Raw genomic sequence first — 72,089 nt, 5'->3', positions numbered from 1 at the left:
CTGGCCGGCTTATTGCTTTGTACTTCCGTATGTCACATCTCTCCTTATCGATTATTACCGAATAGCTTCTTAATCTTCAGCCTGCTTTTCATTATTATTAAATTGTGAACTGAATCTATATCTGCTCCTTGGTACGCCTTAAAGTTCAGTATCTGATTTCGGAATCTCTGACTGACAGTGATGTAATGTAACTAAAATATTTCCGTGTCTCCCGTCCTCTTCCAAGTAGTCCTCTTCTTGTCAATCTTGAAAAGAGTATTCGCAATCCCTAGCTGAAATTTACTGCAGAATCCAAGTTCTCTTTCTTCTCTCTCATTTTCGCTACTGAGTCAATATTGTCCCGCAACCTTTTGTGAGACTTTTTCTCCTACAACAGCATTCCAGTCATTCATGAGTATTAGATTTTTATCACCCTTAAAGTACTGTATTACTCTTTCAATATCCTCGTGTACTTTCTCTATCACTTCATCTTTAGCTTGCAACGTTGGCATGTATACCTGAAGTATCGTTGTCGGTATTGGTTTCCTGTCGATTCTGACAAGAACAACCCTATCACTGAACTGTTCATAGTAACTCACTCTCTACGCTACATTCCTATTCATGACGAATCCTATTCCCGTTACACCATTTTCTGTTGCTATTGATGTTACCCTATACTCGTCTGAACAGAAGTTGTATTTTTTTCCATTTCACTTCTCTGAATCCCCCTATATATGGATTGAGTATTAGCTTTACCTTTCTCGGGTTTCCTAGCTTCCCTAGCGCGTTAAAATTTCTGACATTCAATGCCCCGACTCGTAGAACGTTATCATTTCGTTGGCATGTTCAATCGTTTTCCCATGGTCACCATCATGGCAATACCCTCGGATAAACTAGAATGAGTGAATGGTCCAGAATCTTTTGCCAATGAAATCATCATCATGACACTTTTCCAGTTACAGGTCACATGACCTCTGGATACACTTTGTCTTCTATGCAGTGGTTTTAATTGTGTTCTGGATCCTCGTGCTGCTGATCACTGCTGATTTATCCGCCGTCAGGGACAGTTTCTCACCCTAAAGATGGCGAGAGAATAGCCTGAACCTCAAGCTACACCTCCGCCATCTTTGGTAAGAGTGTGGGCAGAATGTGTGTGACTTGTCATGCTGGCAATCTTCGGCCGCTATTGCTCATGATTTTTATTCGAAATTTCGAATCCGGGACCGAGGACGTTTTTATAAATAGTCAAAGACGCTACTCCTACACCACGAGTACAATCAAGAAATTAGTATTTAAAATTAGCCAGAAGGCTATGTTACCAAACACAAATGGTTCAAAGCGAGGGATCGGGTGATCGGACTATAGGACATCCTGAGGTAGCGATGAAAAGTAATTTTTTAGATGCTGGTATGTGACTGTATATTGGTGGTGGTGGAGGAGGGGGGGGGGCAAGGGCAGTAAAAGTTGAAACGAACGACCCAGATTTGATGTTAGTACCGGAAGCTGTTTCAAATGGCTCATTGCAGGCTAATATTCAAATTTTACAGCTAGCTTTCGGAGGCGAAAGTAATACTATAATTAGGAGCCTCAGATGTGGCAAGTAATTATGCTACTTATAAGTTACATTTAACACAGGCTACTAGTTACTACATGACAAATCGAAATGTACGCAGGTTTCTGGTTTAGTGGACTATTGCAATACCACCATCTCAGCAATGTTTATCTCGACATCCGGTTGCAAAGTATGAGATTCGTATTTCTCACTTAATTTCGCAATACAATGGTTTTGTTACGAAATCTTATCTCTTTCCAAATTTGTCCATAACAGAACAAATTTTTTTGCTTGTTTCTGTGAGATGATGATGTGCTACGAAAACTAGTTGTCCAACACATTTCACTGTTAACTGAATCCTCCGCCGGTTCTTGGTAGAACAACAATAGAATAAATGAAAAGCAATATTACTTATTGTTGTGCATTATTACTTTTACTGTGTTCATTTCGTGACAATAGTCAGTAACTGTTTGAAAATGGCCTTGTAAGCTGAAAACCGGTTAACACAATAAAAGTAATACTGTAGAACAAAAGCAAATTAGCGCTTTTCATTTATTACAAATTTCACCATGTGCTGACCTAGATTCAAAACAGAATATGTACCTATGCAAGACATAAACTGGGTTTAATTTTTTTCTTTGTTAGAATTCATAAAATTGACAAATGGATTGAGTATTTTTCCAAATGTAATTTACATAATATTCCATACAAATTCAGTGATCAGTAAACAGAAACACAAGTCATTTTTTTCATAAGTACCTTTATGTTTCGTAAAAACCTAAATATATATTGTCTTACACATATCGTAAGTTCCATGATATCAGAAATTATATTTCATAAAAATTTAAAATAATCTGTGTTATTATTTTTATTCTTATTTATTTTAGTAAAGATCAAAAGATGCAGTTTTGTTTATATTGTTCTATTACTTATTAACAGGAAGTTAATGAAGTTATCAATTTGAATGTGCATCGCTTCTAAAATATAGCAGAAGTTCATGTTCTTATATGTGAATGAGTTTCGAGCCAAGCTACAAACTTAAGTCCTTCATTTCAGGGTAGAAGCTTCTTTTGTGGTTTATGACTGAATGCCAATACAGTGCGCAATCAATCTTTGTGGCTATGAAATTGTCGTGTGTAAAGCAGCTCATATTGTGCTAAAAGCTGAGTAACGTAATTTGTGATACATAAGCAAGCAAAATTAATCTTGTGCAGGGAGTGTGTGACGATGCATTTCCACTTGAACGTATAGAACTATGGACCTCAAATCAACTTGTAAAGAATACGCCGAGCCACAGTGGTCATAAAGGTTCGCACCATCAAGATCGAAAGCTGACTCCTTGGGATTTACAAACCGTTCATGACGTTCAGATACATATCCACTCTTAAGGAATGCCTATAGAATCATATTGATATAACGGGGTGATGAGAACTGATGGAATGCAATGGCACGCTACCGAACGCGAAACAGTCTGTCGTGAAGATTATTATGAAGATGGCTATCCTTTAAGGCATTGTTACAGATAGTATGTTTCATTGGCAAGGGAAAAACAAGCATCCAGAGGCTGAATTTATCCAGTGGTTCCAAGTCCTATGAACTGCAGTGTCACAAACATTTTCATCAGGAGAGATAGTTTGCTCTGAAGGAGTATGATATTTGCACGCAAGCCACGAATCAAGCAAAAGGAAATTATTTTGACCAGCTATTCGTCAAAAGCAGTGCTCATATCATATTTGATATTTGTAGTTCTTTTATGCCAATTTTCTTTCTGTGACGAAAATATTCGCTATTGCCCTTTAAAGTTCACGCATACGTGAAAGAATCGTAGGGGGCGAAGCACCTCCAACTTCTGGTAGCACAATAAATCACCTTCCAACCAATTTAACATCCAGATCAACAGTCTACATAATTGTATACGAATGTCTTAAGGCGATAATGTTAGTTGATCTTGGTACAACTATCTTGGTACCTCTAATGTCCAGGGTTCCTTTCAAATGCATTTTTACTTCAAATCGCGATTGGCCGGAGTTGAAAATAAATACCTTATTGAACGACGCGGTAAGTTTGTTTATCTCGCCTACAAATTTTCGAACCGACGCTGCAGTTTGCTGTGCATCGTTAAGTTGACGCTTTGTTTGAAATTTCGGTATCTTATGTCTGCCAATACTGTATCAATCCTTGAAGATATGCAACCTTCCACTGCATCCCTTTAAAGCACTGTAATCTATATCGCGCACTATTTGATGTGTATAACGTAGTAGGTCATTATCATGCACATCCTGTAAATTGCTTCGAGTATACTCGAATAGCGCAAATGCCTATTTTGTAATAAGTGCGCCTTGTCCTCCCTTGAATATCCGTAGTTTTTCTTATGCACTACACAATCATATTGCTCCAGACTTAATCCAAATGCGTTCATACTATGTCTTTACTATGCTGCGGATGATCTTCTATGTACGTTGTTATAAGCACGTTTCGGCGTCTTTGTAATAATGAATATCGTCCAGACAATCGAGCATATATGACACCACACGATAAGCCGACTCCTCTTGCTGAAACGATAACATTTCATCTGACACTTCTTTTCCATTATGAGAAGTCCCTTGGGTTCCTTTCTGACGAAATGTCAACTTCGGCAGTGTTCTTGTAGAAATAACGCAATGTTTACTGTGTTTATCGTTGCCATTGCTATACTTTGTATCAACACCACTAGCAATGTAGTACTGCTGTGAGTTATCCGTCGACTAAGCAGTTCAACCACGCTCCGTCGCTTCGTGCTCACCATTGGTTACTTCCAGTCCTACCCCTACAGCTATTAACAGCCAATATTGTCGCTGCGTGGTAGACACTGCATGGAGCTTCGGATGCCGTAAATATCGTTTGCCTTTTATGACCTCGTGCTCAAGTGGTTCCTTTTTAGTCTTTTCTACAATATTCATGCCAGAAGGATTTTATGTTTTAAAGTGCGGGCAGTCTGAGGTTGTATGCCGAGCTACATATCACGCAGATGCGAGGTGGTACGTGGCTGTCCATCGTAAATTACTAAAGCTTTGATATTACATATCGTGATATGCGCAGCAGAGTATTTTGACGTGGAAACGTCTATTCGCTCGTTGATTGAACTTTATTGCATGAAAAAATACCATTAGACTTACGTCGATAATCCCTGCGATACTAATAATGCATAAACAAGGAGTGAGCCCACATCTGGCTGATGAGCTGGCTGGTTGGTTGGTTGATCTGGGGGAAGGAACCAAAAAGCGAGGTCATCGGCCCCATAGGATTAGAGAAGGCTAGGGAAGGAATTCGGCCGTGCACTTTCAGAGGAAACACCCCGGCATTTGCCTGAAGCGACTTAGAAAAATCACGAAAAACCTAAATCAGAATGGCCGGACGTGGTTTTGAACCGTCGTACTCCCGAATGTGAGTTCGGTGTGCTAACCACTGTGCAACCTCGCTCTGTGCTAATTAGTTCCGTACGTATTTGTCGCGCAATATCGTCATCACACCAAAGTGGAAAAATGCGCTTGGTTGTTATGAATTGGCTTTGCGTAACGTTATAAAATGGTGTAGTGTGGAAACAAGCTTAGTAGGACTTTAATTTGGGTGCCATTGGGAAGAGCTTGCGGAGCACTACTAGGAACTAAAATGAGAGAACAAAAATATTCTTTGAAATATAAGTGAAAAGAGAAATAAAACTTAAATTACTAATTAGCGAAAGACGTCGTCTCAAATGACTATCGGATATTCTTGGAAATATAGAAATGCAAAGAGATTGACGCTCGCGTTGAAAGGAATCTATGATCCCTGAAAAGTCAACTGTCGATCTCACGAGAAAAGGAGATGAGGAAACGGGAAGAAGTGGTCACATCCGATGTCTACGGATCATTCACAGGTGTCCCTGGAAGGCAATACAGAGGACAGTGATGATACAGACATATAGATAGCAACGTGACTTTGGCAGACAAGTACGCATTGCGATCACCAAATACTGTCGAATTCTCAACTGACGTTGGAACGTCGGGCGTCAATGCGTGTACGTCAGTGAAGGCTGCCACGGTAGGACGTGATGCTATTCAGCAACCGCCCAGAGATCCACAAATGGATAATCGCAGGAGAGCGCCGACTGCTCACTTCACCAAAGGATTCAGCACAAACAAGTTCGGTTTGCATGCAGCATGTGCGACCGTTTACGGGTTCGATGCGATTTGAAGGAGGTTGCGGCTGGACGCCGTGATATGGTCTCTAAATTCGCAATATGTCACAATTGTACTAGGAGTCTCGAGGTAAGGCAGTGGTCCATATTAACGACATAGTATCCACCGATGCTAAACAACATGTCGTCGTTTGACACCGTCACTAGTGGGCGGATGTCGCTCTTGAAACTTGTTATCTGTTCTGGAAATACTGTACTACTCAGCGTAACCAATGTATTACAGAGATAGATAATTCTATTACATCTTCATACACAACACATGTTAAGCTGATATCTCGACGTTTTCACGAAACGTCTACGACGTGAAGCCGAACTGCGCACACAGAATTTTTTGAGATCTGTTTTTGCAATTTTCGGACGATTGTTGTTGCTGCACTCCGAAGTCTAGTTTGATGCAACTCTCCACGCTACTTTATCCTGTGTAAGTGTCTTCATCTCCAAATAACGACTACAACCGACGAACTTTTCAACCTGTTTATTCATCTCTTGGTCTCCTTTACAGGTTTTAACTTACACACTTCCCGCCGATACTAAATTGGTGGATTTTTGATGTCTCCTAATGTGTTCTATCACCCGATACCATATTTTAGTCTAATTACACTATAAATACAAATCCCCCTCCCCATTTTTTCACTGCCTCCCAATTGGTTACATGATGCACTCATCTAATCTTCAGCACCATATTCCAAAGCTTATATTCTTTCCTTCTCTGAACTGCTTATCGTCCACATTTCACTTCCAACACTTAAACCAATGTTCGATATTATCAAAGTTCTCTTCTTCAGAAACAATTCACATTCTACATCTCATATTCTCTCTACTTCGGCCATCATTTATTATTTTACTGCCCCAATAAAAACTCATTTACAGATTTTGGGTCTCGTTTCCTAATCTGATTACCCTAGCATCGCCTGATTTCATGCTACTACATTCCACTACATTTGCTTTGCTTTTATCGAGTTCATCTTCTACTTTCAGACACTGTCTATCCCGTTCAACGGCTATTCTAAGTCCTACGCTGTCTCTGACAGAATTACAATGCCGTCCACAAACCTCAAAGTTTTCATTTTTTTCTTCCTGAACTTTAATTTGTGCACAAAATTTTTCTTTGGGTTACTTTACTGCTTGATAAATATGCAGATTGGATAACATCAGTGATAGGCTACAAACCTGTCTCATTCCCTTCCCAACCACTCCATCCCTATCATGCCCTTGGACTCTCACAACCGCTGTCTGGTATCTGTACAAATTTCAAATAGCCTTTTCCTCCCTGAATTCGACACCTACTACCTACCGAATTTCAAAGAGTATTTCAGTCAACACTGTCAAAATCTTTCTCGAAATCTAGAAATGATATAAATGTAGGTTTGTCTTGCATTAACCTATGTTCTAAGATAAGTCATTGTGTCCGCTTTGCCTCACATGTTCGTTCATCTCTCCGGGACCCAGAATGATCTTCCCCAAGGTCGGTTTCTACCAACTTATCCATTCTTTCGTAATAACTCTCGTTATTTTTTTTTTTTTGCCAAAATATTCACACCTGTCGGTACCTGCTTTCTTGTGAACTGGAAGCATTACCTCCTTCTGTAAGTATGTGTCACACATCACGCACATCAGGTGGAATAGTTCCGACATGGCTACCTCTTTCGAGGATATTAATAGTTCTGACAGAATGTAGTGTACTCCAGGGACCTTATTTCGATTATATTTCAGTGATGTGTCAAATTCCTCTCTGTGTCACATGTTCCACCTCATTTTAATATACGTTCTCTTCCTCTCCTATAACACCCTCTACATATACCTTTCCCTTCGTTGTCGAGGACTGGTTTTACTCTCTGAGTTCCTGATATTCGTACAGGTATTTCCCTTCCCTCCCTCGCCCCCGCCCCCCCCCTTTCCCCGTCTGAGCCATGGACCTTGCCGTTGATGAAGGCTTAGGTGCCTGAGCGATGCAGATAGGTGTACCGCAGGTGCAACCACAGCGGAGTGGTGTATGTTGAGAAGTCGAAATTGTGGTTCCTGAAGAGGGGATACAGCCTTTTCAGTAGTTGCGGTGTAACAGTCTGAATGATTGACTGATCTGGCCTTCTAACATCAACCAAAACGGCCTTGCTCTGCTGGCACTACGAACGGCTGAAAGCAAGAGAAAACTACAGCCCTAATTTTTTCCGAGGGCACGCAGCTCCTCCGTGTGGTTAAATGATGATGGCATCCTCCTGGATAAAATATTCAGGAGGTCCGGGCGGGGAATACTCAGGAGGATATCGTTATCAGGAGAAAGAAAACTGGCATTCTGCGGATCAGAGCGTGGAATGTCACATCCCTAAATCTGGCAGGTAGGTAAGAAAATTTAAAAAGAGAAATGGATAGATGAATAGGTTAAAGTTAGATATAGTGGGAGTTAGTGAGCTTTGGTGGCAGGAGGAATAGGACTTCTGGTGAAAAAAATACATATTCAAATACGGGGAATGCAGGAGTAAGTCTAATAATGAATAGAAAAATAGAAACCTAGGTAAGCTACTAACAGCATAGTGAACGCATTATCGTAGCTAAGACAGACAAGAAGCTCACACCCACCACAGTAGTACAAATTTATAAGCCCACTAGCCGCAGCTAGGCAGGAATGGCTAGAGATCAAATGTGAGGATTTATAAGCATATTTCGCTAGGGGAAATGCCGCCTACAGGAAAATTAACGAGAACTGTGGAGAAAAGATAACCAAGAACTCAGATGGAAAACCAGATGATCTAGATATTGAAGGAATGTATGATGAGATACAAATAATTATTCACATAATTATGGGAGATGAATACTTAATAGTCATGGAGGCCTGGAATATGATAGTAGGAAAGGGGAAATAAGGAAAGTACTAGGTGAATATGGACTGTGGGTAAGGAATGAAAGAGGAAGCCGCCTGGTAGAATTTTGAGCAGAGCATAACTTAATCATAGCTAACACTTGGTTTAAGAAACATGAAAGAAAGTTGTACACATGGAAGAGACTTGGAGACACCAGAAGGTTTTCAACTGATTATATAATGGTAAGAGAGTGGTTTCGGAATCAGGTTGTAAACAGTAAGACACTTACAGGGGCAGATGTGGACTCCGACCAACCGAACAATCGACAAGACCATGAGAAAGGAATACATTAGAAGATGAATGGGTAGCTTTGAGAGATGAAATACTGAAGGCAGCAGAGGATCAAGAAGGTAAAAAGCCGAGGGCCAATAGAAGTCCTTTGGTAGGACAATAGGTATTGAATTTGATGCAAGTAGACAATATAAAAATGCAATAAATGAAGCAGGCGGGAGGGAATACAAACGTTTAAAAATTGAGCTTGACAGGAAGTACAAAATGGCTAGGCAGGAATGGCTAGAGATCAAATGTGAGGATTTATAAGCATATTTCGCTAGGGGAAATGCCGCCTACAGGAAAATTAACGAGAACTGTGGAGAAAAGATAACCAAGAACTCAGATGGAAAACCAGTCCTAAGCACAGAAAGGAAAGCAGAAAGCTGGAAGGCGTCTACAGAGGATCTAATCAAGGGCGATGTACTTGAGGACAATATCATGGAAATGGAAGCGGTCGTAGACGAAGATGAGATTGGTGACATGATCCTGCGAGAAGAAACTGACGGAGCCCAGGAAGAACTAAGTCGAAACAATGCCCCGGGAACAGAAAACATTCCGTTAGAACTACTGGTAGCTTTCGGAGAGAAAGCCACGAAAAAACTTACATATGGTGATCAAGATGTATGAGATAGGCCAGAAACCTTCAGACGTCAAGAAGACCACAGTAATTCCATTTCCGAAGAAAGCATGTGCTGATAGGTGAGAACTTTAACGAACTATCATTTTAGTAAGTCACGGTTTCAAAATACTGAGACGATTTATTTACAGAAGGTAGAAGCTGAACTCGGGGAAGATTAGTTTGGCTTCTGGAGAAATTAAGGAACACATAAGGCAATACAGTTCCGACGGCTTCTCGTAAAAGATAAGTTAAGGATAGGCAAACCTAAGTTTATATCATTTATAGACAAAGAGAAAGCTTTTGACAGTGTTCATTGGAATGCAGTCTTTTAAATTCTAAGCTAGGCAGGCGTAAAATACGGGTAGTGAAAGGCTAATGGTAATTTGTGCAGGAACCAGGTGGCAGTTATAAGAATCGATAGGGATGAAAAGTGGGCAGTAGTTGAGAAAAGAGGAGACAGGGTTGCAGCCTGTCCCCGATGTTATTCAATCTGTACACTGAGCAGGCAGCAAAGGAAACAAAAGAAAAATTTGAAGTATAAATTAAAGTCCACGAAGAAAAAATAAAAGCTTTGAGGTTTACAGATGACACTGTAATTCTGTCAGAGACAGCAAAGTATTTGGAAGAGCAGTTGAAAGGAATAGACAGTGTCTTGAAAGGAGGATACATGACGAACATCAAAAAAAGCAAAACGAGGATAACGGAATGCAACTGAATAAAATCAGATGATGCTGAGGGAATTAATACATGCGTTTAGATACTTGTATAGCAAGATGACTGATGATGATCGAGGAAGAGAAGATATAAAATGTCGACTGGCAATTGTAAGAAAAGCATTTCTGAGAAAGAGAAATTTATTATCATTGAGAATAGGTTCAACTGTCAGGAAGCCTTTTCTGAAAGTATTTGTATGGAGTACAGCCATGTATGATAATGAAACATGGACGATAAACTGTTTAGATAAAAAGATGATAGAAGCTTCTGATATGTGGTGCTACAGAAGAATGCTGAAGATTAGATGGGTAGATCACGTAGCTAATGAGGAGGTACTGAATAGAATTGGGGAGAAAAGAAATTTGTGGCCCAATCTGACTAGAAGAAGGTATCAGTTGGTAGGACACATTCTGATACATCAATGTATCATGAATTTAGTACTGGAGGGATAAAAATCGTAGAGGGAGGCCAAGAAATTAATGCAGTAAGGAGATTCAGAAGGATGTAAGTTGCAGTAGTTACTCGGAGATGAAGAGGTTCGACAGGACAGAGTAGCAGGAGAGCTGCATCAACCCAGTCTCCGTACTGAAGACTACAACACAACAACAACAACAACACCAACAACATACTTCTTTTTTCTGCGAAGGCCCGTTTAATATTGCTACAGGCGGTATCTATCTTTCCTTTACTAATACAAGCTTCTGCATCCTTACATTTCACTTCTAGCTATCCTTGCGTAGCTATTTTGTACATCCTGTCACTTACTTTTTAGAGATTTGTATTCCTTTTCGTCCGTTTCATCTGCTGCATGTTTATACTTTCGGCTTTCATCAAAGAAATTCAGTATCTCCGGTGTTATCCAAGGATTTCTGGAAGACTTTCTCTTTTCATATTTGCTTCTCTACTACCTTCACTCAGTTTTCATCTTTCAAAGGTACCCATTCATTTTCTACTGTATTCCTACCTCCTATCTCAGTCCGTTGTTGCCAAATGCTCCTTCTGAAACTCTGTACAACTTCTGGTTCATACGACTTCTCCAGGCCTCATTTCTTTAACTCCATGCCTTTTCTACAGTTTCTACTGTGTGTAACACAGAAACTGTGATTAGTCATCACCTGGCCTGGAAATGTCTTAAAGTTCAAAATCTGGTTCCGAAATCTCTGTCACTATTATACTGTATATCCAGTCCAAAGCACTCTGGTGTCCTTATGTCTTCGACGTATACAACCATCTTTGTCTTAAACCAAGTGTTAGCGACCATTAAATTATGCTATGCGTAGAGATTAGATTAGTACTTGTTCCATAGATCATGAATACGACACTTCGTAATGATGTGGAACGAGTCAGGTTAATAAAAGGTGTCTATACAAGATTTTACATTACACAAAATATTACATGACACTTTTTTTTGTGGGGGTTGGGGAAATTACCCACTTACTATATAAGAAAATTCATCTAATGAGTAGAAGGAGTTGCCATTAAGAGATTCGTTTAATTTCCTTTTAAATGCTATATGGCTATCTGACCGACTTTTCATGCCATTGGGTAAGTGACCAAAGACTTTTGTGGCAGTATAATTAACCCCCTTCTGAGCCAAAGTTAGATTTAATCTTGAGTAATGAAGATCATCCTTTCTCCTAGTGTTGTAGCCATGTACACTGCTATTACTTTTGAATTCGTTCGGATTGTTAATAACAAATTTCATAAGTGAATGTATATATTGTGAGGCTACAGTGAAGATCTCTAGCTCTTTAAACAGGTATCTGCAGGATGATCGCGGATGTGTTCCAGCAATTATTCTGATTACACTATTTTGTGCAATGAACACTCTTTTACTCAATGATGAGTTGCCCCAGAATATGATGCCATACGAAAGCAGAGAGTGAAAATAGGCGTGGTAAGCTAATTTACTGAGTATATCGCAAAAATTTGCAATGACCCTAATAGCATAAGTAGCTGAACTCAAAGGTTTAAGCAGATCCTCAGTGTGTTTTTTTCCAGTTCAACCCCTCATCAATGCATACAATTAGAAATTTTGAATATTCTAACTTAGCTACCGATTTTTGATCGAAGTCTATACATATTAAGGGTGTCATTCCATTTACTGTGTGGAAATGAATATACTGTGTTTTGTCAAAGTTTAATGAGAGCCCATTTGCAGAGAGCCACTTAATGATTTTCTGAAAAACATAGTTTACAATATCACCAGTTAGTTCTTGTCTGTTGGGTGTGATAGCTATACTTGTATCATCGACAAAAAGTACCAGCTTTGCATGTTCATGAATATAGAATGGCAAGTCATTAATACATATTAAGAACAGCAGAGGACCCAAGACCGAACCTTGCGGCACCCCATTGTTGATTGTTCCGCACTTGAGAAATCACCAGTTATTCCGCATATTATGTGAACTGCTTATTTCAACTTCCTGCAATCTTCCAGTTACGTACAATTTAAACCATTTGAGCACTGTCCCGTTCATACCACAGTACTTGAGCTTACTAAAAGTATTCCATGATTTGCACAATATAAAGCCTCTGATAGATCACAAATAATCCCAACAGGTGACTTCCGGTTACTCAGAGCATTTAATATTTCATTAGTGAAAGTATGTATAGGACTTTCCGTTGAAAAGCCCTTCCGGAAACCAAACTGACATTTTGTTAAGACTTTATTTTTATAAAGGTGTGAAGCTACTCTACAGTACATTACTTTTTCAAGAATTTTGGGTAAGGCAGTCAGAAGAGAGATTGGGCGGTAGTTGTTGACATCAGACGTATCCCCTCTTTTTAGCAGTGGTTTAACAATGGCATACTTCAGTTTATCTGGGAAAATACCCTGCTTCAGAGAGCTATTACCTATGTGGCTAAGAATCCCACTTATTTCTTGGGAGCAAGCTTTTATTATCCTGCTGGAAATGCTATCAATTCCATGTGAGCTTTTGTTCTTGAGAGAGTTTATCTTCCTAATTTCAGAAGGAGAGGTGGGTGGAATTTCATTTGCATCAAATAGTGTGGATAAGACCTCTTCCATAAACTGCCTTGCTTCTTCTAATGAACATTTAGACCCTATTTTCTCTACAACATTTAAAAAATGATTATTCAAAATGTTTTCGACTTCGAGCTAGTTGTTTATCAAGTTTCCATCCGCTTTGATGGTGATGCCGTCATCCTGTACTCTTGGTTGCCCTGTCTCCCTTGTAATAATATTCTAAATTGTTTTGATTTTCTTATCAGAGGTATTAATGTCAGACATGATGCACATGCTTCTGGACTTTTTAATAACCTTTCTTAATGTAGCACAGTAGTTTTTATAATATTTGGGTGTTTCTGGGTCATTGCCCTTTCTTGTTGTTAGATACAGTTCGCTTTTGTGGATAGAAGATATTTTTAATCCTTTAGTAAGCCAAGGTTTGTTGCATGGTTTCTTATAATTAGATTTAACTACTTTCTTGGGGAAACAGTTTTCAAATTCTTTTAGAAGTGTATCATGAAATAAGTTATATTTTAAATTGTCATTGGCTTCCTTGTACACCTCATCCCAGTCTAACTGCTGAAGATTATCTCTGAAATTTCTAGTTATTGAGTCATTAATTGAACGCACAATTTTGGAGGGTAATTTTGAGCTGCTGAATGGAGCAATGTCATATACTTCAACTAGCTGAGCATCACGATCAGAAAGGCCATTCTCAACAGGACAAGAATTTATGTTTTTAAACCTGTCTTGGTCTATAAAAGTGTTATCTATCAATGTGCTGCTGTCCTTTACTACCCGAGTAGGAAAATTAATGACAGATGTCAAACTGAAAGAACCGTGAAAGGCTTCCGGGTCATTCTTCCTATTACATTCTTTCAGTGAATCAACATTGAAGTTCCCACAAATAATAATTTTCTTCCCCCTATCTGACAGATAGCACAACAAGGCATCCAAGTTTTCCAGGAATAAATGAAAGTTTCCTGAAGGGGCCTATACACTGTTACAATTATAAAAGAGTCCTCCTCCAATTTAAGTTGACAGGCACATGCTTCTATATGTTGCTCTAGACAAAACTTTTTTGTATCTAAGCTTTCTACGCAATGATAACTTTTGACATAAAACTTCCTGGTAGATTGAAACTATGTGCTGGACCGAGACTCGAACTCGGGACCTTTGCCTTTCACAGGAAAGTGCTCTACCAACTGAGATACCCAAACAAGACTCATGCCCCGTCCTCACAGCTTTCCTTCTGCCAGTACCTCGTATCCTACCTTCCAAATATTACAGAAGCTCTCCTGCGAATCTACCAGAACTAGCACTCCTGAAACAAAGGATATAAGTTTCATATCAGCACACACTCCGCTGCAGAGTGAAAATCTCATTCTGGAACTTCTGACATATATGGCAACTCCTCCTCTCACCTTATTCTCTCTACTCATATGCGCAGCTAGTTTATAACCACTGATATTCACCTTTTCCATATCAGACACAATGTGATGGTGAGACAGGTATAGTATATCTATTACATTATCTGATTGAATGTCATCTAAACAAACCAGGAGCTCATCTACTTTATTTTTTAATCCCAGAATATTTTGGTGAAAAATGGTAACATTATTTTTTACTTTACTTTTGTGAGAATCTACTTTTTCTTTAATAACCAATATTTTGGTTAAATATGATAACATTATTATGTACTTTCCTATTGTGAGAATTTTGTGAGTTTTGGACCTCTTTAGCATCTGCCTGCCTGAACTTCGCATTGGACACTGATATTAGTCTAAAAAACAGGTACATCCATGAGTACTAGTGTCCCCCCTTGTGGATTTCGCTAAAAACCCTGCCAGTTTACCCTTCCCTTTCCTATTGAGGTATAGGCCACACCTTGTGAAATCCCCCTATCTATAGCCTCGACAGGAACCAATCCAATGTCTGAAATTCTACCAAGGGACTTCCTCGCCAATCCTTTCCCCAGTACATATTCACACTCTGTTTTTCCTTCTCCTCCTCTTCCTGATACCGAATTCCAGTCCACCATAATTCTATTTTCATCTCCCTTAATTTTCTGAATAATTTCTTTTATTTCCCCGCACTTTCATTCAATCTCTTCTTAATCTGAATAGCTAGTTGGCAAATAACTTATACATATGTAGTGGGTATCTGTCTTGGGTGCAATAATGCGTTCATTGTACTCTTCGTAGTAGTTTTCACACATTCCCATAGTCCTTTATTAAACCTACTCCTGAACTATCCCTATTTAATTTTTAATTTGTAACCCTGAACGGAAGTTCTGTTCATCCTTCCACGTAACTCCACTAATTCCCATTATAGCTAACTTCAACCTATCTAAACCTATTTTCATTTTCCAACTTAGCTGCCCGATTGATGGATCTAATATTCCACGCTGCCACCCGTACATTGAAGGCTTTGTTTTTCCTCAAGACGACATCCTCCTAAGTACTCCGCGCCCGGAGATCCGAATACGGGACTATTTTATCTCCAGAATATTTTTTTCTAAAGAATTCTTTCATTATTTAACCACTCAGCGGAGTTGTATGCCCCCGGGAAAAAATACGGCTGTAGTAGCCCCTAGGTTTCACCAGTTCTCAGTACCAGCACAGCAGCGAGAAGTTGACTGACCTTACAAAACCAGGTCAATCAATCATCCAGACTGTTGCCTGTGTAACAACTGAAAAAGCTGCATCCCTTCTTCACGAACCACACGTTTTCCTGGTTTTACTGACCTCTCAACAAACACACTGCATTGTGGTTCCACTTACAGTACGGCTACCTATATCACTGAGGCATGAAAGCTTCGCCGCCAAGGCAAGGTCAGTTTTTCATGGGGGATCGAAATTAAAATGTCTTTTATCCTACCACTTTTTTTCCGTTAACATATAACACCGTTCTCTATAGCGAAAGAACTTATGGAATCCTTTGTTTCCTATCACAATTCGAATGTTGTAAATTCTGACGATTCTAAGGCGTAAATCAGCATGGTGAGTTGACACTTAACTGACGCTACCATTCAATGTGTAAAATTCATTGTGCTGCCAGTTACTGCCACTAAAAGCAATATTTCGATTTTTTTGCTTTACTATTTGATCCTCCTCCTTCCGATACGGGCAGAGGCACGGTGGCATCGATACATCTTCCCGCTCCTCAGCCAAAATCTTTTTACGAATGTTAAGAAGCGTGGAACAAATGTAATTAAAAGGTGAAAAATTAGAAGATGATTTTAAGCCTATAAAAAAGAATGATGATGTTGCGTTTACATCAAAAAGCACATTAAAACTGTTGATTTTCGTTGTTATTTAAAATAAAATCGAAGGACTAAATGATAAAAACAAGACTATATTTAAAATAAGCTACAGAAATGGTGGCGTTCTTCGAAAAGACAGGACTGTGATTTAAAAGTTGAAGGGCCTGCAGTAGGAAAAATGAATTTGTGGAGGGTAAGATGTGTTCTATAGTAAGCAGGAGTCTGGTGGATTAGTAGGACCAAGGTATGAAGAAGAAAAGGGTTAGGGGGAGGTCGAGAAGGAGTAGAGAGTGGAAAACCTAATGTGGAGTGCCAAATGTGAGGAGGAGCTATAGTTGGTAGGATGGACCAATATCGGGGAAGATTTCGTTGCCTTTGAGAGGGGGCCTGCTCAAGGTGCATTGGTATAGCGTATAGATAAAGTAATAGGCAATTAAGAATTTCGGTGCCAGTATTGGTCTTGTAGAATAACTACTCTTCAAAATAATATATTACTTCGTAAAGAAAATTTAAAATGAAAGCAAGTTTTATCGAATACTGCGACATGCAATTAAAACTGCTGCAATGGCAGCTGATCAATGGCATAACTGTGTTAAGGCGACCAAGTTGATTCTCGCTGTCCAACTAGTTTTGTTATAATAACGTTTAGAAAGCAAGTTAGGACAATTAAAGTAATAAGTAATTGAGGAGCACCAATGAAAGAGACACTTGCAGATGCCTGCCGCTCCAGCGTTTTCTCTCTACACAAAGTACAAATGAGAATTTGACACAGAACAGTAGCAACAATTCCTGACAGAAAATAGGAAAATATTTTAGAAGCCTACCTCGGCGAGGATCAGTTTGGCTTGCAGAAAAATATAAGAACATGCGAGGCAATGCTGAGATTTTAGGATAGGCGAGTCTACATCTGTAGCATTTGTAGACGTAGAGAAAGCTTTTGACAATGATGACTGGCATACTGTCTTCGAAACCCTGAAGGTAGCAGGGGTGAAACACAGGGAGTGAATGGCTGTTCACTACTTGTGCAGAAACCAGACGGCAGTCGCAAGAGTCGAGGGAATGAAGGGGAAGCAGTTGTTGAGAATGGAGTGTGAAAGGTTTTTAGTCTATCGCCGATGTTATTCAACCTGTACAGTGAGCAAGCAGGAATGGAAACCAAAGAAATATTCGGAGTAGGAATTAAAGTTCAGGAAGAAAAACTAATAATTTTGAGGTTACCGGATGACACTGTAATTCTGTCAGAGACAGCAAAGAACTTGGATGAGTAGTTGAACGCGATGGATAGTGTCTGGAAAGAAGGTATGAGATGAACATTAACGCAAGCAAAGCAATGGCAATCGAATGAAATCGAAGTGATACAGGCGATGCTCAGGGAATTAGATTAGGAAATGGGACGCTAGAAGTTGTGGAGAAGCTTGTATTGGGGCAGAAGCGTAACTAATGATGGTCAAAGTAGAGAGGACATAAAATGCAGTCTGGCAGTTGTAAGATAAGCGTATCTGAAGAAAAAAAGTTTGTTAATATCGAATAAATGTAAGTATTAGGATTTTTTTTCCTGAAAGTACTTGTTTGAAGGGTAGCCACATTTGGAAGTGAAACACTGATGACAAACAGTTTAGACAAGAAGAAAATAAAGCTTTTGAAATGCAATATTACCGAGGAACGCCGCAGATTACCTGGTGTAACCACTCGATACATATCTGGTCTTTTTTCTTTTAACTAAAATTTACTCGAACTGGGCATGAACAGTTCCTATATTTCATATAAAATCATGAATTCTCGTTTTAAAGCGAAAAATTAAACGAAAGAAAAATAAGAGCCAATGCAAGAGAGTATTATATGCAAAGTAGCAATGGGCTTTACTCGAAGAGTTTGTAAAGAACGCCCCTTTTGTTTCATAAGTATTGTATGAACACGATGCAAGTGTTGTTTTTTTTCCGCGTCTGTGAGTCTTTAGTGTCTGGGTATCTTTGCGTTCGAGATTTTGGTGTCCCAGCTTTTAGCGTTGTACTTCTGAATATTCGCGACTCTTATGTTGATGCACCACTGCGTGAAATAGTTAACGTCATTGGAAGCCGGACTAATTAATGTTAATTTCTTTGACTTTCGATTATAGACCCTGTTCAGACATTTATTGTCGGGCTTAAGTATTACTATCCATCGTAGTGAACCGTATCAAATAAACTGTATCAAATGGATCCTGTGACTTTAGAAGGAATTAATTCGATTTACATGGGCTACACAAAATGAAAGATATCACTTCATTTTGAAACACGAATCGGCCACCTAGTAACTGTTAATGAGCATCTTTGGTGACAACCGCTGAACAACGCAGCTGGCTGATGGTAATAACTTGAATTTAAACTTATTGATCAACAAATATCGACTGTAATGACAGTTTCACAAGCTGTGACATCGTCGCGAAAAAATGCAGTGACCCGTACTATGTAATATGTTTCCTTTAATTTACGTCTAGGGTCACAATCTTTTTGTTTAACATATTAGCGGTTTCGGTCTTTAATGACCGTCATCAGATCTGTTTCATAAAAACAAAGTCCTAATGTACTGCATTTGACGATGCCACTAGGGCTGCAGTACATTAGGACTTTGTTTTTATGAAACAGATCTGATGACGGTCATTAAAGACCGAAACCGGTAATCTGTTAAAGAAAAAGATTGTGACCATAGACGTAAATTAAAGGAAGCTTATTATGTAATGACAGTATTGTGTCGCCTCGCTTTTGCTTATCTCGACGAGGTGAACAATACTGGCTGGGCATAGAAAAAAGGACGTTACACCTTCGCTGATCGTGGAAATGCCAGTAGGCAGCAATAGGAGGCGTCACAGTGGGTAGATCACTTAAGTAACGAAGAGGTACAGCATAGAATTAAGGAGAAAAGAAATTTGTCTCACAACCAAACCACAAGAAGGGATCAGTTGATAGGGTATTTTCTGAGACCTCAAGGATTCATCAGTTTAGTGTTCGAAGGAAGTGTCGGGGGTAAGAATTGGAGAGGGAAATGAAGAAATGAATACAGTAAGCAGGTTCAGAAAGATGTAAGTTTCAGTAGTTATTCGTATATAACGAGGCCTGTGCAGGACAGATTAGCATGGAGAGCTACATCAAATAAGTATTCAGACTTAAGACGACAACAATAACAGCAGGTCGGCATGGTGTGGATGTTGTCACCGGGAATATGGCAACATCTGTCATACTCACGCCTCCTCCCCCCTAGTAACGCAGGGCGGGAGAGACCTCCACTGGATCATTGACAGAGGTGGATTTGGTTGGATCCTTGTCATTGGCCACTGAAGGAGGCAGTGTGCAGAGCCGCCGAAGTGCCTGGTGTCGGGTGGCGGGGAAACTACTCGACAATGACGGCCTGGCCACCAGGGATTGAAATTCAGCAGTCCTTCGCAGAGTATGTGGAATGGATCACATTTCTGCGCCATGTGGAAATTTTTGGAACAGAGGCTGATGGCCAAAGGGCCGTCGACTGGCTCACGTTGACACGTGGAGGCGGTGGCAGCGAAGCGAGTCACTGTTGTTGAAGTTGCTGAAGGGTGGTCAGTACTTAGAATGCAGTGTCTTGGCGGAAATTATTACTATTTTTCGTTATTTGGTGTCTTTTGGAAGAAGAAATTAGTATTTTTATGGGCAAAAATGGTTTTGCTAGTGGTGTACGTTATAAATGTTTAAAGTTGTACACTATTTAAGATAAGAAAGTTTAATACTTCGTCTATAAACATGGAAGTAATTGCATGGGTTCTTGTTACTACTCTTTGGCATTACACGTAGGCCACAGAAATAATATCTATCCACTTTTGTACTTATTGCTTTATATGTCGATAGTAACTGGATCTTAAGTCTTTAAAAATATTACCGTACAAGTGAAAATAATTTTGCCTGTCACTACAAGATAAGCAATCTCGCGACGTCAAGAGTCGTACCTTAGTGCGCATAAAGCGTGAATTAGATGTCACATAAAGAAAGTTTCAATACTGCAAAATATCCACCATAAATCAGTAATGTTGTTAAGGTTCGCTATCTTTCTCTTCTACACAAGCATAAGCTGAGAATTAATTATTTTTCCTTAATCCTTGAGCCAAGCCGTTTCTGAGTCTGGACTTTTTCCTTACATCAGTTCTATTCGCTTTGTAGAAAAATATCTGTGAAAATTGGATCTCAGAACTCCTGTGGAATGATAATAGAACTATCTGTGTGCTTTATGTTGCGTTATTTCATAAATAATTTCCGAAAATTAAAATTTCTTCGTAATGACAAAGAACAAGGAGACTAGAGCAGTTACGTTCGTAAAAAATTCTAAAAGCTCAAGAATGTGAGAAATGGGAATTACATTTCTATAAATGAAAACATTTAACCACATTTACTGCTAAGTATCTACTTCAGAATAAATCAAATTTAGCAGAGTAACAGACTTGACTACAGCAATTCGCAATTAATCACGTCGAGTACATCAGACAAGTAGCAAGCAAAGAAAATGACAAGACAGTAACAAGAGACAGGAAAATGATCAGATCCCCCAGCGATAATCTTATCGCACGATTATATATATTAAATGATAGCAGCCAACGATTACCTGTGGGTTTCTTGTATAACATCCTTGTCATACTATTTAGTAATCATAAGCGAAATACTTATTAAATGTAAATAATTACAGATTTCAGAACTGTCTCTGGTATCAGAATAATATTTCACTTTTAACAAAAGTGCATATAGTCTGTACATATTATGTTCCACTGACAAAACTATCCTTAGAGAAGCAGTAAGGACCCAGTGTTCTATCTAAGGCACTGAGCACGGGCTGTGTTCTATTCTGTTAAAGAATTGTGAACTTTATGATGGAAAAAGTGGATGAAGCTTATCACTACTCTACGTTATGAATTAGAAAATTTTTTACCGATTTTCTCGTGGTGATATTAGTTATTTGGTGGAGTGTTTAATTTTTGGGTTATTTGAGTCTTATTCAGTGAAATGGTCAAAATTAGCACTATTTACTATTACCTACTTTAAATCGACGCCGAATCTGATGTCTACAAATAACGGTTATAGTTTATTCTCTAATACAGGGGTTCTCAAACATTTCCTCAGACGGAACATTTTTAAATTCCTCGTACTTTGATGGACCACTTTGGTTACCTTGAAGGTTAGTAAAAAAAAAAAAAAAAAAAAAAAGGAGAAGATTTGTTTTACTCAGTGATTATTTCAGTTTTAAATTATAACTAATAACGCAGAAATCATAATGAAATTTTAAAACACAGAACATAAAAAAACCATGTTTTTGACAGTTTTTCCCGGAGAACTTATACACGTCCCACGGAACACCATAGTTCAGCGTGATGCAGTTTGCGAAAGCCTCGTCTAATATTGCCGTTGCACTCACTAGTTTGCAGTTTGTTTTATTAGAATGTGTGTCGAACCTTTGGAACGACCATTCCGCTTTATAAATTAAATTTTTATTGCTTGAATAGAAACTCTAAATCTGTTCAATTGCAATCAGTTCATATTTTAAGTTGATTAAGGAATTTAGAAGTTGTTAATTTTGAATTTAGTAGTTATATTCATATCATACTTCGTCTGCATCTAAAAGAACTAAAGTCGCGCGGGATTAGTCGAGCGGTGTACGCCGCTGCAGTCATGCACTGTGCGGCTGATCCCGGTGGAGGTTCGAGTCCTCCCTCGGGCATGGGTGTGTGTTTGTCCTTAGGATAATTTATGTTAGGTAGTGCGTAAGCTTAGGGACTGATGACTTTAGCCGTTAAGTCCCATAAGATTTCACACATATTTGAACATTTTAAAAAGTACTGTTGTATCTTCAGGACAGGTTTCCTCACCTCGTTTATCTCCTTCGTGCTATGCATTAGCCTATTTTGTATGTTTGTTAGTACGGATTTTACTTATGCGCACACTGCGAATTTCCGGAAACAGTTTGTCAACTGTAGAAAACCACAAGTAACGATTCAAGTTACCTACTTCGTCGTCAGTATGCAAAAAGGTGACAAAAGTCATGAGGTACCTTCCAATATCGCGTCAGACCTCTTTTTGTCCGGCATGGTGCAGCATCTCGATGTAGCACGGATTCAGCGAGAGTTTGATAGCCCCTGCAGAAATATTGAACTACGTTGCCTCTATAGCCGTCCCTAACTGCGAGAATGATGCCATTGTTGGATTTTGTGCACGAACTGATCTCTCGATTGAGTCCTGTTCATGTTCGTTGGGATTGATGTCTGGCGTTCTGAGTGGCCAAAAATTCGGTCGAGTTGTCCGGAATGTTCTTGAAACCAATCGCGAACAATTATGGCCCGACAATATGGCGCATTGCCATCTATAAAAATTCCATCGTTGTTTGGGGACATGACGTCCATGAATAGCAGCAAATTGTCTCCAAATACCTGAACATAACCAGGACCCTGTCCATTCCATGTAAACCACCATTTTGGAACCACCACCAGCTTGCACAGTAACTTGTCGACAACTTGTGTCCATGGCTTCATGGGGTCTGCGCCACACTCAAACCCTACCATCAGCTCTCACCAACTGAAATCGGGACTAATCTGACCAGGCAACGGTTCTCCAGTGGTGTAGGTCCCAACCGCTAAGTTCACATGTGGTATTTCGAACAGCGAAGGAAACAAACAATAAAGTATCGAATGACAAAGAGTTTGCATATTTGGCTGCTTACACGGAACAGGGATGTTTCCCTTGCTTCTTTAGTATCTAATGTATGACCTCCAAATTATGCTGTTCGGGAACGTTACATCACTATCAGAACACAGGTGTTAATTTTGTTTCAACGGACTGAAATAGAGATAAAGTCAACTCTGGAAGAATTGGAACATGATAACACAATTCACTTTTTGTTAAGCTTGAAACGGTCTAAGGAGAAAAGACAGTACATGTAGAAAATCACAAGACTGGCAGTACCATAGTCTACATCAAATTAATGTACAAATTATGAATCAAAATTTATATCGCGTACAATGACAAATTAAAAATAATGATATATGAGAACTTCAAGATTTTTCTGTTAAAGTACTTGATGTCCTCTATAGCCTATCATCATGCAAGGAAATTTTTTTATGAGTGTGCAGTATATACCGCAAAAAAGTGACAAATATTTATTTCTAAATTTGAAATACATTTGTTTGGAGAGCTGGAAGTTCCAGTTTCCATTCTCTCACTTAAACGTCGAAGTGTCTATCTTGTCTGCATTGCATTGTAATGTACTGCAAAAATTTCCGTTCAGTTGTAAAATTATTGGTTATGCATAAGTAGGAGTCCTTTTCCCAACTACAAACTGAAGAATACAAGATGTTATGATAACACGACAGAATAGCATGTCAGAATAAAATTGAGCTGTTTGTTCATATAATACGATCAAGAAACCGTTTGCTCCTGGATATCGACATTCCAGAGGATTTGGTACTACAAAATGAAACTCTCCGGACAGAGGTTGCAAGCTGTCACGACAAATCGATGTAACTGCGTGCGGCGCAAAAAAGGTCCAGGTTCCTTGTGAAGCTGAAGCAGTGGTTTTTATACTGCAAACTAACTTCGTGTAGAGAGAAACATATAAGGAATGGTATTTTCTTCATAACTGGTCATAATATTCTGGCATGATTTGGCAGTGTGCAATACGTCACCTGGCCGATGTCGTACTTAGTCATATTTGTCGGTGTTTTGCTAGGTAGAAGGCAAGATTGTAAGACGTGTGCAGTTTATAAACAAAAAGAAACAAGAATATTTGCAGCAAGTGATCTCTGATCGAGAGCACAGTTCTGTGGGAGCACAGGTCTGATGCTAACGTCGAAAGGTGTAGTTTATGGGTGCAACAGTTTAGTTAATACCCACTGTGTTTACAAACAAGTTCTTGTATAATGATGGCGTTTGAAGAGGGGCTCTGCTACGAAAATCTGCGGTGATTTTTACATTAAAAAGAAATTGCTTTTGGAGCAATTTTATATGGTGGAGCTCATAGATAGAGCAACGAACTGTTATATGTATTTACAAAACTAATTTCATATTTGTCCATCAAAGTAATAACTATGCATAGATTAGTTGCTTAAGACACTGATCTACAAATTGTATACAGCATGTGTGACACAAAGCTAAAAGAAAAACCCTCGTAGAATGTTGTAGAAAACTTCAGTCAGTTACCTGTAATCTGACTGATCCGCTGCGACATAACGAAGGCGAAATTCGTAGACTACGTGAAACACTGATATGGCATTGAAAAATATCTAATGATTAGGGAAGTTGTAGTTTTGGCGTCGTAACATCAGCTGGAATGAGGGAAAGGGGAAATACGTAACGCAGCGAATCACTGAGACCATGCAGATCATGCCAAATCATGCCAGAATATTATGACCAGTTATGAAGAAAATACCATTCCTTATATGTTTCTCTCTGCAGTAAGTTAGTTTTGAGTATAAAAACCACTGCATTCGAACCCCATAAAATGATTACGAGTTCAATTCGGTACAGTACTTTAACATGTTTTTCCTACTTTTTCTCTGCATTACAGTTGCATTGAAAATAGTTTCCAAAATTTCAGAGGAAGTGTAGCCGTTCATTGTTTGCGGTAAGGCCACGAGAAAGTGAGTAAGGTAACACAGTTAAAGAAATAATTTTATTTTACAGTTATGTTCAGAAAAGAACAGAACACCCTGAGCGACTAGAGATAGGACGTTTACATTCACAGGACATGAACATAAGCACGTTCTTCATAAATGATTAGCATTTGAACCACATCGGACCGCGGGTTCAATGTCAATACCGATATTGGGCACGACGCTACCTAGCGGCAAAATGTGCCTGCGGCTCTCGTTGTCACTATAAACAGAAGTTAATGGATCAGTGTTGGTTGAGGAGACTTTTAAAATGCCTGGCAGACGTATGCGCGAACCCTACCGTCAAAGCAGTGAGTTTAAATGAGGGCGCGTTACTGGCATCAGAGAGTGTGATGCATTCATCCGGGAAACTGCTGTTCGTGTGGGACGAAGTGTTTCGCCATTGCAAAGAGTGTGTGGTGAATGGTTCACGAAGGCCGTAGAACACGATGATATGGATCAGCTCGCACCACCAGACCACCCTCCTAGAAGATCGAGAACTCGTCCGAACGGCATTGCAAGGTAGATCTGCGTCTTTGGCTCTGGAGCAACAGTCAAACTGTGTAACACATCGTACACTATCGTTGGTGACAATGCAAAAACCTGATAGACGGCAATGCTGTATCGAACAATGCCATTGGGGATTTGGACGAATACAGGTTCTGTTTGTTTGAAAATGATGGCCGCGTTTGATTCGCCACAGATTGAGCCAAGCGGCACAAGACATAAAGCGCCAACAGAAAGCCTTATGGTGTCGAGTTCTATTGGGTACAATAACAAATCACAGTTAGTGCTTGTCTAGGTCACTGTGACCAGTGTGACCTGTGTGAATGAGAACCTGCGACCTATATATTTCTGCACAATATCTCAGATGCCATTTTTCAGCAAGATAATGCACGCCCACATGTTGCTACCCGAACGCGTGCTTTCTTGGTTTCACAGGATATGAGCCTTTTGCTCTGGCCCGCCAGGTCACCAGACTTGTCACCTGTCGAAAATGTGTGGGATATGGTGAAACGACGGGTGTAGGGCTATGACCCAATGCCAGCCAGAACAGACCAACATTGGAACCATTTGAATGCAGCATGGATGGCTACACCATAGGACGCCATTCGCACCTTATACGCTTCGATGCCATCACGGATGCCTACTAGACAACAGGACACATGCTGAATAGAGGTGACTGAAGCGCTAATCGTTTTTGTAGAACAAACAAATGTACACGTCTTGTGAATATGAACATCCTATCTCTAGTCTTTCAAGGTGTTCTGTTTCTTGTAAACATGGGTGTATTTTCCAGCATGTGGCTACTTTGTGGTTAAGAGCGAGCTGATCTATGATTAATTATAGGAATTTTTATGTCAACTGACACTTCTTTAAATCTGGAAACATTTATAATGTGAAAAATGCCGAACTGCACTTTAGTTCGGAGTCCAGGTTAACCGATAGGCGCCTCACTAGCAGACTGGGTCAGTAAATTCGAAGGCTGAAGAAAGGCATACCGCCCTACCTCCAACAGGATGAAATGTAATAAAACAAACCTACTTTCAGACTGAAGACCGCCCTAATACTATACTTAGCTAGTCACTGCCCATTCTACATCTACATCTACATCCATACTCCGCAAGCCACCTGACGGTGTGTGGCGGAGGGTACCTTGAGTACCTCTATCGGTTCTCCCTTCTATTCCAGTCTCGTATTGTTCGTGTCATTCCTTGTCTTAAAATTCGAAATGTGTATTGGCAGTGAAATGTGTGTGGAACACTATGTACATGATTACAGCAAGAGGGTGCAGAGGTTAAGATATTAGAAACGCATGTGTGAGCAGCAGAGTTAAAATTCCACAGCCGGCTATCCGGATGTGGTTTTTCCATGATTCCTTAATTCTTTCTACGGAAATGTTAGTGTGGTTAAAAAATAGCGGATTTGCTTCTCTATTTATACGCAACTGTGTGCTTCACAGTTCCACAGGTTTGATGTTATGCTGTTATGCGCATGCGCACGCAATATGTTGTCCGCGACACTTCGAGGAGGAGAGAGCTCTATCGCTACCGCAGTGCCGATGGCCGACCCTCGCTTGCTGATGTAAGGCAGCCTTTTTGTATTTCAAGTGTGTTGTGCTTTAAAATCCGTGTATTATTTTCTTGAACGTCATGAAGTGTAATAGTAGATTCTTATCCCACTTTCAGATTTTCTATTTGGTCACTTCTTTTTCGTTCTTTTATTTTACAGAAAACTTTAACCGTACCTACATAGCTCCAATAAAGAAGTTCTGTTGCTGTAAGGGAACTTCAGCAGCTTAAGTTTTCACAGCTGTCTCTCCATGAGAAAGTTACATTTAACAGAAGACGGTTACGTTTAACAAAAGAGGACGTTCAACATCTGGTATTCTAATGTTTCAGCCAGAAATATTTCGTAGCTTTCTGAGCCATACCGGCTCGATTAGAATCTATGGCATTCTTATTTGTCCGATTGACTGGCTTCTCGATAGGTTATGTGATTTTAGTGCAGTGTCTTTTGACTCATGGCTGCCATGGCGACATAAAAAATAAGCCCTGTGTGCCAACCGGGAGTTAAAAAGAGACGAGTCCTGGAGTACGACGCTGCCTGCGTGCCGAGAGAGCCAGTGTGTGACTTGGAGGAATCGTCGCCGCTATTGATGTTGGAAGTCATCTCCGACTCTACTGGACTGCCGTATCTGCGGATTTGGCCTCTGTTTGTTGACTAAAACTTTACGTGTTTGGACTGGACAGCTCTTCCTGTGCAACGGTCAGTGCTATTTACCCGTCTGCTCACTCGGTTTCTGCGGTGCTTGGCTCTCTAACGTTTTCTGATGTAACAGTTACCATACGGTTCACTCACAGTGCATTGGTATATTTTTAGTTTATATTGTATGAATCTGGGTATTGAGGTTTTATGGGCCCAGTTGTGGCATAAAATTATAAGATTAATTAGTACTTATGGACAATTTTTAAAATTTTTGGCTACTAATTTATTATTTTATAGAGATACGATTTTCTTAAAATGAAATTTTGTAGTTTTAGAGACCAATGTTAATATGTGTTGGAATTGTTGTAGATCCCATTCTGCAAGCTTAAGACTTTAATATGTATATCTTGGTGCCTACAAGGTTATGCTAAGTACCATCAGTTACAGAGGGAGGGCTTACGCATCCATTAAGACACTTCTTGTATTAACGGCCCTTTGCCGGATCTGTATTGGTAAGGGCTTCCATATGAAGTATGTTCACTCTACTTTAATTTGTTCATTTCAGTTTGTGTGGTTCGAGTTACCTACGGCTCCTGGGATGCACTGGCGAGTGATGTTGTGTCTCTTGTTTTAAACTGCTCATTATGTTAAAACGCGTGAAGGCATTTCTAGACACGTAGCTGACTAATTTTCTAGCTTCATAGCATTAGGTTCTAAAGGCACCTTTGGCGAGTAACGTTAGAAGATGCATGAGTTATCTCATCTTAGTTTATTTGTGCTGTTGTTATAGTATTCCTGATGACAACTTTTGCTAAGTGGGTTCCCGAAGTTTTGGCCCTCGCGTGTTTTTAACGTGCTTGCCTCGAGCGAGAGGCCTGTTACTGTGACACCGCGGAGTTTCTGGAATCGGTTGGTACCTGAGGAAGCGCTGCACCGTGGTAGACAAGTTTATCTACAGAGTGACTATTATTGAACTATATGAAATAAAATCGTCATAACTTCTGAACGGTTTGCGTTAGGACGTTCAAACTGCAAACTTGGCCACAGCGCACGATTGGAATTAGTATGCGCAATTTTGTTTCATTTAGCGATGGAGCCCACTTTCATTTGGATGGGTTCGTCAGTAATGAAAATTTGCGCATCTGGGGAAATGAGAACCAGCATTTCACGATCGAGAAGTCTCTTCACTCTCAACGTTTGACTGGTTGGTTTGCAATGTCCAGTCACGATATAAGCCGTGCGATATTCCTTAATGGCAAGGAGACTACTGAACGGTACATGAAAGTTTTCTAAGATGATTTCATACCCATTATCCAAAGTGACTTTGATTTCAACAATATGCGGTTCATGCAAGACGGAACTCGTCCCAGTCGAAGCAGGAGGGTGTTTGATGTCCTGGAGAAGCACTTTCGGAGCCGCATTCTGGCTCTGGAGTACCCAGGTGGTGGGGTCGACCGAGATCCAGAGCTCCATCATGGCCGATACGGCTTTCGCTTTCTGTCATCATACAGCGGGCAATGGCTGTTGAACATCCGAGAGAGCTCGATTTTTAGTTGTTTAAAAAGATTAATTCCATTCCATCCTCAACACAATATCCCGCCGTTTAACCATATGGGGGGCAAATCCTTTAACTGTCAGCCTTAAAGGCTGGAAAAGTTTGAAATGTCTTCAAATTACAAAAAAAAAAAAAATTAAGTTCAATTATGATGCCATTAATTATTGGTTAATCTTAAGTGGTGAATTTCTGAGAGTATTTAAATTGAAACGTCCCCTTAGAAAAATTATACATGACTGTGCTTAAACTGACACACAATACTTTAAGCGCAACGGAATCTTTCAATAATCCCTACAAAAGAATGGCCCTGACTAACATTAAACTATACCTTTCACAGATCGCTTACCTCACAAAAATCTTCGTTGCCCAAGCTACTGCAATACAGCGAGCGCCACTACTGCCAGCTAAATAAAAGATTCAAACTACTGAAGGCACTAACTACTGATAGGCATAGTTAGCAAATGAAAGATTTTGATAGAGAACAAACAGTGTATTTACCTTAATAGTGTCCAAAAGTCATAATATATATAGCAGTTCATGACATCCAGTCTTACAAATTTCAAAACTCCGCCATTTCTCTCCCCACATCCACCACTGCTGGCGGCTCGCCTCCAACTGCGCAACGCTACGCGCTATTAACAGCCAACTGCCCAACGCTACAATTGCCAACAACAATGCAAACCAGCCACACACTGCACACAGCACAGCCAGTGATTTTCATACACAGCGCTACTGGGGTTACCAATATAAGAACCTAAACAGCCTACTTACAAAATGAGCACCTATTGCTCATGCACTTTGTTTAAGTATTATGTTTATTAACAATAAATATTAATTTCTGAATGACAAATGATAATTGTGGACCGGCCCTTCTGCGTGTTGTTTTCCTCCCTCGTCCTGTGTTCAGTGATATAACTTTATTCTGAATAGTACAAATGAAAAAGCTGCCGTTGAAGCTGTGATGTAATGAATACAGTTTTGCTATCCGTGTTCGTATTTTGGAGGTTATTTATCTTGGACAAAAGTTAGTTTTAGAAATATAAAAACTAAAAACATGGGAAGTCAAAGACGATGATAATAGCTTTCCTATCATTTTTAGGACCCATAATTATTAAGAAGAAACTTAGTGACGCATGAAGGCTTTCAATAAACTAGCGTGACGTGAAGGTTAGTTTACTTTCAACCAATCTGAAAATAAAGGCAAAAAATGTCGCGGACGACACTACCACTAATTTTCGTTACGAGCCGCCACTAGGTCCGAACTGTCCTTTAACGAATATAATACGAGTTTACCAATTATCGAACAATGTTGTGAACTCATTCTGGACTTTCTTACAGGTAAGGGTCAGTACATCGTTATTAAACGTGAAAGTTTCCTGTTAATACTTTAACTCCTGTTTGTCAAGGTGGCACCTGAAAAAAAATCTGTAAAACTGACTTTGCTATCGAAATATATAAATATCAGTGCGGGGCAGCAGCACTATGTTACATTTAAATATTGGACGGAAGCATGTGAAGCTCACACTAGACCACATGAAATCCAGACTAGCCAGCACATTAAACGATTTGCCTGCCAGAAAGCAATGCGTTTTCAACGAAATTTACAAATGCTATTTGATTGCAAAATAAATGACTCAGTCTAAAATGTGGGCCCTGAGTATAGTTAATCTTTAGCTTCACTCTTGCAAACATTTACTGTACCAGAACTGTTACTCTAATTACACAGGAAATTAAAATAAAATTTAATGCATCTTACTTTATAGTAAAACTGCTTAAAAACTGACCAGATAGCACACTTTACTAAAACCTTCTGCTGATATGAAGCCTCTGAATTGATACATTATTTTCAGAAATACAGTCTGACGATCACTGTGCCTTACAATGGGGATGAACCTAGATGACAGTTAAATTTATTTGGCATACGTTTGCGTTCGGAAAGCTCGTCTGTTCTGAAGCCAGTCGTTATCAATGTAATGATAAAACTGTGGAAAATCAAATTTTATTTACCATACTTGTGATATGCAATGAATGGTGGTCTCTTACCAATTTTCATAAAATCCTTATCAATAAGCAACTCACGATGTGCCATGCGAGTAAGCATACACAGTCGTGAAAGAAAATGAACATGGGGAAGTAATCTTAACGACTGATAAATGCGAACAGGACTCCAAGGATAACTATGCTTCATTAAGCCATAACAATAATACACCCTTTTATAAAATTCTCACACCTAGACAAATTAGTAAAATGTTTCTTAATAATTTTCGTTTGTACAATTACTTTCCTCGGCAATTGTTTCAATAATAAGACAAAATTAAATGTTGCATTATAATATTTCTACAGTAAAGTTCAACAATATGCAATGTTCCAACAATAAAAAATTACAGTTCCAAGTATATATAAAATACTGAAATACTTTTAAATTGCTCTTTTGACGTTCTTCTAGAGATAATCTCTATTTTTCCTCAAAACTTATTAGTACAAAATCCTTCCTAAATAATGCTGCCTCAACTACACGACAGACCAGGTTCCATCCTTTTCAAACTGATTAAATTGCCAGACTGATTAGCACATAATACTGCTGCTGTCTACAAATGAAGTAACCTCTCTTACCAATCTCTACATCTACATAGAATATCTTTATATAGATACTGCAGAGGTTGAGTACATTTGTGAAACTCGTAAATTCATTCATATTTAAGGTCAAAACTTTCTGAAAATGGTAGTTGCAAATAGGACACTCCCCTTTCAACTGGACTAAATTAGCAGACGTGAGGTTACTGACGGAAGTGCCTAAAACCTCTACAAGAATAATTTTACAAGTATATGTATGACATTTACGTTTCACACAATCACCATATCAACAAAGTTTTTCATACTTTCTCTCACTGTGGATAAAGTTCTGCAACATATTCTTGTACGTGAGTCCTGTAGCTGCCTTTTCCGAAAAAAAGAACGGGCAATGAATCTTATTGCGGAAAACGGCGCAAAACACATTATGGTTAGGAGAAAACTGTAGTGCTCGACTATGACACACGGCTGCTGCGTTTCCTATTATTTTGATGTTCGACTGTTCACTTTTCACTTTAATGAAACATAGCCTCATCACTGAACAGTAAGCTAAAAATAAAAATATGTAGTATCTCCCGTGTTGTTGTTTGTCGCCATGACGAAGGGATTGTAGCAAATGGATCCTGTAAGGTAAGAGAAACGACGTTGCCGCAACACAGGCCAGACAGAACGCATGAAGATTTTTGTGAACTACGTGCCTATGTTGTATTCGATTGATGTCTTGAACGAAGTCTTAGGCAATGACCCACGGATTTCGTCTTATGTACACAAATAATCCTTTGAGATTTCTGGAAACATCGCCAAAAGGTTTGAGGTGTAGGTGGTGCAGTGACGAACTCTGGGCGAACATCACTCCCCGAACTTGTCTCTGATTTCTACCTGTTCAAATAAAACAAGACGCCTTTTATTGCCATGTTATTACCACCTCGACTCGACATAACAATGCGCAATGAAGGAGGGAGCGAGTGTTAACAAAGTTACATTCTTCCAAGAACTATTCTGACTCTACGCAGCGTGTAGAAGAGCATTCCATATCCAATTATGGAGTGGAGATGTATCTTTTCAATCATTTTATTGACTACATCAAAGGACTACCTTCTCTTTCAACATCGTGAAGGCGTTTTTTAGCATTATCTGTCCGTAAATTCTCAGATATTACAAATGGCAGACAATTAACGGTTCGCTTAGGCTCATCACGATAAGGGTATTTTGCCGAGACCAGTGTTGGCAAAATGCCTACTCTTCCTTCGTTTTAGTGGACCTACCTCGGGTTATGTTCTGAAAGAATTTCCTTCGACTGTTGCTTTAAATTCGTTGCGGTAAATATCCAAAATCTTAAACTCGACCACTGAAGACATAAAAGAATTCCTTTGTTGCTCTTTCTTCGAACTCTTAGCTTTCTATTTGAGCACAATATTTTCGGTGTCACCTTTCTGAAGACGTCAAACGGTCCCTCAATGAGTGACGAACTGCTGTTGACTTCGATCCTCACATGTGCGATTCTATCACAAATCGTTCATTCAGCTCAGTATAACGACTTCTACGGCTCACTAACATTGTTCTCGGTCGCAGGTTCGAATCCTGTTTCGGGTATCGATGTGTGTGATGTCCTTAGGTTAGTTAGGTTTAAGTAGTTCTAAGTTCTAGGGGACTGATAACCACTGCAGTTAAGTCCCATAGTGCTCAGAGCCATTTGAACCATTTTTGAACATTGTTCTGAAGAATAATGTCCTTTATGGGAATTGAGATATTCTGTAAACACAGTGCCTGACAGAATAAAGTAAAGAGCCCAGAATGTGAAGAGGAAAGGAGATGAAACTGCATAGACTGGGAGGGTATTACAGAACCGAGTCAAATTCACAAAGCACTTGGCAGTATGAACACAGTTCCCAGTAATAACGCAACGCGACCTCTGATCTGGATGCACGCACCGTTTGTTAGGAAGGGTGTCATAAAGCCGTAGTATCCTCTCATGAAGCATAAAGGCCTACGATTACTGCAACTGGTCCTTAATGTTCTGGATATTGACACTGGTATGGAGTTGACGTCCAGGCTGGTCCTACACTTGTTTGTTGGGAACAGACCTTGAAATATGGCTGGCCATGGGACTACCTCAGCATCACTCAGTTCATAGAGACACGTGCCATGTGCGGACAGACATTTCTCTGTCGCAAAAGGTATCACCATACTGTCGCGTGAGAGGTAACACGTGAGAACGTAGGATGTCCACGACATATCATTTTGCCATCACACTTCCCTCAGCCACTTCCAGCTGTGAAAAGAGAGACATCTCCCCAGGTCGCTGACGATTGTCGGCTGGGGTAGTTCTGAAACTCATTTCATCACTGATCAAAATACAGCTCCAATAGTACTGCCTACGGGTCTTGTTGGCTACTTTGACATTTCGCTGTCGGTTTGCCTACATGGATTGGCAGAACAGTGACGTTTTTGTCTGACCTTAACCTAGACCTTAATTGAATTAAGTGATCAAGCCCCCCCAGGGGGTCCACAACTGTTTCGTGGATACGTGCGTGGCGAGCACGGGGCCCCGAGCCATTGCAGCCTTCTTTCTCTCCTGGGCTGCATTTCCTTTCCCTTCCCCTCCTTTCCCCTCCATACCCCTTTCCCCTCGCCCTCTCCTCTCCCTCTATTGGTGTCCTTGCTTATGTTGGCCCCCCGCTATCCTCCTGGTTCTGTTGGTTTTACACTCTGGCTTTGTTGCGTAATCATCTCCTCCTTTTGGCATTCCTTGGTCCCCCTCTGGGGTTTGACCTCCATTCCAAAATTTCTCTTTCCGTAGTGTGAGCCATTTGGGGAAGAGCACCTTACCTAGTGTCTCCGACGTGTGCCCTCCTAGTATATTCCACCTTTTCTTCTACGTCGTTGTCTGATGCTAGGGTGCATAGCCAGCACGGTAGCCAGCCCGTGTGGTGGGGTCGCTATGTACCCTTTTGGTTGAGCCCCCTGAACACACAGGGATCACACTTCTGATACCTGAGCTGTGACCTCCTCATGCATGCCTTGGAGTGGTTGCTCGTCATCCTGGAGCATCGGAACTCCCGGCAATGGCCGCCGTGCCAGACGGCCCTTGCTGTGGCTGGGTGGCGCCCGTGAGGAGAGCCCCTGATCGGAGTGGGTGGTATCAGGGCGGACGCTATGCAGATGAAACGCACAAGGGTCCAAACCTCTGGCCGCTCTTCTGCGGCCGTCTCTCTGCGTGGTACTGATTCCTCAAGTGCTGCTTCTCTTGCCCCTTCGGCCTTCCCTTCCGTGGCTACCCCCTGGGAGGAGGGTCAGGCCCGTCGTCTAGGGGCAAAACCTTTCCCCCGTTATCTAGTTTGCACCAGGACTGATGGAGATACTTTCACCGGTGTCAAACCTTTATTCTTTGTGGAACACATTGAAGACAAGTTCGGCGAAGTGGACTCCCTGAGCAAGATGCGGTCGGGTTCATTACTGATAAAAACTGCTTCGGCTGCCCAATCTGCGGCCCTTCGTGCCTGTACCCATCTTGGCACAATTCCCGTGTCCATTACCCCTCACCAGTCTCTAAATATGGTACAAGGTGTAATTTTTCACAGAGACCTCATCCTTCAAACTGATGAGGAACTTCGGGACAATCTCGGACGGCGGGGTGTTCACTTTGTTCGGCGTGTTCAGAAGGGTCCTAAAGATAATCGTATTGATACTGGTGCCTTTATCCTGGCCTTTGAAGGGGATACCCTTCCTGAGAAAGTTAAGATTATGGTCTATCGCTGTGATGTGAAGCCGTACATCCCACCTCCTATGCGGTGTTTTAAGTGCTTGCGTTTTGGCCACATGTCTTCTCGCTGTACCCAGGACCCTCTCTGTGGTGACTGTGGACGTCCACTCCATGAGGGGAGTCCCTGTGTTCCCCCTCCTGTATGTGTAAATTGTCATGGTAGTCATTCTCCACGTTCAGCAGATTGCCCAGTCTATAAGAAAGAAAAAAAGATACAGGAGTATAAGTCTCTTGATCGTTTAAGCTACACAGAGGCCCGTAAGAAATATGCACGATTGCACCCTGTGTCCATGACATCTAGTTACGCCTTGGTTACATCTTCATCCCTTCCTCCCCCTTCCTTACCCCCGTCCCGGACCCCTCTCCTTCCCCCCTCCCCTGCGGCTCCCACACCTTCTCCTCTGGGCGCCGCTCCCCCTCCCCAGCCGGAGAAGTGTCCCACTCCTTCGGCGTCTGCCGGTCAAGGGTGCCTCTCCCGGGATGCCCCTTCCCGGCACCTTCCAGGTCAAAGGTCTGCTGCAGCGCGGCGACCGCGAGAGCCGCGGTCTATCGGCCCCCAGGTCGCCCGGTCTCTTTCTGTTCCTGATCTTGCTGCAGCTGGCTCCATTATGCCACACAGCCCTCCTCGATCTCAGCCTGAAAAGAAGAAGAAACATAAGTCCCGGGACAAAGAGCCTCTGGTGTCACCGGAGGTCCCTTCCCCGGCTTCACAACCGGATTCTGACCTGTCGTTTATGGATGTCGCCCCCTCCTTGTCGGTGACAGGTGGGGACCCGGCGGTATGACTGGATTTAGCGTGTTCAGCCCTCATTTAAACCATCGTTCTGTGGTTCTCCAATGGAATTGTAATGGCTACTATCGTCACCTTCCGGAATTGAAATCCCTTCTTTCGTCCTACTCAGCAGCTTGTGTGGTTCTCCAGGAATCTCATTTTACTGATGCTCACTCACCGACCCTCCGTGGGTTCCGTGTTTTCTGTCGAAATCGGGTCGGACCCTTGCGGGCTTCTGGTGGCGTTTGTACGTTGGTCCGTACAGACATTGCTAGCACGTGGATTCCTCTCCAAACTACATTGGAAGCAGTTGCTGTTAGGGTCCACTTAGACTCTGCAGTCACAGTATGCAATCTTTATCTCCCTCCTGACAGGACTCTTACACCTGCTGCCTTAACCACCCTTCTTCAGCAACTTCCTCCTCCCTTCCTCCTCCTTGGGGATTTTAATGCTCATCATCCTTTGTGGGGCAGTGCCTTTCCATCTAGACGAGGTCTTCTTATCGACCAATTTATTGCAGACCACGACCTGTGCCTTCTTAATGATGGCTCCCCTACTCATTTCAGTGCTGGTCATGGTACCTTTTCTGCCATTGATCTTTCTCTTTCTTCTCCCTCTCTCCTCCCTTCATTACACTGGTCGCCACACGATGACCTTTGTGATAGTGACCATTTCCCGTTGATTATCACGCTCCCTTCCCGCTCCCCGATGGAGAGGTTACCTCGTTGGTCTTTCCACCGCGCCGATTGGCCTCTATATACTGCACAGGTCGAGTTTTCTCCCTCTTTGTCGGGTTGTATTGATGACGTCCTACGTGACGTGTCTGACGCGATTGTTCGCGCTGCTAACCTTGCTGTCCCGCGCTCATCTGGACAATTTCGTCGTCGGCAAGTCCCGTGGTGGAGTACGGCCATTGCCATTGCCATCCGTGATCGCCGTCGAGCTTTGCAACACTTTAAGAGGCACCCATCTGTAGCCAGCCTTACTACCTTTAAACGCCTCCGTGCTAAAGCCCGTTATTTAATCAAACAGGGTAAGCGGATATGTTGGGAACGATTCGTTTCTTCCCTAGGTTCTACTGTCCCTCTGTCACGGGTATGGGCTACACTTCATTCTCTCCAAGGTTGCCATCGGCAGTCCCCCCTCCCAGGCCTTCACCTCCCAGATGGCATTTGTACGGACCCATTAGTTCTCGCAGAACATCTTGCGACCCATTTTGCAGTGGCATCAGCGTCGGCCTCCTATCCAGCTGCTTTCCTTCATCAAAAACAGCAGGCTGAAGCTGTCACCTTATGTTTCACCACTTGTGAGTCAGAATCTTACAACGAACCTTTCACTGAATGGGAATTTCTTTCTGCTCTATCTGCTTCTCATGATACGGCTCCTGGCCCAGATTCCATTCATAACCAGCTGCTTCAACATCTCAGTGCTCCACAACGGCACCATCTTCTTCGGGTGCTTAACCGTATCTGGCTCCAGGGTGACTTCCCTTCTCAGTGGAGGGATAGCATTGTGGTTCCTGTCCTTAAGCCTGGTCAGAACCCCCTATCTGTTGACAGCTATCGGCCAATTAGTTTGACCAATGTTGGTTGTAAGTTACTTGAACGGCTGGTAGCCCGTCGGCTCACTTGGGTCCTCGAATCTCGGGATCTATTGTCCCCTTACCAGTGTGGCTTTCGAGAGGGACGATCTCCAATCGATCATTTGCTTCACTTGGAATCCGCAGTTCGGCAGGCTTTTTCCCAGCGCCGCCATTTGGTTGCAGTGTTTTTTGACCTTCGCAAGGCCTATGACACGGCCTGGCGCCATCACATCTTACTAACCCTTCATCAGTGGGGTCTTCGGGGCCCACTCCCGATTTTTATCCGCCAGTTCCTGATCCATCGGTCATTCAGAGTTCGAGTTGGTTCTGCTTTTAGTTCTCCACGGACCCAGGAGACGGGCATCCCACAGGGTTCTGTCTTGAGTGTCCTTCTTTTCCTCATTGCTATCGATGGACTTGTGGCCTCTGTCGGTCCCTTGGTCGCCCCTGCCCTGTATGTGGATGATTTCTGCATTTGGGTTAGTTCCTCCTCGATGCCATCTGCAGAGCGGCAGCTCCAGGTGGCTATACGGCGTGCCTCTGCATGGACCCTCTCCCACGGGTTTCAATTCTCTCCTTTAAAATCGCGGGTGGTCCACTTCTGTCGCCGTACTACGGTCCACCCTGATCCAGAGCTCTATCTCGCTGCACAAAGATTGCCTGTGGTTCCACAGTTTCGTTTCCTAGGTCTTCTTTTCGACAACAAGCTCACTTGGCTGCCCCATATCAGACTCCTGAAGGTAGGATGTTTCCGTAAACTCAATGTCCTTCGCTTCCTTGCCCACTCCTCCTGGGGTGCGGACCGTTCCCTCCTCCTCCGTCTTTATCGTGCTCTAGTTCTGTCACGTTTGGACTATGGTTGTCAAGTTTATGGTTCAGCTGCTCCTTCCACGCTGCACCTGCTGGATCCAGTCCACCATCGTGGTATCCGTTTGGCCACCGGTGCCTTCCCTACTAGCCCTGTTGATAGTCTCCTGGTTGAAGCTGGGATCCCCCCCCTTTCTGTTCGGCGGTCCCAGCTTCTGGTGTCTTATGCCCTTACTATCCGTTCTTCTCCCGCTCATCCTTCCTATTCTATCCTATTCCCAGACCATGGGCGTCGCCCGCCTGACTCCCGCCCTCGGGCGGGTTTACCGGTTGGGCTGCGCCTTGCGTCTCTTACTCGTGATTTTCGGCTTCCTTCTTTGTCCTGTCTTCCTCGCTCCCTCCCCTCCACCCCTCCTTGGTTAGTTCCTCGGCCTCGAATTCGGATGGATCTCCGCCGCGGTCCGAAAGATTCCATCCCCCTGGTGGTGTTCCGTTCCTTTTTCCGCCAAATTTTATGGGAGTTTCGGGATGCTGTTGTTTTTTACACTGATGGTTCTAAATCTGCTGATCATGTTGGGTATGCCTTCACGTCCTTTGTTGGAACGGAAAATCATCTACTGCCACCCTCATGTGGGGTGTTTACTGCGGAATTGATGGCAATTTCCCGGGCCCTTACCTTTATTAAACAATCCCAACACAACCGCGTTTTGTTATGTACGGACTCGATGAGTGGCCTTCTTGCTATTGACCGGTGTTTTTCGCGCCATCCCTTGGTCTCTGCCATCCATGACCATCTCGCTGATCTTCACCGTGCTGCTTGTTCCATTGACTTCCTATGGGTCCCGGGCCATGTGGGTATCCCGGGTAATGAGCTCGCTGATCGTTTGGCTGGGGGAGCAGTTACTTACCCCCCGTTTTCTGTAACCCCTCCTGCAGCGGATTTACGGCTTCACATCAAATCCCACTTTGCACAGTCATGGGCCAATTCTTGGGAGGCTACTCCACTGTCTAATAAACTTCGTGCCATTAAGGTGAATACAGGCCCATGGCGTTCTTCCTTTAGCCTCTCCCGCAAGGACTCGACCACGCTGTGTCGTCTCCGCATTGGCCATACCAGGCTGACCCATGGTTTCCTTTTGCGTGATGAGCCACCCCCGCTATGTGGTTGTGGAGCCTTCCAGTCAGTGGCCCACATTTTGGTTGAATGCCCCCTTCTTTTGGCTCTGCGTGCTAAGTACAGACTCCCCCACACTTTACCTTTGATGTTGGCTGACGATTCCCGGATGGTCTCTCTGGTTCTCGGTTTCCTTCGGGAAAGTGGTTTTTATTCTCAGTTTTAAGGTTTTTAATCTCTCTCTGGTGTTGGGGCAGGGCGGTGAGTGTTTGGGTGTCTCTCACTGTAGGCAGTGTTCAGAGATTCCCGATTCACCTCCCTGACCGGAATCCTCTTTTCTTTCCCTTTTACTCTGTTTTTACCCCTTCTTTTTAAGGCTTGGTTAGTTTTTCTATTCCCATACGTACTTTCTGCATTATAGCAGTTGTACCTTTTAAGTCACAGGTGGTCTTGCCTATGCTGTTTCAGCATAGTGTTGGGTTCGTTCTCTTGCCAACTTCCCTCATTTGTTTTTACTAATGACAACGTGACTGCCCTTTTACGTTTCCCCTTTATCCGTTTTATTTTTCTGACTATACTGAGATGTCCCGTTAGCAGAATGGAGTCTATTTGAAACAAGGGACTGATGACCTTGCTGTTTGGTCCCTTTAACCTCAAACAACCAACCAACCAAGTGATCAAGCTCCACCTCCCGTCCCCTTTCCCTCCATGTTCTACAGCCAGTCACCATGTACTGTTAAAATGAGATCGCATAGTTGTGTTGCAACCCAGTGAAGAATGTTTTGAAGTTCCTTCTCTGCAACTTATTAGCCAAGCAGGTTACCTCAGGGTCAGTGTGTCACTCAGCATACTGCCGACGTTACAGAACGCATTGCCGCACAACCTCTAAGTGAGGGTGCAAGAGAGCGAGCACTACAAGAAATCACAACAGGGTAGTACCAAGTAACGCTCAACAACGCCAAGCGCCAGACCGGCGCTGCTGTAGTCAAACGTTGCGGAAGGACCCGAACACACCGAGCTACCACAATGAGGCAAACAATCCTGACGATTCCAATAAACGAGGGCAAATTCTCTCATCGACCTAGAGCCATCACATGAAAGGGTTGAGCCTCAGCATTTAAACAACTGCCTTTCGGAACTCACTTTCGAATTCAGTAATGGTGTGATTCTGTTCATGTCACCAGTACCAGAGAGAATGAAGGTCTGTTGAGTTTCAGTGAAACCTCGACAAGCTGATCAATACTGGTCTGCCTGTAACATGCTTGTTGACTTTGGCGCCGTCATCCTGGACGGAGCTGTCAGATACACTTTATGTCCAACACAAGACAGACATGCTCGACTGAACTGACTTATTGTTTATTCACAGAATTCTGATTACTTGAACAAACAACTTAAATGTATTTGGAGAGTCTTCCAGATTAAATAACGAATAAGCAAACACTCCTTCCGTGATTCTTAGGCAGCATAAAAAGTTATTCTTGCTACTGCCAAGAATGAAGTCACTTGCTACACTATATAGTGGAAACAAAAGTTAAGTTCTGAACGCCACTAGTCCACTGATCTTAAATGATAAGTTCTTTTACGAGTACGACTCATGTCGCGTTAAAATTTCGCACTAAAAAAGTGTCGTGTGATTAGGGCCTCCCGTCGTGTAGACGTTTCGCCGGATGCAGGTCTTTCGATTTGACGCCACTTCGGCGACTTTCGCGTCGACGGCGATGAAATGATGATGATCAGGACAACACAACACCCAGTCCCTGAGAGGAGAAAATCTCCGACCCAGCCGGGAATCGAACCCGGGCCCTGAGGATTGACATTCTCTCTCGCTGACCACTTTTTTTTTTTTTTTTTCGCGCTGACCACATTTTTTGTTGTTGTCGGGAGTGAGGGGCTTTTATTTATTTATTTATTTTTATATTAAGGAAGTTAGGAGAAACAGAAACCTTTATTACTCACAAAATAAACATAGTGCGCCCTGGCACATGATAACTGTCCTGGAAGGAACCTCGCTGCCGTCCTACCATGCAGCATGAAATAACAACATAGTCAAAGTGGGGCCACCTCCGGCACCCTAAAGAAAAGTATTTATAGATATGAAAACAAAATTTGAAGTAAATCCATTTGCTAACTGTGCAAGCGTGAGTTTTTCGTAGGTCGCATACTCGCATAGTGTTCTTAGTCGATCACTTTACTTGGTCGGTTTCACAACGACAGCACCGCCGCTCATCTTTGCGGACCCGGCACACCCCAAGTATATGGCGGGTCCGCAAAAACCGTTACTAGGTAATTGGCATACCAATCCTTGTACTTTTGTAGCCGTAATAGATTTGTGAGTCCATCTTGCTAGTATTGCCAGTAATCCAGGACGTTCAGTAAGTTCGTACGTGTGTGTCTATAGATGTAATGGACCGTCATACCTGTGATCCACGCCACTGCGTTCGTCTTACGACGCGGAAAATACGATTCCTCTGGAAAAAATACAATGTCAGAACAGACCGCTGTATAGATAGTGCGCCGCATGAACGCTATTATCTTTCTTGGGAGAGTCCAGACAGCCAATGCCTCGCCGCAGACCAGCCGATGGTAGTCCGTCTCCAGCACGCGGCGTTGCTGACACAAGGGCGAATCCGCCAAATGTATTGCGTACTTTTTATCATTTGTAGGGTATTTTCGGTTGACGACAATGTACCATGTTGATCTGACTGTTGTAGGTAGGTGGGGGTGGTGGACCGTGCGCCACACCACGTGCCAATTAACAGCTGGATGTTTCCGTTCCACCCTATTCCTGGCGATCTGTCGAAGAAGCAGATGGTACACGTCCTTCGCTGTCGACTGTCGGGTCGTCGGTAAACGCTCTCGAACGTAACTGTGTTCCACGATGAACGTGCGCACATACGTTAAAGGGGCAATATATGGCCGACACTGACTGGAGGAAGATGCCATGTTGGTACGAGATCTTCGATGATCGTCCCCGTAATCGAGTGATTCCTGTTGCGCCACCGCTTGAGCATAGTATTAATATACATGGCACGCGCCTTCTCGTGCACGTTCACTAAACCAACGCCCCCCTCTCGCGCTTGGAGGGTAAGCGTGTTGTACTGTACCTTAAAGAGTTGTCCCAGGCACACATAGTACCCAAAAGCCGCCTGACTCCTCATAGCCATCGTACGCGTCAAGGGGAGAAGGTGCGTCAGGTGGCACATCATGGGCGCGAGATAAAGGTTGACGAGTAACACTCGCTGCAGCATATCCATCGACCGTAGGGTGTTTAGTCATACTGCCGTGCGGACTCTGAGTAACAGTCTTCGGTAGTTGTCCGCAGCCGTTCTCGCTGTCTCTTTATGAAAGGTGATACCCAAACAGCGGAGGGTTTCCACCGCAGGTAAGGGTCCTTCCGTTCCTGGTTCTAGTCCACGTCCCACATGCATGAATTGTGATTTTCGGTAGTTGACCACACTTCCAGCTGCCATCCCATACGTCTGTAGCCAATCCAGTGCTGTTTGAGTCTCCCCCTCATTCCGTACGAGGAACACAATGTCATGCGCGTATGCTGTGCATTTGAATGATAAATGCCGTAGGAAGATCCCGGTAAGACGGCGTCGAAGGCCTGCGAGACACGGTTCTAAGGCGATCGCATAAAGGAGGATCGACAAGGGGCAACCCTGTCTCACTGATCTTAAGATCTTAAAATACTCAGTTCTCCCTCCGTTGACCACCATCGCTGATCTGGCGGCGTGCAACAGCCGCATCACAGCATTGGTCAATAATGGCGAAACACCCATCCTGTTCATCACCGCCGCGAGGTACACATGATCCACGCGATCAAAAGCATGATCGAAATCTACTGCAGCCATCGGCCCCCCGACGCGGCATGCAGCCGCGAGGGCGACGACGTCACGATAGTCTCCCAAGGCTGTGTGGATATTACTGATGCCACCAAGACAAGTCTGATCGGCATGTATTGATTCTCCAGCGACTTTTTGATACGACTTCCCAGGATGCGCATGAAGATCTTGTAGTCACTATTAAGGAGGGTCAAGGGGAGATAATCACAAGGCCGTTTGCCACCACGGGGCTTCGGTATCGATATCATGAGCCCTTCCGTGAATTGAATGTGAACCGGTACTTCTTGCCGCAGAAGCTCATTAAACATACGTAGCCACATCGGTGTCATAATGATCACAAAGGCAAGGTAAAATTCCAACGGGAATCCGTCTGGACCTGGGGACTTGTTGCAGGCACCTCGTGTAATCGCTTCCTCCAGCTCTTCACACGTAATTTCAGATAACACGTCCGCTTCCCCGTTCACACTCGTCGCGTCTGGGATCTCTTCCAGGACGTTCCCCAGCTCCCTCTGACCCTCCCCGTTGCTCGCATAGAATCTGCTAAAATGATCCGTGAACGCCTGTGCTGTGCCCCTTTGTGTTGTAAAACGACGGCCATCGCCGAGATCGATCTCATGTATTATATTCCTGCGTCTTCTTCGTCTTTCCTTTATCACATAATGCATCGAGGGAACCTCGTTGGGCAGGAAATCCTGCGACCTCGCGCGTATCATCGTACCTCCACTCAGCTACCGGGGAATTTCGCACTGTAATCCCCGAAATGATGTCCTAGTCCAGATCAGCTTAGCCAGTAGTGTTGGGTCACCGGTAAAGCGATGTCTCGGACACAAGAGTGGCGGTGAACTGTGGAATGCACTCGGCTGGACCAGACTGGACGACGAAAGCTGCCGTGGCGGTGGCTCTGGTAATGCTCATCAGTACGGGGCAGGTGATGAGACTGCTTAAATCATCGCTTCGTAGAGAGTTACCATGTTCTGACTGGCTGCAGAGCTGGGCCGCAGAAGTAGAAAATAGTGCCGACCTGCGCACGGCGATTTCAGCTGCGTGCGACGATTGCGATGCCGGTGCAACCGCTGGAGTTGCCCTCTGTCGCCCTTCATGCTGACTTCCTCGCCCAGCCACGGTACGAGAGGAGCCGTGGCATTTGAATATTTCCAGTAGACTTTCGGCCGCTGGCGTTCCGTGGTAGGTGCACCACAGCAACTCTCACCTAAATGCCACTATAAGAGGGCTGAGGCGCAGAGCCGCCCTGTGCTGTCAAAACGTCTGGAATGGACAAAGTCTAGTCACCTGCCCACTGCAGCCCGCACGCTTTCGTTTCAGCCACCGTTCACTGACTTGCGATACCTTTGTCACTAGTCACTGATGGGGGATGTCAGTGGTGCTCCCTAGTGTGTGATGAGGCTCGCAGGCTGCATGACTTTGTGAGTCAATTACATTACTCTATGTATACAATCTGGCAATAAAATGTTATCCCAGATATCACTCTGTTACTGACGCCTCCAGGGCAATCAAATGAAAATGAGAGAGATGGAATGAAAGTAAGTAAACTGTTTACAATTTCAAAAGTAACAGATAGCCCTAACTGTTAATGTATTTTACCCTCTGTGAGACAAGGTGATCAATGGCTTCATGGAAAAAATGTTTGCAGCTGCCTATGGAACCATGATTTTGCCCAGGTGTGCGGCTCTTTGTCCAAAGAAAACGTGTTTCTTCAGAGCTCCAAAAACACTGAAACCGCGTGGGGAGACATCGGGGCTGTATGGAAGGTGTGTAAGGCTTCCCAGCGAAACTTGCAGCTTAGCCGAAATAACAGGCTCGCCAGCTCTGAGAATTTTCTTTGAATGCAAGGGCATGCTCTTCATTGACATTATGGAGCATGGCGTCACAGTTAACACAGAGCGGTTTATGAAAATTCCACAAAAGTTGAAGAGCGCCATCAAGCGCAAACGCCAGGAATAATGACGAATAACATCATTCTGTTGCAGGATAATGTCCGAACTTATTTGGTCAATGCTCATGCCACCAGACTGCACAAGTTTCGCTGAGAAGCACTTAACATTGTCCGCACAATTTCGATCTCTCCCCATGCTACTTCCATATTTTTAGATCACTGAAGAAGGATATTCGTAGCTGTAGATTTATTCAATGTTGAGCCGTGACGACTTTCTCGCAATGTAACGATATCTCTGTTTCTATGGTCTTTGACTAACATGTTGCCGTTGGAGCGCATAGCCTTCTGGTGGGGTGGCTTTGGGCTTAGTGACCGGTTTGGTGGGCAGTATTAGCTGAGGAACGAAACTTTAACAATACTTCCGTGGGGCCTCTTTGGTGTGGTTACCTCTTGACGGGCGACCGATACTGGGGTTATTTTACCTGTGTAAGTTATCGAGTACCAATGTAGCTTACGCTGTGATTTATCAGAAGGGCGCGGAGCTGTCAGGGCAGTGTTCACTGCAATTTTGGTCTGTCTTGCTTCCGCTTGATGGGTAAGGATGCCCGTCTCTCCATGGTATTCGAAGGGCAATGTGATTGCAAGATCTGGTAGACCTTTTGATCTGATTCACTGGCTGATATTTCATAGTAATTTGTTTCGTATATTCATCTTATGTATGTATCCATAGTGCTTGTGAACCTTTAGCCAGTGTAAAGCGTCGTGTTCCAGAAGAAAGCTTAGTTTGAAGGTTGGTGGTGTGCATTACTATATACGTTACCTGTTTTTGTCCACCTCCCATTCATTCTTCTGATTTTTACAGTAAATGATTAGTTATGTAATCTTCAGTTGGAGGTGCAGTGAAATGTTCAGTGTTACCATCTACCACGTATGATTAATTGTTCATGTCTGGATGTGTGTGTATCTGTTTTGCTACTTTATTGGCCTTTTTTTGTAATTCGCTTTCGCTGTTCGGGTTTCTTTGAAGATCGTGCCAAAGGTGTATGCTGTCTAAGAAATTATATGGTGCGTCTATTCTATTTAAGTGGCTCAGATAAATTGTAGTCTGTTCCAGGACGCATTTGTCCTCTCCAGCCGCTATGACCTAATGTGTGTGCTGATGGGCTTTGAGCGTCATGCGAGTGTCCTTGTGGCTCTTTTAATAGTTTCTTGGAAAGGAAAATTTTTCAGACATTACAATATTATTACTGAAATAATTTTCTAGATATACGTAGGTGGTTCCTTAACCCCTTTGGTTAACTCATTAAAACGCAGTTGTCACGCTTTTTATTAAGAGTTTAGATTAATTAATTCTATTCTAAGAACTACCAATTTGATGCACGGCTGTATGTTGAAATTCTGCCTAATTAAAATTATTTGTACTTCAAGAAACTGTCGTTAATAATCTCTTTACGCCATTGCTGGTAGATGTTACCCAGGATCGGGCCTCAATTACTCACACCCCGTCATCTTGCTTAGTCGGTTGTTTGGAGTGCATACACCCGGCAGCTCTCGTCGCTGTCTACCTTTCGCGCTGTTTCCTTCAATCGCAGCTGCAATATTTAATCTTCCTGTTCAAATTAAGTTTATACTTTGAATAATTCTCAATATATATCCGTTAGCTTGTGGCCATTACTTTAAGCAAATTTTGAAGTGCGTTGGCTTATAACTTAATCATATTCCTTAATCTGTGGTACCTTTATTATTCTTGTGTTACTTGAAAATGTGTTCAGCCTTCAGTTTATGTGGGTTTCTGGCCTTAAAATTATCTTGCCTAGATATTGGTGTTAAACCGTTTCTCATTATTTTTAGTATGGTTTTAGATTTTTTAATCAGTGAAGTTTAAATCGCGTTTTATTCTCACCATTTGGTAATTAAGGCCGTTCTGGAACGGTTATTTCGATTTATATATGCTGCCTTTAATACGGCTTTACCATCAATACATCCTGTGTCTTACATAGGGCGTGTATTGCCTAAAAGAATAATATCTTGGGTTAAAGTTAACTGTAAATTTTCTGAAAGTTATTTAAATTTGCATGAAATTTTAATTAATTTAAAAATATATAAAAGCTTAATTAGCTGACATGTGATTGAAACTGTGTAAAATGTATTTGTGTTCTACCAGGGGATGAAGTGTGTAAAATCCCCACTGGTCCAGCGCTTCCCCGTTTTCCTTCCTGACTGAATTAAGAGTCCGCAATTGTTACCATTTCAAATGCAGGTGCACGCCTGGCTGCAGTCATTGTTCCATACGTAACTGCAAACACATTTCCATAGAGGCACTGAGTGTCTTGTCTCAAAAAAATGGTTCAAATGGCTCTGAGCACTATGCGACTCAACTGCTGAGGTCATCAGTCGCCTAGAACTTAGAACTAATTAAACCTAACTAACCTAAGGAAATCACACACATCCATGCCCGAGGCAGGATTCGAACCTGCGACCGTAGCGGTCACGCGGTTCCAGACTGAAGCGCCTTTAACCGCACGGCCACACCGGCCGGCGTCTTGTCTCACACTTGGATAAATGCATTAACAGTTACGGTAATTACTTTTGGTGGCTTGGTTGATTTGTGGGAGAGGACCAAACAGTGAGGTCATCGGTCCCATCGGATTAGCTAAGGACGGTGAAGGAAGTCGGCAGCGCCCTTTCAAAGGAACCATCCCAACATTTGCCTGAAGCGTTTTAGGGAAATCATGGAAAACCTAAATCAGAACGGCCGGACGCGCGTTTGAACCGTCGTCGTCCTGAATGCGAGTCCAGGATGTTAACCACTGCACTACCGCGTTCGGTGTTTGGCTTTGAAATAACAAACTGTCTACTTACAGTTTTCCTTCTGTCTAGTTTATATTTGATTGTTGCTTACATAAGCGAGCTTTATATGTATTAATAAGTTATACAGACAATTTAAGTGCATAAATATTTAATATCAAAACGTGGTAAGCATGCCGAATTTTCGTCGATTTCTGGACGTTAGAACAGAATTGGTGTATTGTGTACTGAACTGGGCACCTAGAAACGACGGAGAGGCTTCGTCCCGCTGTAGACATCAGTGGTTCACAATCCCACAACAGGTCACAGCAGTCCACCCACCCCACCACCGCTCTACACAGGTTACTGTGCAGTTCGGCCCCCAGTGGACCCCCCGGGAACGTCTCTCACCAGACGAGTGTAGCCCCAAATGTTTGCATGGCAGAGTAGTTATTATACATGGAGAAAGCATTTGCGCAGCCATCGCCGATATAGTATTACTGAGGCGGAATAAGGGGAACCAGCCCGCATTCTTCGAGTCAGATGGAAAACCATCTGGCTGGCACACCGGACCTCGACACTAACCCGCCGGGCGGATTCGTGCCGGGGACCGGCACGCCTTCCCGTTCGGGAAGCAGCGCGTTTAGACTGCGCCTAGCTGGGCGGCCATAGCACTGGCAGTTTTTGGTGTATTTTAAGCTATCAGTTAGATGAGCAGATGTGCTCCTGTGTGACCAATTTTAAAGTAGTTAGATGATTTTAATGGTACAAAGATGGAATTACTGTCGTATGCTAACCTTGTAAGTAGGCTGTTTAGGTTTTTTTTATTGGTAACGCCACCTCTGTATGAAAAATCACTGGCTGTGCTGTGGGCAGTCTGTGGGTAGTTTGCATTGTTGTCTGCCATTGTAGTGTTGGGCAGCGGCAGCTGGATGTGAACAGCGCGTAGCGTTGCGCAGTTGGAGGTGAGCCGCCAGCAGTGGTGGATGTGGGGAGAGAGATGGCGGAGATTTGTAATTTGTCATGAACTGCTATATTTATATATGATGATATCAAGGTAAATACATTGTTTGTTCTCTATTAATATCTTTCATTTGCTAACTATCCCTATCAGTAGTTAGTGCCTTCCATAGTTTGAATCTTTTATTTAGCTGGCATTAGTGGCGCTTGCTGTATTGCAGTAGCTTGAGCAGCGAAGATTTTTGTGAGGTAAGTGATTTGTGAAAGGTATAGTTTAATGTTAGTCAGGGCCATTCTTTTGTAGGGAATTTTGAAAGTCAGATTGTGTTGCGCTAACAAAATATTGTGTGTCAGTTTAAGCACAGTCATGTATAATTGTTCAAAAGGGGACGTTTCATATGTCGACCCTTAGCCTAGGATACCTCACTGGAATCTTCTGATTTTTCTTGTAGTTTGTGTAATTAGTGTAGATTTTGTTTATTGCTAGCGCGTAATTGTAGAGAGAATCTCCTTTGTAGTTGTAGCCTTTCATTGTTGTACAGTAAAACAGTTGTGGCATGCATGTAGATTTGCACCAAGTATTTCGCAGCTGCGCTGGAAATTAAGTAGACATTATTTCCATTGCTATGTTATTTTATTTTGCTCTTCAAATTGTGCTTTTCTGTGTTATCGTGTGAAATATTGTGACAATTATGGCGTGTGAAAAACGTAATACTAGGCTCCAAAGTAAACCGAGAAATGACAGTGAAGACGAAGGCAGTGTGTTAGCGGCGCAGAGTAATGAATTAACTAATGTTCAAAGTAGTAATTTGGTAATTGCGCATAGGGAAATGGAGCGGGCGGCAAACAATGGTGTAGACAGTGAAACAGGTAGTGAACAGGGAAGCGTTATCGATCGATTGGTCGGCAACAGCTCGCCTCAGGAATCGGGAATGACAGAACACAATATCGCAAATACTGTAGATTCAGGTTTTGGGTCATCACCGTTTTCTCAAATAAGTCAAGACACATTTTCTGCTTGTCACAATGTGAATGTTGCCGGTGCAAATGCACTGCCGAAAAGCGTAGAGAAACAGATTCCAGACACTAATACATTATTATTGCAATTAATGCAACAAATGGAACAAAATCAGAGACAAATGGGACAAAATCTTAAAAAGTTAGACACAGTGGAACAAAATCTTAAAAAAGTTAGACACAATGGAACAACACCAGAGACAAACACGGCAACAGTTAGACACAATGGAACAACACCAGAGACAAACACAGCAACAGTTAGACACAATGGAACAACACCAGAGACAAACACAGCAACAGTTAGACGCAATGGAACAAAATCTTCACACCACGCTTGAACAAACACGTGAAGATTTAACTACTGAGTTACATAACATTGAATCGAAATGTCAAAAAGTCTGTAATGACGTAAAAACACAAATTTGTGAGCATTTTCAACCTATTTTTTCGCGGCATGAAAATGCATTACAGAATCACGAAGCAGCCATAAAAGAACTGCAAGCCATTGTTCATGAAAATCATGAGACCTTGCGGGCTAAAATTGACTCAGTTGCATCTACCGATTCGGTTACGCAACTTGCAAAAACTCAAGAAAACTTAAAGGACACAGTAGATTCGATTTCAACACAAATGGACACTCTGAAACTTGGTTCAGAAAAACACACTGAGGAAATGTGTTCACTTTCGGAGAAAGTAGCCGAACTTTCGGATCAGGTCACTAACTTATCTACAAAGGTAGATGATGATCTGAATGACACAAGACGTATAGCCTTCACTGACACTGAAGAGTGCGAACAAATTAGGAAATTCAAACAAAATCAGAATCAGATTAATACGCAACACCAAAGAGAAATCCGGGAAGTACAAGATCAGCTGACACAGTTAATACAAGAATTACGTATTTCAGAGGATACTCGCGCCCCAATACGGGAAGAGGGACACAGAAATACGGAAAAGCCGCAAAATAATAACACAGGGCATTTCGGAAGTTATGAAAGAAATTGGCAATGTGCACCAAATTTTGAGATGGAACGGCCGACACGACCTAACACTGACCGACATGCGACTCGCCGACATGATGATTTTGACTATGAGCTGTTCATTACTACACGTAAATTCAAAACATTTAAGAATTCTGGCAACGACATTCATCCACAAGCTTGGCTCCATCAATTCTCTCATTGTTTTCCTCCCAACTGGTCGTTAGTACACAGATTAGAATTTATGTGTGGCTACTTGGAGAATGAACCAGCTGTAAGAATGCGATCGGTCATTCATGATTGCCACAGTGAAGGAGAATTTTACCATGCCTTCCTCTCAGCATATTGGTCTCAGGCCACACAAGACCAAGTAAAACATGGTATAATAATGATGAAACATTTCGAACAATCTGAATTTTCCAGTCTTGTCAAATATTTTGAAGACATGTTGCATAAGAATCAGTATCTTTCAAACCCATACAGCCCCTCAGAACTCATCCGCATTTGCTTACTCAAATTACCTGAACATTTACGACATATTATTTTAGCAGGACGTTGCAAAGACGACATTGAAGCATTTCAGGGACTTTTACAAGAATTAGAAATTGACACAGACAGTCGCCGGATGCGAAAACAGGAAAACAATCACTTCAGGTCACATACGTCACAATTCCGTGATGACAGAAACAATAACTGGACACGAAAAGGCTATTCTTACAACGTAAATCGTGACCAAAACAGACACCACCCGTATGACAACCACTGGCAGAGTAATAGTTACAGAGAAAGATCGCACTTCCGTAATTATGAATATGACAGAGATAACCATAGAAACAGACAATATGGAAACCAAAACAATTATTATCAAGGGAGACAAAATAACTTCAGACGCAACAGTTCAGCGCGCAGTTACGATTCCGGGAGAAATTCTCCACCACATGACCGACAAGAAAGAAACTACAGGAACTACCGACATGACGACAGACAATATGATCGTAACGACAGATCTGAATAGCATCATAACTGGCGGGATTCGAACAGAGCAGGGCCTTCTCGTCAGAGTGAATTTGTAGAAGTTAGGTCTCCTAATCCCAACAATGACGCGCGCCAACAAAGAGACAGACAATGACTCGCACAGCAGGCAGCTGCGTGCGGCCGCTGGCTCAGGGAAAAATAACAAAGACGCTAGCCTTGAGAAAAGATTTAGCATTCTTTACCGATGTAAACAACATGATAATTGCTTTGAAGTTGAAAGTCTGCGCACTAGGAAGAGTAAAGGATTGCACCACACTTCACATGTAAAACCGCTTACTGAGAGATAATCTGCTTTTTAACTTTGTCTTTGCCATAAAACTTTTCGCTTCACATTACTAATATGCATTGTCAGACTTAGAATCTGTTAACATACAACAATGTTTGAAGTTAAATATCCAATCAAGAACCAAGAGAACTTACTTAAACAGAAATGACAAATGCATTGTTATAGTGAACAGACGTCACAGTGTTATTGTGTGTGTACATTCTTGCTTGTTAGTTGCACGATTATGGAACGACTATAAGGCTTACATACTTAGAACATTTACCAGTACTGCTAATGAGATTTTAATGCAACATTTTGGTTTACTTGAAAATATATTCTGGATTTAAAGTACTTTCAGTGAGATACCAGATGGCACAGTGGTTAGTTTATGTGACAGCTACACGATTTTATCACGACGCTACTAATGAGTGACAATTTACAATGTTGCTTTTGCAGTGTTTCTGTTTTATATCTGCACAGTTTTTCTGAATTCTTCTGGAAAGTAAAACAGGTTTTAGTAGTAACTTTTGTGGTATAGCTACAATGAGACTGCCTTTTCCATAGCACAACAATACGTTACAGCACAGTACTTTCTTCATCACGGCAATAAGCGTAATAACTAAGATATCTATACATAAAGCATTTCACTTTTGTTTATCATGAGGTAAGTACATTGACTTCTGCAGAACTTGGCTTTCGGAGGACGATAAGTACGACACTTCCACAGAATTATGTTGCAACAAGAATCACATTTAGCGCTACAGTACACGTATTTGAGTGATTAATTTTGTACTTGAAACATTTATTTTTAAAGATTTTTGAATTACAAAGAAAGTTTTCCGTGATACATTTCATTCCATTGCTGTAATCTGTAACACCTGAGGGTATAATTACATTTATCCTCAGGGGGGTACACGCCTACTTTGTGTACCATGTGTGTGGCAACCACAAGGAACCCTAGCTAATATGGTATTTGCTTATACAACTTTACACATCGGTACCATATTTCTCTAACACACAAATTACACAGCTATCTGATCATGTAACTGAGAGATAAACTTTTTTATTACATCAGTGACATATGTTTACGCAATTACAGAGTTGGATTACTTCACACTTACGAAATTGTATTTTGTCTGTACTGTGTGAACCGTTCATATTTTTTTTGGAACCATTGTGATACTATGAGAGCTTTGAATGATGTATTTGGTATGGATTCATGATTTTTAAAGTACGTTTGAGGCAGATGACACTTTTGACATGAGCAGAGAATTTTTTTAATTATTGGAGGAAGCTACGACGATTTTGAGATTTGACTGAGGTGTTACGATGTTATTTTTACGACGACGATGTGTATTATGCTGCTGAGGTATGTTTATGATTAATAGGCTGATGCTATATGAGTTATTTGATTATGATACTTATCTGTTATGATGCAATATTGAAGAAGTGTCGACGAATAAGGTAAGGAGTAATTAATAGTGGTTAGGGACGCTGACTTGTGAAAAAGGATGTTGGAAACCGAGAATCGTACTTTAAGAGTTATGAAATGTGTGTGTAAATGCGTGACTGTATCACAATGCCGGCGAAAATTTTTTTGGACACTTATATTTATAGGATTTTGTTTCTACAGATTTGCAACGCTAATTCTTGACCTATGAAATATTTTTATGTGAGACTGTCACTGTAGCGGAAACTGCTGTCGTAAATATTTCCGTACGAAAGTTAAGTGACCACCTGCACGTAATGCATCGCGGGCACCCAGCTGTGTCAGACGCCTGGAGAAAAAGCCATTATTGCGAGCCCTTTTCAGTGGCACAGGTAGAACAAAAAAAAAGGGGAGGCCATTATCCTCGGAAATATTCTTACATCTGCAAACCTGATAATGACAAGTGTCTTTCTACGAGAATTGAGAGCTACTGACTTACGAAATGCCACATAGCTATTGAATGATGTTTTTATGCTTTGGTTTGCGTAATTGCTTATTTCATTTGATATCTGGTTTCCAGCTGTGTTGCAGCATTGCTTTTATAAAATGAAATGCATTTGCTAATGTGAACACTTTCTGTCAACAGATCTATTACATAATTATTTTATGATCCACATTCTTTAAAAAAGGAGCACTTGGAAAGGAAAGAACAATAAGAAGGAACTAGTAACAGTAACACATAATTTTCTTTTCAAGTACATGGTAATATTTCTTTTACAACAAGTTGTTGTGGTGCACCACTTTAATTACTTAGACATTAAGATGTGATTATACATTTCCCTTATCTGCATTGTTATCTTTAGTGTACTATTTTTTCTGCTTGAGCTATGTCATGTTTAGATATAAGCTGCTGTTTGCCAGGCATAGTGCTACTGAACTTTAATTTGTGTTACTCTGCTAAGCCAGATTTATTTTTTTGTTGCTGCACATTGGCTCATATTAGTTGTAATGTTGCATTGCTTGGTAATTTAGATTTACTGTAGCTTGCTTTGCAATTTTCCAATTTTTTGGTCATTGCTGTTTGTGTTACTTATTATGTGCTGCTGCATTGCCTCGTCCCTTAGTTTAGCATCTGAGCTCAGTAGATTTAAGTTAGCTTAAGAGGGGGTAGCCTCTAAGAGAATGAGTTGCGATGAATTGGAAGAAATGCATTGAGAAAACAGGTTTAGGTAGGATTTTCTTGGAAATAAATGTTGAGGTAAGAAATGTGTGAACATATATATACAGAAAGCATGCTTAGATAGAATTTTTTTGGTGGAAACAAAGGATGAAATAAGAGGAAAGATATATGAAGTTTTGGGTTGGACTGCAGTACCAAATGTTACACTGAAAACGAACCCTGTCCTTTCCTATTGGTGTTATCCCACTATGTGTTTGTGTACCCTTGTGTATTTGTTTTCTTCCTGTCTCTGTGTAGTTTCATAGAATTTTTTCTTCTTTTAATATTAAGCTACATTCACTATGATGAGGAATATTGTTATCCTCAAATATAATTTGCGTTAATAATATGTTATTTACTTTGTAAAGATGTTAGACATTATTAATTCTGTTTTGTTTTAATGCTCATGTGTAAAGTTGATGTTTCAAAAGTTATTCTGATCTTTTATGTATTTACTTATGTCATAATTCCTGTAACACTGATGTATATGTTTATTTCTATTCTTTTGTAAAGCCCCTATTACTGCAAACGTTATCTGTATTATTATGTTTTTAATTATGTGTTTTGTACCTTTGTTATTGTATTCTTATGTTATAAAATTGTAATTGTCACCAGTTCATGATATTATTAACTTGTTAGTTACATTTCACTGCACACGTTTCTGTTGGTCATAGTATATGGACAATATGTGAGAAGTAGGGACTGATAGTGTTTGCACGTGTGTTAATGATTCAGCAAGGGACTGGTTAACAGCATTGCTGGTTCTAAGGACAATTTAAAAAACTTTGTGAGTGCACAAGTGGTGGTTTATGGACTTGCTATATTATCCGCAAGACTCTTCAACGGTGATTGTGCACCTGCACAGTCACAACAGATGGCTGCTGGCTATCTCTCCAAGGACTACAGTGGGTCTGCATCTTTGATGACCCACCAGTACCATTATCTCTACAAGGACTATAGTGGGTCTGCATCTATGATGACCCACCATGCCATTATTTCTACAAGGACTGCAGTAGGTCTGCACCTCTGGTGGCCCACCAATACCGTAATCTCTACCAGGACTACAGTGGGTCTGCTCTGTGATGACCTACCTACCAATACTCTTCAAAATTTCGACTGACTCTGCTGTGGGTTTGCTGTTGTGGCCCATTACCTGTCTGCATGTCGAGAGTCAGCACTGTCTTTCCATTGGAAGGACAACACTACTTCTTCAAGACTGCATGGAAATCCACTACTTCCGTGTGCATTTTCTTTTACTGTTCAGACTTTGAAAAAAAAGAAAAACACTGTAATTTTACTGTGATGAATCAGGACTGTCTTTATGGACTGTGAGAAAATTTTAGCTTTTGACCAACATTGTATCAATAAGTGTGTGCATTTGATTTCTTTGTTATTGTAATTATGAAAAATTTTATCAAATCATTATTGGCCACTGCCCAAAAAAAAAAATTTGTAAAATTTTTTGTGGGGAGCATGGGGGCTATGTAAGTAGGCTGTTTAGGTTTTTTTTATTGGTAACGCCACCTCTGTATGAAAAATCACTGGCTGTGCTGTGGGCAGTCTGTGGGTAGTTTGCATTGTTGTCTGCCATTGTAGTGTTGGGCAGCGGCAGCTGGATGTGAACAGCGCGTAGCGTTGCGCAGTTGGAGGTGAGCCGCCATCAGTGGTGGATGTGGGGAGAGAGATGGCGGAGATTTGTAATTTGTCATGAACTGCTATATTTATATATGATGATATCAAGGTAAATACATTGTTTGTTCTCTATTAATATCTTTCATTTGCTAACTATCCCTATCAGTAGTTAGTGCCTTCCATGGTTTGAATCTTTTATTTAGCTGGCATTAGTGGCGCTTGCTGTATTGCAGTAGCTTGAGCAGCGAAAATTTTTGTGAGGTAAGTGATTTGTGAAAGGTATAGTTTAATGTTAGTCAGGGCCATTCTTTTGTAGGGAATTTTGAAAGTCAGATTGCGTTGCGCTAACAAAATATTGTGTGTCAGTTTAAGCACAGTCATGTATAATAGTTCAAAAGGGGACGTTTCAACCTATAATTTCTTTTTGGAAGTACTAGAAAGTGGGCCGCATGAATTATTATGATTTATACAGACAATTTAATAGTGTAAATATCTGATTTGAAGGTTCTTACTTCTAGACTTTCGTCGTTAAGAAGTTCTGCTTCTTCGAAAAGTTTTTATGAGTAGTGTCAATATTCAAAGCTGGATGATTTACGGAAAATTTAAGAGTGGCGGTATTTCATTAAAAGCTAGTTGTGGTTGCAAAGTGTGCAAAATATTAAATTTATTGCGATAAATGAAATATTTTTTTGATCAAAATTTTGTAGAGATCTATAATTACACGTGCATATTACAACATGACAGCTATAGGCATTTTAATAAGCAATAATCACAATTTAGATGTGAAAATATTTAACATGACGATAAATTGTTCTTATAAAGTGTGCAGGATATTACATATTGTAAGAAATATTACAGATTTATTTTGCTCCCATTTTCGTTGCGAAATATATTAATACTTGCATACTACAGTAAACAGCCTAAAAGTGAGATTATCTGTGTGTGTGTGTGTGTGTGTGTGTGTGTGTGTGTGTGTGTGTGTGTGTTTTGACCAAATAAATCCATAAATCGAAAACCAAGACTTGATTCATCCAATATTTGGGATTGAGTGCACTTAATGATTTGCAACAAAATTTACCCATACTTTTAAATCTTTAAGGGAGCTTAGCGAGCATACAACCCCTACAAAATAATGGAAGGAAAAAAGTTAGTCGCTTACTACGTTTTTGCTGTTTATGCAATAAAACTGCAGCATCAGGCATGAAATTTTATTACTGCTTTACTGCTAACTGTGTCCGCAACACATTTTGCAGACAGTGTTCACATAGACTACTGAATGTAGGTGCAAAAGTACTTCATTGCACGACATATAATTCACGAGACATAAATTCATAATGACTGAGATGAGTGAAAAACTGTCGCATTAAGCATGACGTTTAAATTTAGTACTTCTTTGTTACTAAATCCTATCTGTAACACATTTCGTAGGCAATATCAACATATGCTTCTGAATGTATCTACAAAATTGTATCTTTGTACACTACGTAGTTCAGGAGATATACCCTCGTTAAAATTGAGCAACATGAAAACGAAAGTGCACTGCGAAATTCGCTAGAAATAAGGTGAACAATGAGGACAAATGCATGTGAAGTATGTATGAACAAGGAGTAGAAGGAAAAGGACGTAGGGGAGGGGGAAATGGACAGATTGGGAGATGGATAGGGAAGGGGAAGAGGAATAGATGGATAGTCAGAAGGGAAAGAGGAGATGGACGGAAAAAGAACAGAGGAGGAAATGGACAGAGTGAAGATGGAGGAAGAAATGAGCAGAGAGAGTTGAGAGGAGGATACTCCTTGTAAGTAGTGAAAAACTTGCGTTTGCTAACGCAGAATAACTAACGAATTAGAAATACGTATTTGTCGAACATTAATGAGGAGATAAGGAGGGGATAGGATGGTGAAGATTGAGTTAGAAGCGGAGGAGGAGATGGGCAAAGGGCAGACGAGGAAATGGGCAGAGCTTGCTGAGGTAGGAGGAGTGAGGGAATGAGAAGGGGAGGAGGAAATGGACTTAGAGAGGGAGGAAGATACGGACACGGGGGTTAGGAGCAGATGTCTGGAGGGGGAAGTAGGAGGTAGACTGGGAGGGAGGGGGATGGGGAGGAGGACATGGGCAGCAAGAGGTGGAAGGAGATAGACGATTGGATGACTGGAATAAATACATGCCAAGGCTAGGCCTGAACTCACCTAGCGATAAATAACTTTATCAAAGGACTTACTTTCGAGGTATCGATCAGGACATTGGCTTTGAGATCTCTGTAAATATCTTTCGTCTAGTTGTGTGAGGATAAACGAGGCTGCCACTCTCCAGTTTAAGTGGTGTAGCGTAATAAAACATCTTTTCCTTCCTTTTCTAAAATAGTGTTGCACTTTAAATGATAAAAACTGCTTTCTGCTTCTGTCCTAAAATCGTGTTTCATGTTGTGTGCGACTGAATTTGCGGTTTCGCATCGCGCTTTTCTGTGGGATGTCGTTGTTGTTTAATAGTTGAGTGTAGAAACAAGTCTGTAAAAGTTTAAGAGTGCCTTAGCACAATTGGCGATTGGTAAATATTGGAAACGCCATCGAAAATTGTTATTGCACGTAACCTACAATAGGCCTAAGCATTTGTAATGAAAGCAATAATTCCAAATTACAAATTTAGTTCAGTTCTTAGGCAAATATGACATGTTATATTTTTAGCTTAAACGTTTTAAGCTAGTTTAGCATAATGATGTTCATTTATTATTCCGTATTCTTCTCATGCATACTACAAGTGTTACGTAAACGAGCCTAGTACGTTAGCTGTACGTGTCAAAAACGTTCTGAGCAGCAGTGTTACACTTCGTGTGTGTGTGTGTGTGTGTGTGTGTGTGTGTGTGTGTGTGTGTGGAGAATAACAATTGACACACTTGACATAAATATTGTACTTTTTTGTGTTTCTGAATATTTTCCCAGAAATTTTATACTAGAAAAGAAAATTTTGTCACTTTACAAGAATCACAGACGTCGAAAGTAATTAATTTGAGGGTTTATTGTCTCCTAAAGTAAGCGGTGTATGCAGATCAAGGCATGATTGTGACCACTTGTTAGTGAGGACAAACAGCAGGAACTCACAGCAGCAGTTAATTTTCTTTCGCCTTTTTGAAGTGTTGCGGGATAGTAATTGACCTAAAACACGTCTTCGACAGCTACATATTACTAATTCGTTAGTAACATCGCATAAGCAAACGTTACGCTCTTAATATTTGTGGAGAGTGTATTTTTTATTCGTTGGCATATTCCATAGTAAAAAGCACTTTAGTTTAGACATGAAATCATGAAATTAGCATACTTTAAAGTTAAAACCAGTCTGCTGGCACACACACACACACACCACGGACCGCGGCACGGGGCTGCCGACGCCCAGACACTGGACCAGCAGGCGTACACCGGCATGAAGCAGAAACATTATTCCAACAGCAGCACCTGATGATGGTGGAAATATCGTGGAACCTCGACGACCGGGTACGTCAGTATACCCGAGAACCTTAGAAGAAACAAGGAAGGATTTTATTATCCAACGTGAAAGTTGTGTATCTCGAATTATATTAGAAAGCGGGTGTTTGATGAGAATCGTAGTAGCCGCGTTCATTACAGCGTGCTGAGACTGAAGCAGTGCTCTAGTCTGCAGACCCATCTCACCGACTGGCGCCAACATCACTCACAAGGGGAAGGCCTCAGACACGGCCAACCGATTCGGCTCAGATTTGGCAGGTCGCTTGTGTACAACCTAAAACCAAGGAATCTAAGATATTTTTGGTCAACACCCCCGCGTTTTTGAGAAAATCACCCCTAAATGTTATGACGAGCGATAGACTCAAAATTGGAGGGATCGATAGATAATTGTAAATAGAGAATTTTTTTATCATCAGGTATGGGGTCCGCAAACGCAAACATTTCCAGAAATGGAGGAAAGTAACTTTTACAGCTGCCGCTTCTCTACCCACACGATAAACGCTGTTGGCCCACAGCGGCGATAGCGCAACGGCCAAGGTAACAAAAAATAAATAAAAAATAAATAAATAAATAAAAGGTAACTGGCTGGGAAGCGGAGAACCCGGGTTCGAAACTCGAAGAAATCTGCCGGGTGTTTTTCTCTTCGTTTGTATTTTTCCATATCTCAATTGATAGGGATAGGAGGGTTAATAAGGTAACTAAATCAATAAGGAACGGTACTAATAAGGTAGGCAAATAAATCTCTCAAACTTCTTGGGATAGTAAACAACTAAAATGATACTCCAGGTCACTTTACAGTGGCTCTTCCAGTCAACGTTACGTATCCTTACTTTTTTCGGACAACTAGATGGGTGGTATTTGTCATATAAACATTCGAAACAAATATACTCACGGCACCAAGAACATCTAATGAATGCAATCTTTCCACAGCTACACTGTTCCTTTCGAAGGGTCTGCGGAAAACAAGCTTGGTTTACATTTAAAAATATATTTTTTTCGTGAATTAATTTTGATGCGTACCACGCATACGACATCATTGCCTGAAAAATCGGTGCTGAAAGTAGGTTATGAATTATGCTGTGAATAGTTACTACATCCGTGCGACTGCGCAATTCCCGCTGGGTTTCCAGAAGCACACTGCAATTCTGAAGCCTGGAAATAAAGTTTTTAACCAGGCGATAGAAATAAACATCACACGGTTGGGATACAGGTGTGCAGTTTGGCGGTATTACTTTTACTGTGCACATCGGCTGACCCTCGCCATCTATAAACATTGTGTCATATATTGTAGTATTAATTGGTCCACTCCAGGAATCCAGTATTAGACCAAACTTGGTATCAGAAACGTATGGTTTTTAAACATTCTCAAGAAATGTTCTGTAAATCGCCTTCGTCAGTTTCCCGGATTTGGAGCAGGTAACGTAAACATTTTTCAACGAGTCGGTTAAACCATTGACCCCTTCTATAACCCGAGGACCAAATGTAACATTCGTATCTTGTAAACACAGGAAAACCTTAGGCAACACTTTTCCAGAGGCTGTGATGGCAAATTGCGCCGTGTACGAATGTGTTAGTTTGTTTTTACTACCAACTGCGTCAAGGGTTCGTTTTCTCCCTTATGCGATAACGTGCGTCGAATGTTCACCCGATACTCGCATTCTGTTTTATAGGTGTTGATCACGTAATCACGATTAAAACCGGTCATAAGTGACGCCGCCCGCATCTCGTGGTCGTGCGGTAGCGTTCTCGCTTCCCACGCCCGGGTTCCTGGGTTCGATTCCCGGCAGGGTCACGGATTTTCTCTGCCTCGTGATGGCTGGGTGTTGTGTGTTGTCCGTAGGTTAGTTGGGTTTAAGCAGTTCTAAGTTCTAGGGGACTGATGACCATAGATGTTAAGTCCCATAGCGCTCAGAGCCATTTGAATTTTAAGTGACGCCGTTTGCGTGCTGAAAAGAGCCGCCACTTTCTGTATATCTACTATATTTTATACCTCCTTATGAGAGACGTATTTAGTTACGTGCCGTTGACGAATTTTATACTCCGATTTCAAATTTCTTGCCCAAGGTAATGATGCAGCAAACGTAAAATCCTTGTTGGCCGTATATCGAAGCGCTGCCCCTGCAGCCCACTCCTGAGGTATTCTCGTTGTTTCATTCTCGTTACGACAACGAGATTCGACAAATCTGTCGTATGTCCACTTATTTATCGCCTGGTATTTGTAGTATCTTGTCCCTCCTTTAACGATATCACTTTTCCACAGTTTCAAGTCCTTCTTCCTTTCCAGGGCTGTTGTTGCTCCATTCTTTTGCAGTGTTTGTAAGTTCCAATTTGGATGATTCCTGGCTAGCGCCACCGCCTTCACTTTTACTTCAAGGGGTATAGCGCCGTAGTTCAATCGTTTAGTAACCGGATCGTAATACTCATCCGGAACAGATGAAGCACATATTCCCAGTGACATGGAGATTTCCAAAGTGATATGATAATTTTGCGATTCACTAGTCGGGATATCTTCTACTGAATCCCCTTCTGCTTCGTCTTCATGGTATAGTACTTCATTATCAACAAAAGTCATTTCGTTCGTCAGCTCCAAAAATCGCTCTATAATAGCCGCTCCTATCAATCTGGAACGCCGAGAAACAGAACTGCCTGCTTTCGGTAGTGCATTGGTAATTCATCTGTCTTGCAAGACTTTTACAAACCAGAACACAGCGGCGGTAAATTCCGCTTGCCATCGTCTGTAACAGGGTCCCAACTATATATCACAGCGCTAGTCGAAGGGTGTACATCCTCCATTATGCAGATTATGCACCTGAAAGATATGACACAACAAACAATAACTAGCTACTGCGGCATAAACAGACGAGCTAATTACTACAAACTACATACAGTACTCGCCATATGTTACTTACGGAAGAACGCTGTATTCATTCACAAAACGTATTTCATTCAGCGCATTAACGATGGAAAAATCACTACATGTATCCACGAGGTTCGCGACAGCCTAATGACGGAAAACAAGTCTTTCATATTGACTTCTAAAAGGTTTGTGCTGGACACGTTTATTCTTCCAGGTTCACAATTATGATATGACGAAGAGGCAACTGGGACAACATAACTCTCCCCGCGTGCATTTCGTCCCGTGCACGTTGTAAACAAGCGTCGTGCGGTTCGCTATCTGTGATCCCTCGTGAGGAATTCGCAGCACTCTTACTCGGAGTTGTTTTTATGTGACAAGGCTTAAAAGTTTAATACTTTACTAACACACGGCGTTTGGGAAATTACTATGCCTACCTTATTATTATCATTCCTTATTGATTTAGTTACCTTATTAACCCTCCTATCCCTATCAATTGAGATATGGAAAAATAAAAACGAAAAGAATAAAATCCGGTAGGCTTCTTCGAGATTCGAACCCGGGTTTTCCCATTCCCAGCGAGTTACCTTGGCCGTTGCGCTATCGCCGCTGTCGGCGAAAAGCGTTTACCGTGTGGGTACAAAAGCGACAGTTGTAAAAGTTTGTTTCCTCGATTTCTGGAAAACTTTGCGTTTGCGCACCCCATACTTTATGATGAAAAATGCTCTATTTACAACTGAAAGTTAATTTAGTGACTGAAATTAATAGTGAACTTTGTTTCTGAAACACTACGAAATTCAATAAAATAAGGTTAGTCTTGGGCTACCTCAACAATCATTTCCAAAGCTACTTGAATCTATGCAATTTAGAATTAAGAGATTTAACTTTGAACTAGAATTAAATGATTCTGAACGATTAACAATAGTAAAATTTAGTACGTACCACCGAGCGGGGTGGCGTAGTGGTTAGACACTGGACTCGCATTCGGGAGGACGACGGTTCAATCCCGCGTCCGGCCATCCTGATTTAGGTTTTCCGTGATTTCCCTAAATCACTCCAGGCAAATGCCGGGATGGTTCCTCTGAAAGGGCACGGCCGACTTCCTTCCCAATCCTTCCCTAATCCGATGAGACCGATGACCTCGCTGTCTGGTCTCCTTCCCCAAACCAACCAACCAACCAACTAGTACGTACCAAGCTGGGCTGCAGTCACAGGTAAGCTAAAATATGGTACCAAAACTCGCACTCTTAATTTGTGCTTGTGTAATCTAAATATTGTAGCAAGCTATGAATACCTTAACTGAACTTTGAAATTAAAGCAGTGAAATGGAATGATATTACTTTAATGCTGGCGTTTGAATTTCAACGACACTCGAGTTCATTTCGGAAAAGGAAGGGACCCTGCTTGGTATTGCAATTGGGACAAAGGCTCATGCTAAGTTGCTGTAATTTTGCGAGGCAAATGGAACAATTTTAAAAGCAGAAGTCTGCCATACAGTTCTAAAACCTTACGTGCTTCCAGTCTTCCTTGTTGGTTGATTGAAGGTTTGAAGTCGTCGATCGAGGAGGTAGCGACAGTCACTCATTGTCGGCCGTCGCTGTTGCAGAAGGTGGATGTTGGCGCGCTTTCTTCTCGACACGGTCACTAGGCGAAACGGGCTCTTGATGTGCGCCAGCTAATGCTTCTAGTCCGCGACACCGTGTTAGAAACTATCATGGCAAGTCGAACGCAATTACATGCTGCCAAACCCCAAAAGCGCGGCAACACTCGGGAGCATCACACCTGCTCCACTGCCCTGCTCCCGCCAGACCCCCTTTGCTCTCGCTCCACGCGGCAGAGTTAACACTACCAAAGATCCTAAATACTTTGGTTCTCCACACGACCTATCGATGTATTCGTTCGATAGCTTAGTTTTCCCTAGGCAAGATCCAGCGTAAAAATACAAATAATATTTACAAAACAAACCAATTATATATCGACATAAATGCATAAATATATATATATGTATATATACAAATAGCAAAACAATTACAATATACAAAGAGACAGAAATGTCATATCTTGAGGTAACAAAACAACGAAAAAAATTATAGTACAATAGATGGAAATAGGAGGATATGCATTTCCGTCGTTACATGTGCCCCCACATTGTCTGAGGATGTTTGTGTAACCTAAACAGACTCAGAAAATGTCCCAAAAAGGTAAAAAAAGCAGCGGAAATGCATATGCTCAAAATATCAAGAAAATTTAGCATTAGGCTAATTAACCATAAATCAATTTTTAGGCCATAATAATTGAGTGGAGACAATCCTAACCTTATTTCACTCTGTCATCTTACACAAAAGAAAACAGGTTCACAATATATTAAAATTCATAGAAAACATAGAAAATGGTTTAGCTATTCTAAAATCAGCAAAATTCATATCAGTATCAAGAAATGGAATACTATTTACAAAAATTAATCAGAGTACATGGTCATAAAAACAGGTAGATAAAAATACGCCAAAATCGCCATGAGATTCCACTTAACGCTAAACAAGAAAATAATATACAGCAGATCGACAAAACATAAATATTGACAGCAGAATTCTTTCACATCAGCTGTCCGGGAAGAAAAACAACTCCGCCTTCCCTACCCGCTAGTACAAAGAATGCCGACCGGCACAAGAGCCGACAGCGGCTCCGCCTCGCCAGTACTGTTGCGCCCGCCTGTGCGGCACGCTTGAGCTCACTCGCCTGTGTAATGGCATTTCCAGAACGTCCGTTTCACTGAATTCTTTCGGAAAAACTCACTCCCGATTAATCTCAAGGAGTCCATTAGCACTATCACAGCGGATAACTCAACACTGTCCATCATCACACGCATGTACTAGCTTGAAACTTAAAACAGCGTCTAAGTACATCGGCAATGACTAGCAAATCACATATTCATGAAATCTTACAGCTAGTTACAAAATCATATTTACATTCCTTAATCTACTGTGACTCAGCTGAAAACTTAAAATAGCAGCTTGGATTTTTCACTTGATTAATAATCAGTTACTCGTACATCATTTAGTCAAAATTACTTACTTATTAATTACAACTTCTTTAATGTCCTCGTGGTCAGGCAAAAGCATGGAAATCTAGCAAACCTTAAATCTTACACTCTATATTTACATACTGTACAAATTACCCATTGTGTGGTACTAATCAATCCTAGGTTGGTACAATTTCAAGTCTACAATGTTCCGTGTACCTAATAGTTTTCCAGAGCTTGGATACTCTAACAATAAGCATTTGTGTGAGGTATACCAATGACTTTATATGGTCCACTATAAACAAATTTAAATTTAGAGATTTCATTGTTTATCTCGCTCGATTTCTCATGAGCTTTTACAAGTACTAAGTCTCCGATTGCAAACTTAGCAAAACGCGCTTTAGCGTCATGACGACGTATGCGAGCATCGGCTTCTAGCTTCATTATTTCTCGCAAACGATCTTTTTTCACACCAATACTAATGTCAATCCGTGGAGGGAATTTTATTATCTCTTCCACTTAACTTTCCCTCTGGAGGAAATCCCGTAGACTCATGTCTCAAGGTGTTCGTAATTCTCTAAAATTCTGCTACATATTTTCCCCATGCTCTATGGTTTTGGTGGCAATAGGTACGGCAAAGTCGGCCTAGCTCGCGCATATACCTTTCAGAGGGATTTCCAGCCGGACAGTAAGCTGAAATATGGATCAATTCTACCCCATTACTTACCATGCCTTCATTCCACAACCTAGAAGTAAATTGTACCCCATTGTCTGATAGAATCGCCTTGGGCTTACCAATATGAACAAAATAATCGTTCACAAGCTTGCTATAGACCGCTTTGGCTGTAGCTTTCCTAATCGGGTATAGTTCGATGAACTTGGAAAACGCCTCTAGCACTACTAAAATGTAAGCAAAGTTTCCTGATGACTTGGGCAAAGGTCCGTACAAGTCCACGCACAGTAATTCAAAGGTGTCGTTAGGCCTTATACTTTGCATAGGACCACGACTCGTGCGGTTGGTAACCTTCACCTTCTGACATAAATCTAAAGTTTACACTCTGTCAGTAACGCGTTTTAACATGTTGTTAAAATGCACTACTTCAATCAGCTTTTCCGTACATTTCTTTGGTCCACAGTGACCACACGCCAAATGGTAGTAGTCTATTATTTCCGTGACGTATTTGGTGGGCCAGCATACCCGCCAAATATTACTATCTTCACCCCTACGTATGTACAAGATATGATCGTATATCTTGTAATACTTCTTTAATTTCTCTCCTTTCGTCATATCGGGTTTTCACCATATTTAAACAACCGTCCTCGTTCTGATGAGGACGTAGATTCTTACAGATGTTCACTATTAATTTACGTCCCTCAACGTCTTTAAAATAGTATAATTTGACCACTCCATCTGACTCATCTTTCAATACATCTTGATTAGACTCGGGCAACCGCGACAGCGCATCCGCTACGCAATTGTCGGTCCCTTTTACGTAACAGATGTCACAGTTAAATTGCTGTAAATACAGCGACCATCTAGTCAGTATTTCGTGAAGAAGTTTACAATCCTTCAGATAAGTGAGCGCCTTATGGTCCGTATGAATAATCACCTTACGGTCCCATAGGTAACCCTTGAACTTCTTGAATCCCCACACGATAGCGAGACGCTCTTTCTCGGAAATCGTGTAGTTTCGCTCACTTTTTGATAAAGTTGGACTCGCGAACGCTATCGTCCGGTGTTTCTTATCCTCTCCTTTACCAACTTCTTGGAACAGTTCTACCCCCACCCCGTCATTCGAAGAATCCGTTCCCAGATGGAAGGGTAGCGATAAATCAGGATGAAATAGTATGTTAGATCTTAACAACTCGTCATTTAATCTCTCGAAAGCGGTCTGACACCCGTGAGTCCACACAAACGGAACATTTTTGCGTAAGAGGTTATTCAAATTTTCATCATTAAACACTTGTCCTTTTACAAATTTACGGTAAAATCCTGTGAGCCCTAGAAAACTTTTTAACTCTTTCCTAGACTTGAGTGGAGGACAATTTCTTATTGCCTCTAGTTTCTCTGGGTCTTTCGTAATACCAGCAGTGGTAATTACATGCCCTAAAAATTTCAGTTCCTGCTTCACAAATTCGCATTTCTTTAGCTTTAGTCATTCCGCCACGGCGCAATGCTCTAAAAACTTCATCTAACAGATCACAATGGTCATGCCAAGTGGCATTGGCCAACAATAGGTCGTCAACATATACAGTTAATCTTGAACCCAAAGCCGGTCCTAGCACTTTATCTAGGGCCCTGATGAATACGGACACAGATATATTGTCCAAACGGCAGTACTCTATACTGATAACACCTGCCCGCAAACAAGAAGGCGGTGTATGGCCTAGATTCTTCTTCGACTTCTATTTGCCAGTAACTAGCCGTCAGATCGAGGCTAGTCATGAACTTAACGTCATGAAAACGTTGCAAAATCTCCTCCATACTCTCTGGTCTGTCTGTTTCGCGTTGAACGACCCTATTCAACGTGCGTGCGTCAATCACAATACGCGCACTACCATCCCGTTTTGCTACAATTACCGAACCGTTATTGTATGGACTCGTACTTCTTTCAATCACTCCCCATTCGATCATCTTATCTATCTCCCGTTGCCCTGCTTCCTTTTTGGACAGCGGTATAGCATACGGTCTCACGAAGAATGGTTCGTGCGGAATAACACGCAACTTGCATTTATATCCTTCCACAAGTCCCGGTTTGTCTGAAAACACACTCTTATTCCTTATTATTACTTCATACAGGCCTTGTCTTTGTTCGTGTGGTACGTTTGACACACCGTCTACAATACTTTCCAATTCACTTTCTACACTATTGTCAATGCCGAGATTCCTCACGTTACAGTAGTTCAAATTCATACCTACGTCAATGGCATCCGGCCAGTTAACAATGTGTATAGGCTGGAATTGCCTATGCACACCATCTCCTGCCTCGTCAAAATTAACTACTATTGTTTTACCTTTTGACGTACATGTCGAAGTTTTGCTTTCGCAATTAATCACTGCACGGTACTTTAATAGCCAATCCAACCCGATAATTACTTCCGGAGTTAAGTCTGGCACGACGACAAACTCTTGTTCAAATCGAGCCCCACATGTCTCGAAGTTGACAAAAATCTGTTTTGTGACCGGTTTACTGGCCTTCCGAGTAGCACCGATAATTTTCACTCCTGTTACTGGCATAACTACGATACCAGGTCTGTCTTTCAGTAACTCAAATATTTTCTCAGATACAGCACTCAATTCTGCACCGGTGTCAATCAACACGTTTAGTTGTAGGTCGTGCATATTAACAGACACTACTATCTGTCAACACTTGTCCTCGACTGTTTCTTTATTTTCCCACAATAAATCCTCGTCTATATCTAGGTCATTCCAGAAAAAAACCATCCGGCTTTGATCCTAAATCCGGCTTATCTGGCGGCTTTTTCAGTCTCTGTTCACATACAGTTTTAATTTCAACACGTTTGTCCTGAGGCTTAGTCTGTAGCTTCGCCTCCAACACCGAAACCTTTTCCTGTAACTCGTCAACTAGTGAGTGTTGCTTTGCTATCAATTCACTAATTGTCACCTTCGTTGATTCCTCTTTGGCCAGATTGATCTCATCTGCCAATCTACCTGGAGGAATGTGCCCAGTAGTATCTGCAATTACTTCCTCTGGATCTGCGCTACCCATACTGCTATCGTCCGACCGTATAACGCCAGCTCTAACCTCATACACGCTGTAATCTGCGTGCTTTTCTACCAATCGTGTCCGGCTATCACTAAAATTCTCGTAATCTTTCTCCTTTATACATTCGCAATGTTTAAACTGGAGTTTTGCGTCGGATGGGTCGGCCACTTCTACCACTATAACTTTCGGTAAAATTTGCCGGTGAGGGCGAGAACTTTCCGTTACTACTTCAACATCTAACTCCTGCGGGACGAAACACGACGAATCTTGCTCGTGCTCCCCATTAGCATAAACTATTTCTGGTAAAGTCTGCCGGTTAGGGCCAGAACTTTCTATCACTTCACAAACACTATCTTCCTGCGGGGCGAGACGCGGCAAATCCTGCACGCGCTCCCCATAAACACTTCCCCCATACGTGCCCCTATAATCTCTTAGTTCGTCGTGTAAGCGACCGAACTGCCTTAACCAGACCTCATCCCTCTCTGCATCCCCTCGCTCGATGACGCTCAGCCAGAAACAAATTTTTTAACTCGTTAAAAGTCAGGTTCGTGATGTTGTAGTTTCGAGAAAGTTCCAAGTACTTTTTCGTTTGGTTGGAGAAAGTGTGTGTGAGGAATGGGAGATTTTACAACATTATCTGTTACTGTGGTTACTTTCCCGTAGTCATTTTTCTTAGAGTAGTTAATTCAAAGGATTACACTTAGCATGACGCTTATCGCCAGGCACTGTAGGCGTTTCTTTAGTGTTACAGCTGACCCAACATGTAGCCAAATAGGCTACATGCTGCCTTAGTACAAGTGGTGGGGATGCTAGGTCCAGCATGAAAGTTGCATGGCGAGGGAAGGTAATTGATACGGAGAATCAAGAGGACTATCACCCATAATAAATTTTTCTGTTGCATGGAGTCAGCCCCTAGCTGGAATTCAATGTTGTTGTGGTATTCAGTTGGAAGACTGGTTTGATGTAACTGTCCATGCTGCTCCGTCCTGTGCAAGCCTCTTCATCAACGAATAACCACAACAGCTTACAAGGTTCTGAATCTCATTACTGTGTTCGTCTCTGTCTCCCTCTACGATTTTTGCGCCAAACACTATCCTCCAGTACTAAACTGGTGATCCCTTGATGTCTCAGGATGTGTCCTATCACTCGATACCTACTCTTAATAAAGTTTCGGCACAAATTGCTTGTCTCCCAAATTCTGTTCAGTGCCTCCTCATTAGTTACATGGCCCACACAATTAATCGTCAGAATTCTTCTGTAGCACCACATTTCAAAAATTTCTGTACAGTTCTTGTCTAAACAGTTTACCATCCATGTTTCACGTCCATTTGTGTCTACATTTCAAACACTTTCAGAAAAGGCTTCCTAACACTTAGGTCTATATTCGATGCTAACAAATTTCTTTTCTTCAGAAACGTTTTTCTTGCAGTTTCTAGTCCACATTTTATATCCTCCCTACTTCGACCAACCTCAGTCATTTTTCTGAACGAATAACAAACCCCATCTACTACTTTAAGTGTCTCGTTCCAAATCTACACTCCTGGAAATTGAAATAAGAACACCGTGAATTCATTGTCCCAGGAAGGGGAAACTTTATTGACACATTCCTGGGGTCAGATACATCACATGATCACACTGACAGAACCACAGGCACATAGACACAGGCAACAGAGCATGCACAATGTCGGTACTAGTACAGCAATGCAGGCTGGATGTAGTCCTGTGGAACGGCTTGCCATGCCATTTCCACCTGGCGCCTCAGTTGGACCAGCGTTCGTGCTGGACGTGCAGACCGCGTGAGACGACGCTTCATCCAGTCCCAAACATGCTCAATGGGGGACAGATACGGAGATCTTGCTGGCCAGGGTAGTTGACTTACACCTTCTAGAGCACGTTGGGTGGCACGGGATACATGCGGACGTGCATTGTCCTGTTGGAACAGCAAGTACCCTTGCCGGTCTAGGAATGGTAGAACGATGGGTTCGATGACGGTTTGG

The sequence above is a fragment of the Schistocerca americana genome, chromosome 3 (genome assembly GCF_021461395.2).
Source record: "Schistocerca americana isolate TAMUIC-IGC-003095 chromosome 3, iqSchAmer2.1, whole genome shotgun sequence".
Lineage (NCBI taxonomy): Eukaryota > Metazoa > Arthropoda > Insecta > Orthoptera > Acrididae > Schistocerca > Schistocerca americana.
This window is presented reverse-complemented; position numbering follows the sequence as displayed.